Source organism: Arachis hypogaea, chromosome 12 (genome assembly GCF_003086295.3).
Source record: "Arachis hypogaea cultivar Tifrunner chromosome 12, arahy.Tifrunner.gnm2.J5K5, whole genome shotgun sequence".
In the NCBI taxonomy this organism is placed as follows: domain Eukaryota; kingdom Viridiplantae; phylum Streptophyta; class Magnoliopsida; order Fabales; family Fabaceae; genus Arachis; species Arachis hypogaea.
In genome coordinates, this window is record NC_092047.1 from 109,137,232 (window position 1) to 109,209,320 (window position 72,089).

At 32.8% G+C, this 72,089-nt stretch overlaps 2 protein-coding genes and 2 long non-coding RNA genes across 5 annotated transcripts; 2 read left to right on the forward strand and 2 right to left on the reverse strand.

Moving 5' to 3' along the window:
* Window positions 1-25,518: 25,518 nt before the first annotated feature.
* LOC112728180 (protein ROOT PRIMORDIUM DEFECTIVE 1-like) lies at window positions 25,519-27,800 on the reverse strand. The gene has a single exon (XM_025778217.2). It carries the CDS (start codon window positions 27,410-27,412, stop codon window positions 26,186-26,188), a length of 1,227 nt encoding a protein of 408 aa, XP_025634002.1. The 5' UTR covers window positions 27,413-27,800; the 3' UTR covers window positions 25,519-26,185.
* Window positions 27,801-36,325: 8,525 nt separating this feature from the next.
* On the forward strand, window positions 36,326-37,395 carry LOC112730511 (uncharacterized). The gene is made up of 2 exons (XR_011868892.1): window positions 36,326-36,685; window positions 37,049-37,395. It is a non-coding gene; the product is annotated as an uncharacterized lncRNA (long non-coding RNA).
* Window positions 37,396-44,511: 7,116 nt separating this feature from the next.
* LOC112728181 (zinc finger protein ZAT9-like) lies at window positions 44,512-46,257 on the forward strand. The gene has a single exon (XM_025778218.3). The coding sequence runs from the start codon at window positions 44,734-44,736 to the stop codon at window positions 46,021-46,023; it is 1,290 nt and encodes a 429-aa protein (XP_025634003.1). The 5' UTR covers window positions 44,512-44,733; the 3' UTR covers window positions 46,024-46,257.
* A 17,024-nt stretch (window positions 46,258-63,281) lies between these two features.
* LOC112728183 (uncharacterized) lies at window positions 63,282-64,860 on the reverse strand. Of its 2 annotated transcripts, XR_011868893.1 has the most exons (4): window positions 64,579-64,860; window positions 64,139-64,285; window positions 63,662-63,746; window positions 63,282-63,519 (listed from the first exon to the last, which is right to left on the reverse strand). It is a non-coding gene; the product is annotated as an uncharacterized lncRNA (long non-coding RNA). The 2 variants fall into 2 exon arrangements; XR_003166188.3 differs by lacking the exon at window positions 64,579-64,860 and having other exon boundaries at window positions 64,139-64,346.
* Between the last annotated feature and the right edge of the window lie 7,229 nt (window positions 64,861-72,089).

Here is a 72,089-nt window from a genome sequence, read left to right on the forward strand (position 1 = left end):
GCCCCTCTTCCCCGCTCCCCACTCCCCACTCCCCACTCACCACTCATGCACACCACTTCGCTACTGGAGAATCGTCGCTCCTCTTCATCCTTCTGCTCTGGCTGTCACTTCGAGCTCACCATCGGGAAGAACCGCGTTCATCCTCTCTTCGCTCATCATCGTCGAGAAGGTATGTATTCACCTTCATTTGGTTCTAAAATTTGAGAGGGTTCCGATTTGATTCACTTTTTGCTTATCAGCTTGCATTGTTTGATTTGATAGGGGTGTTCTCAAGAACAGGGCTATTATAATGGCATGTGTGTGCAACAGTGCTACTCTATGAATTTGCTTCAGCTTACATTTTTCTTCAATTTTGGTTCTTACAATTTTGTGCGTGCGTGTGTGTTCAGCTGCTTGAAAATGAAATCATTAGTTGGTGTTTATTCAGTTCTGTTTTCTGAATAAGCTTTTGAATTCCATTATATTGTTTATTTGATGTTGTCGTGAATTGTGATAAGACAACTGGAAAAGCATACACAAAATTGTACTGATATTGGGTGTGTTGTAGTGTTGAGCTGAGAATCTTGATGCGTATTAGAAAATAGTATTATGACACTGACTTCAAGTAGCTAAAGAAAGTGTCTAGTTCCCGTTGTTGGGTGATTTGTTATGATAACTCTGGATTTGTTTGAAGAAAAACTTTGGATGATTTGTTCTTAAATTGGCTTATGACCAGTTAACAGCTTCTGTAACTAATCTTTTTATGCATGCTCATTGACATATTGGAGATGCATATCTATGTAAGACACTTTTATGGCAAACCTTATGCATTTTTATTCATGTTCTTAATAAAATAAACTAAATATTTTGGTATAATAGCTCTAGTTGCTAGGCTGAGTATCCTATAAAGTATAAACTAGACTTGAAGATTATATAGTTGCAATAATGGAATCAGTCTTGCTGAATTTGACATCTTAATAGTCATGTTCATGGAATGAAATTATATCTAAAGTTGAAACATAATAATTATATTGCAACAATGTAATGAATTGTGTTCTTTTTAACTCTCTTTTTATATATTTAATATAATTAGTGTCATTTCAAGTGATGAAGACACAAATTAAAAACATATATTCCATAGTGATATGATATATTTTGCTCGCTATGATTTGTATATGATTTTCAAATTGAGGTTGTGATACAAATTTAATTAGTTTTTATTTGTTTCCATTGAGCAAAACATACTGTGATCACATGCATCTATTTTCCATAACCTCCGCCCCGGATGATAATTACCTAAGCGTTCATATTAAGATACTTGGTGATTGGACTAGAAATCTAAAAGCCAAATTCGTTAAGGTGAATTAATCTTTATTTGTTTATTTATGTTCCTATCAAAATATTGGTTTCTCCTATGGTAAGTAACTAAGTATATTGCTTTGCTGAATTCTATTAGGCGTGCCACCCACCCCTCAATGGCCAGAGTGGACTTCTAAGAGCTGACTGCATCAAAGAAGACAGCCAATCGAGGTGAGCCCAAATCGAAGTGGGGAAATTATAATACCAAGCGATTAATATTTTACAAAACCACGTTATTAAAGCTAGCTATTCTGGACCTATTTAGGTGTTTATGCATTTTATCTATCTATTAATTAGTAAGAAAAGTGACAAAAAATGGTGATTTATCAATTCTGAGTACTTTGGACTGATTTAATCTTTCCAACAAGTTACAATAGGTAAAAGAAAGTTAGAATGTAAGGTTAGAGTGAGTGAAAAGCTATGAATCAATTTTTGACCTCTCAAAACCCGAGGTTACATGTTGCAGAATTATGCAGTTTTGGGCAGCAATTTGTGAACAAAATTGGGAGTAATCTAGCCACTCAAAATGAGTGAAATTATTTTTTTATGAAACCTTAAGATGTCTAGATTATTCTCCTAAAATTTCAAAATTTTTTGATGTGTGGTTTGGGAGATATGATTTTTAGAAAATGGTCATTTTCTGCAGAAACAATGCTGTACAAATTCTGGAACAGCAACTTCGAAATCACATATCTCAATACTCTGAAACTCTTTGGAGGTGAAACTAAAAAGGAATGAAATATTAGGATGTCTAGCATTTTATATCTAAATATCAGGACAATTCGAATTTTATAGAGAAAGTTGTGTCTTCTGGAAGCAGGGCTGTTCACTGTTGCGACAGCACCCTTTCCTTAAAACAAAACCATATTTCGAGAGGCATAACTTTTTCTAGAGAAGTGAAAATGCTTTGGGACTTGAACTGGGTGAAAGATGGGTAAGTCTGGTTCAACCACACCAAACTTTAGGAGAATCCAACCAAAGATGGATTTTATATGATTTTTCTAAATTGGTTACTGCTTGCTGTTTTTCTGAAGTGTACTAAATCAGTAGCCGATTTTTAAAAAATCATATAAAATTAAATTCTTAGAACGCAGTTGCAAAACCAAAACCAAAGTACACTTCAGAATTCCTATTTAAAATAAATAATAATATATTAAGATTTCTTTTGCCCTTTTTTTATATATATATAATATATTAGGTATATGTATAATATGTTATACCTCTTATATTTGCATATGGTTAAGTTAATTGCTATGGCTGAAAATCATATGTTGTTGGTTTTATTGACACTTTAACACTTGAAGTTGTATTGTTATGACTGAAAATTGTTTGTGCAATTCTGGTTGTTGTAATTCTAGTTTTGTGCACTTCTGTTTGCTAGAATTCCTATTTTTTTGCACTTTTGAATTTGTGCCTGGATTTGTGCATCTGTTTATCTTTGTCTATTGCCCGTTTATCTTTGTCTACATTTGTTTTGGATTTTTTCTTGTTCTCTTTTGTTGTTTTCTGCATCATTCGTAGCTTCAGTTTGACTCTTTTATTTGATTTGGGCTTGGAACTGTACTGTATTTCTCCTGCTGCAATTTATTTTCTTTTCTATTTTTGTTGGGAGCCTCTTCTTCTAGTGGTACCTGGATTATTCTATTTTTGTATCTTCAGGTTCGCTAGCTTCTCCAATAGTGCTAACTTTATTTTTTAAGTTGACATAGTTTTGATAATTTATACAACTATTTTCAGTTTGCTTTCTAATTATTTTCAGTTTGATTTTTTTATTTTTATAATTGTAAATGTCATTATAAATATTTTTCTAATTACTTTTCTATGTAATTATGCAGGATAATATTGAGGATGATAATGAAGATTAAGCTGTTTATCATTGTGGTTTATGGGTTAAGATGGAGTAATGTTGAGAATGGATACATGTATGGGTAGACTAATTACTTTTATTAGAAGATACTTATATAGAATATAATATTTTAGTTTTTCGTAGAGTATTAGTAGTAAATTCTAAGTGGTCTCATGCCTATTTTGATATGGCTATGTTTAATTTAGTGTGAGATGTATGAATATTAGTACTTTTGGATCATTATAAATATATTTTATTTACAGATAATTTTTATTATTTAAAGAAATTATTTAGTATAATTATGTATTTATTTTTATTTTATAATATTTAACTCTTTTAATTAAAAATACAGAATTATATATGTAATTATATTACTAAATATTATGTATAAAAAATTATTAGAATATATATATAGAAAATAAAAAAAAAACAATGAGGAATCTAAGGCTACACTTATATAGAGTAGCTATGGTTATATAAAAAATTAAAAAAAAATAATGAGAAACCTAAGGCTACACTTATATAGAATAGTTATGGTATACAATGTGGCTACGCTTTACAGGTGATGCAGTAGTGCTAAAAAGCGTAGCCTATTCTGGTAAAAATGGAAGCTGTAAAGCGTAGCCTTTGGTCTTGGACAGCATCACTTGAAAAGCGCACCATATTCCCAAACGCCAAAAACGTAGCCCTTGATGCAGAAAAGCATAGCCTTTAAGAATAGGCAACGGCCGAATAGGAATCACCCTAAAAAGCGTAGCCGTAGCCCAGAAAGCGTAGCCGTAGTCTAAGACATCATTTTTTTTCACTTTTGGCTACACTTTTTAAGTGTACCTGAATGTGTGTTTTTCTTGTAGTGTTTACAAAATATGAAAACATATTTAATTTGATTTTTTATATTGTCCGATCATATAGTCTTTGCAAAAGAATATATAGTTATTCTGGATTTTTATTTTTATAGTTATTCTGGATTTTTATTTTTTAGAATAGATATAAATTTTTAACATCAAAATTGAGATATTTTAAGATATACCCAGGAAAAAAAAGACACGAAGATGAAAGATGCAACTTGACAGACACTCATGTATACTTGTCACGTAGTAACTCATTAAAATGCCGTGCTTAGTTAGTTAGTTACTTCCGTATATGACCAAATAATATATATATATGTATCACTCTTATATATACCGAGATACTTTTCCAGTTTCCTTATTGTTTCTATTCTTCATGTTTGGTTTGGTTTTGGTTGGATTTTGATACAGAAATGAAAATGCAATTTCTGTGCAAGGTTCAGGTATAATAAATCATGCTTTCAATTTAAGTAACTATATGTATAGTAACATCTATCTTGATTCTATAATAGACTATGAGATGTATAATAATTAAGTTCGATTACTTAGTGTATGTCATACTCTTTTTTTTTTTTTTTTACTTCTAAGAATCTTGTTATTGGATTTAGACATAATAGTTTGTGTGTCAATGGAGACTCTAGTGCAAACAAATAAATGTATAGTGCAAAAATAAAATAAAGTAAAATAGTTCATAATATGTGTCACTTTATTAATTTTATTAATTAAGTTTATTTTATTCAATAATAAAACTAATTAAAGAGTAATGCTACCTAAACTAATAAAGAAAATATTTATGAAAATATATAAACATGTTGAAAAAAACTTTTAAAGTGAGAAAATTTGTTAAAATGAGAAAGTGTAAACTTAATTAATATTAATATTGAATAATTTATAGGTCTTATCATATGGCTAAGTCTATTATTTTTATTTAATGGTTATTAAAAATTCATCTTTTTATTTTATCAACTTAGAATCATTTTAAAAAAAATAATTTTATGATAAGATATAAGAATTTATATTTTGAGAGGCGAATTTAACTATTTTTATTTTCTAAAAAAAATTAGCATAAGACAAGACAGAAATAGACCTATACGCGCTATCTATACTTTAAGTCGAGCCTAGCCAATCCAAAAGTATCACTGTATCACACTTAAGTTGCAAACTCTAACAAAAATGTGATGCAAGCTTCAAGTTAGCAAGTTGATTGTAGTGTATTTAGTCTATTAATTAAGTGATTAGTATGAGTTGTAATTAGATAGGATTCATTATTTTAAAAGCAATTAATAAAATTGGTTAGCATCATCTTCTAATGTTAATTATATCTTCTTGGAATGCCTTAATTGAAGGTTGCAATGTTAGGTGGGAAGAAGGGAAGCTCAATACAAAGGGATCTAACTAAGATTCCCCAAGCTGCTAATACCTCTTCTCGAGAAGGTCTCAGCAACCTATTAATAGGTATATGTCATTAATGTTTATTTTCTGTAAATTATTGTAGTATGATTCACTTTCTTTGTAGCTTGTACATCTCAAAACTTTAATTTAACTATGATTGCATTATATGCTCCATCAAATTCGAAAACGAATATCCTAAAAAAAATTGTGTTTAAAAAAAAAAAAAGAAAAAATCTCAACAAAAATTTAATATAAATATTTAATTATAAAATTTTAAATTTTAAGAATCTAATTAAAATTTAATAAAATTATAAAAACTAATAAAATAATTACATATTTTTTATAAAAATAATATTCGTACACTAAAAATAGTTATTAAAAAAGTAATCACTAATGTATTTATTTATAAATACATATGTAGTTTAATTTATCTGTTAGAGATATACCATTTTTTTTTGGTATCTGTTAGAGATATACCATTAATATTACTTTCTCCTGTCAACTTAAATTTTTGAAATGAGTAATTTTATGATATATATTTTTAACATATATTTTAAGAAGCTATTTGAATATATACTCTTTTTTATATAATGGGATGTCAAAATTTTCACACTAAAAGCACCAACTTTATGTATTTTTGTATTTTGACATACTTTTTAGATGTAAAATTTTTTTTCCTGTCAATTAAGTTTATGTAACATTTTTTGGAAATAAATTAGTTAAAAATTTATCTTCTATTCTTGAACATCATGTGAATGTTACCCCTAAATCCCAATCAATACAAGAATAAATGCATGTGACACTCCAAAAATACCTAAGAATTTGTCCAGATACCATGGAGGTTAATTCATTGCTTACATATTTTTTGGTGACTTAATTCATTGCTTACTTTAGGGAAACACTTTATCTCTCTATATCTAGCTAGAGAGGAAAATGGGTTATCTTGGAAATTTGATATAAATCAAACACTCTATGGAGTGGGAGTTCTAATCCGTTTCTTCTTGCATTATTTTTTAATATGATTATATATCAGATAAAAATTTTGGTAGCTGCTAAAGGAACACGTAAACTTAGCTTCCAAGTATCAATGGAGCTGAAGATTTGAAGAGAACATTACACAAGCTTAGATCCCTTCTATCAAAACACTTGCTAGTAAGATCAAACACATACATTCAATTAATTACATAATTATTATTAATTTCTTCAACAATAGGACTATACGTAGGATTAGACAAAAACTTAGTTCGTATATCAAAAAATCAGTTGTGAAATTAATTAGCATGTATTTTTATATAAATATATATATTATTTTATATATTTTATTTTAGAGTAAAATATTATTTTAATTTTTAATATTTAGTCAAATTTTAATTTAGTTTCTAATATTTTAAATGTTATATTTCAGTCTTAACAACTTTCAAGCATTACATTTAATCCCAAAAAAAATTATGCAAGTTTAATATTGTTCCACTGTTAAATTTAATACAAATAATTTATATATTGAAAAGTTAATGGAATTTGATTTCAATATGTAAATAAAATCAATTTATAAAGGATCATTAATATAAAAGTTTTTTTTTTATTTTAAAGCGTTGATAATTGTTTGTTAAGATTCAAAATTTTGTAAAAAAAATTGAGAAGAAAAAATATTACAAAAAAATTTTGATTATATTTTTCTAACTCAAACATGGCCTGATTAGTAACATTATTAATGTCTACATCATTCATTCGTTAACTACTAGTGTCAAAATTAAAGATTGGACAATATTAAGGGTAAGTTTGGAATAGCTTTTGAAAAAAATACTTAATTTTTTTATGTTTTTTAAAAAAAATCTTTATTTAACAAAAAGAATTATTTTATATATAGATAGACTTTTTAAAAAGAGTTTTCAAGCATTAAAAATATTTTTTTTGCTTTTTTTTAAAGTAAGGATATGTTAGTTTTTAGAAAAAGCAAATAATTTATTTTTTAATAAAAATACTTTTTCTTAAAAACCTATTTAAATAAATTTTAAATTGAATAAAAATATTTTATTTTTTAAGAAAAGTACATCTTTCACTAAAAAAAGCCAATCTAAACTAGTACTAAACCTATTTAAAATTTTTTAAAATAAAAGTAAAACATTTACAACTTAGAAACTAAGGTAAAATTTAATCCAAATATCAAAGACTAAAATAATATTTTATTCTTTATTTTAATATCGAATCCCCAAATAAAGAAGAATTGATTATACTAACTAGGTTTCATCAATACTGATGTGATTGTTATTAACAAACGCAAATTCAGAATTTTATGATAAAAATAGTAGATACAAAATTTGAAAAAATAAATATAACAATTGGAGAAAAACAGAAATCAAAATGAATAAGATTTTACATGCAAATTCACAAATCAGAGTAGCACGACAGAGAGAGAAACTTACATGAAGAGGATGGCGTGGCGACGGACTCGACAGAGGAGGAGGAGAAGCTCTCCGGCCGCTCTTTGCCTCTCTCCGTGATTATGACTCCATCTCTGGTCTCTACTCTCGTGCATTGGAGAAGAAGAAACCTGAGTTTTCGGGTTAATCAGTGTATGTTTTGATTCTCTAAAGGTTTGGGGTTAATTTTTGGGGAATTGAGTGAAATAATGGACGCGAAAAACAAACAAAGGTGTGAATTTTTTTTTTATAAAAAGCGACAGTAATTTTGTCGATTTTAGTTAAAATAAAATTGTAACACCCTTATTTTAACACTTCATGATCGTACTAAAAGTTCAGACATTACTTACCTCTAATCCGTTAATTTAATATTATAATTATTTAATATTGAGTTTTCGCGAATATAAACCGAATTTTAATTAATAAATCAAAAAGCCTTTTTAGTTTAGATCACTTAATCACATAATTATATTCACATAATAATAAATACATAAACTTATTCAAAACTCCTTGTAATACAAGTCATACTCTTCTAAAATCTCAAAATGACAATTGACGAGGGGTAAAGTCTCAACTAAACCAACAAAACAGAAAACACAACATATGTATATAAAGCTTGTAAATTAATCAAGGCTTCGCGCCAAAGCTTTCTGAATCTGTCACTGAAAAAGAAAGTCTGTAGGGGATGAGAACATCGTCCTCGCAGGTTCTCAGTAGAGAAAAAAATACTATCAAAGCAACGAAAACTTGCAAATAGAAAGAAGTTCATTATTCAAAACTGTTTATCCTCCAAATAAACTTTTGGAAAAGTTTGGTGAAAAACTTACTTTGAAAGGTCGTAAAAAAAATTCTTTTAATTTACAAATCAGTAAGATGATTAATTAAAAAAAAATAAAAAGGACCAAAGACGTGCCTAAGGACTTCCTGCCTACTTACATCGCTCACTTCTATTCAACCAATACATAAATTAGAATAATAAAGTAACACATAGTCCATCCTGTCTCAACCTTTATTACCACATACCAAAAATCACCCTCATCACGCCTCCACCAAAGTGGTTCTTTAAGATAAACATACACATACAAGATAAACAAAGAAATCATAGGTAGGATTCAGGTACAGCAAGTAAAACAAGTAGCAGATAAACATTGCTAAACAATTAGGCAAACCAAAATAAATGCACACTCAATCAAAACATACAGATGCATATGATGCATGCCTGTTCTATGGATGATGAGTCTCATCTGTTGGTTATATAGCCAACCCGACATGTCCTGTGTAAGGTCCCACATCGGTTGGGGAGGGGAACGAAGCATGCCTTATAAGGGTGTTGATACCTCTCCCTAGCATGACGTGTTTTGATGAGTAAGTGTGGGGGACTTTGGCTATCATCCCTATCGTCAAAGGCAAAACCGTGAGGCTTTGTGTGCCAAAGCGGACAATATCGTGCTAGCAGGTGGTCTAGGCTGTTACAGATGGTATCAGAGTCAGAGCCCGGATCGATGTGCCAGCGAGGGCGCTGTGCTCCCTTAGGGGGGTGGATTGTAAGGTCCCACCTCGGTTGGGGAGGGGAGCGAAGCATGCCTTATAAGGGTGTGGATACCTCTCCCTAGCATGACGCGTTTTGACGAGTGAGTGTGGGGGGTTTTGGCTATCATCCCTATCGTCAAAGGCAAAACCGTGTGTGCCAAAGCGGACAATATCGTGCTAGCGGGTGGTCTAGGCTGTTACATCCTGATAGCTAACCATTGGACAATCCCTCTGTACACGCATCCCTAAGCTCAAAAATAATATCTATGGAGTCAAACTTGAAAATCAAATATAATATTCCATGGAGTTAAATTCCAAGCTCAAATATAATATTCTATGGAGTCAAACTCCAGGCTCAATAATATTTCATGGAGTCAAACTCCAAACTCAATAATATTCCATGGAGTCAAGCTCCAAACTCAATAATAGAATATTCATAAGTCATATGAATAATTCAAATTCTCATTCTCATTCTCATCTCATTCATCACCATACTTCAATCATACTCAATCATTATCCTCTTTCTCAATATTGAAATCACCATCAAACCTCCATCAAACTAATTATCACTAATTACATCTTAATTAAAGCATAACCTTCAAATTTACTCACTTGTCCCCAAACTCTTGAAATTATACTTAAATTACTATTTTAAAGTCTTTACCTAGTTAATCAAATCTCTTTTCGTTATTATTAAAGATCAAATGAATTAAAGTCACAATTTGACCAAATCAAGGGAATTCGACTCTCCTTAAAATTCGTAAAAGTATTCAAAACTTATCTCTTCTGATAATTATTTCAAATCAAATTTATTTTTAAAATCATAACCAAAGCTTCTTCAAATTCTTAGAAAAATTTAGGTAGCACCTCCTCTAAAAATTAGAGTTTGCCACCCATTACAGATCTCCTCTTTTCAACTTCAACTCAATCGAAACAACATTTCAAATCAACGTTTTCAAATTCATCATTTAAAACCAATCATTATAAATTTAAATAAAAAAAAACTAAAATCTACAGATTCAATCCATTTCACCAGAAATCCAAAAATGAACCAATTTCAATAACAAACACAACATATCAATCTCAACAGAAAATTATTTACATCACAGGCATTTATCCATTTGCATTAATCTACTAAATTTATCAGGTATTCAAAACCCAAAATATTTTCTTATTAAAATAAATCTATATCCCGATTGTCGAAACTCGAAAACTCTAAAATGCGTCACAAATTCATTTTTTCTTGGCCCGCAATGGCGGCAGCTGCAACCACAGCTTCAAACTACTTTCACAGCAACCATAGCAATTCTAAATATATAATAACCAAAACTCAATCTTATAGTAATTAACGCCGTAAAACCTCGGTGACATATATCGAAATAGCGATAAAGAGCTTCCAGAGCAAAATTACTCACCGCATAAAGAAAGGAACAAAAAACGAGGCAGTGGCAGATCTGGTGATGATTCCGACGACATCCGCGTCATACTCGGTGACCCAAAACAGCGGCCAGAAGCTCCATGGACCTTTATTGACGGTAGAGTAACTCTTGATAACTATTTTTCCTGACAACCTCAGTAACAACTCTCATGGTAACGACGAATTTAACGGATAAAGAAAATCTGCTAAGGCTTACCAAGGCGACAGGGGTTGGGTGGCAGTAACGGCCTTCCCTCTCTCACGAATTCCTTCTCCTCGCGCGTCAATGACGGCAACGATGAAGATCCTTCTAGCGGCGGGGTGCAATTCTGACAGCGATAGAGGCACGGATGGCGGCGACATGCTTCATCACCGACAGCAGCGGCAATTGGCGTGAGGATGGCAATGCTGCAACGGTCGCGGCGATTCTAGGCTCGCGACTCTCCCGCTCCACGTCGCTCTCTCTCTTGCTCGTGAACTCTCCCTCTCTCTCTCTCTCTCTCTCTCTCTCTCTCTCTCTCTCTCTCTCTCTCTCTCTCTCTCTCTCTTCGCGACTTAGCTCCACAACGGTGACTTGACGGCCGCAGTGACGGGATGGCGGTGGCGGCGCAGCTCGACGAAACGACGGTAAGCTGGGTGTGACGACGAGTTGGGTGGTGACGCGTCTCTCTCCTCCCTTCTCTTCTCGCAGACTCCCCTCTTCTCTCTTTCCCCCGATTCCGTTTTCCCTTTCTTTTCTCTCTTAATTCATCTCTGCTATGTATGGGTGTGTTTGTGTGTATTGGGCGAGGGGGTGTGGCGATGGGTGAGGGGCGGTGAGGCGGTGAAAGTTAGGGTTTATGAGGTTTAATTTGGGAATTAGGATTTAATTTAGGGGCAAAAGTGAAATTAGGAATTTTGAGTAAATTGGGATTTGATAAATTTTAATAAAATCAGAGTATATTGTATAAATTTAAAATCTAATTTAATCTCTTAAAATTATTTTAAAAATATTATTTATTTATCAATTTGATTATTGACTTTTAATTAAGTATTCTAATTTAAAATATAAGATAATATAATTAATTTTTTTTATTTATAAAAATTAAAGTATTAAAGTTCGAAATTTCAAATATTTAAACCAAATCATATAAAATTCTTATTATTTTACATTTGTTAAATTTGATAATTTAAATATAAAAAATAATTTGATAATTATAAAATCAGATAAAACTTTAAATTATTTTAAACTCAATTAATCAAAATTTGTTTTAATTATCTTTACTAAAATCATTTTTGAGGTTAAAGTACTTAACGAATAAATAAATCGAAATTAGCTCTAAACAAGATTTTTCGAAATTTCTATGTCTTACAAAAATCAACACTTTAACCGTCTATTTTATATAATAAATCTACATCGTTTATTTAGTTTTAGAAAGAGATCTCTATTGTCTAAATTTATAGACAACAAAAGACATCAATATTTTACTTATTAAAATAGACAATTAGTTCATCGATTTAAAAAAAATTCACCCAATATTTCGTCAGTAATGTAATAATATTAAAATGTTAGAAGATTACTAAAATAATAGATGACTGTCGATTTTAATATTTTATTTTTAATAATCTCTTTTATTTTATCGACGAAAAATAAGCCAAACGATTAGAAAAAAAAAAGTGCTACATACAAGTTTCACAAATCACAATATGCTTAGTTTCTTACCGTTAAGTATACACTTTCTAAACCACCAAATTTCTTGAATAATGCTACAGAAACCGACAAAGGCAAATAGTTATATTCATTGCAAACACATTTGAAATGCTTTTGAGCAACTTATGACCATTGATAACTAATTCTTAAACAACTTCAGCAGTGTTTCAATCTCTTTTCTTTAAATTAGCAACACCTACTCATGTTTGTCGCTCAACACAGGGACAGATATACATATACTTCCATGCCTTACCCACATAAATAAATTTCAGGAGCCGAAATTTTGAAAACAAAGCAATGCAAGGTGTCACAATGGCCAAAAGCATAAGTTTGGATTTTCACACTAAAATAGAATACGTCTGTTGTAAGTATAGTTTAAACCTAACCATTGATCATCAATCAAATTTAATCCTAAAGATGTTATAATAATCAAAACATAATAATCAGGAGTTTGAATTTTCGAGTTGTTTTTTTTAAGAGTTGCAATGAAATGTACATTTATTGGCTATAAGAGAAAATGGAGATTGGATGACAAGATATGCAAGAAATGTAAATAGCAAAAAATTAAATGAACATGCAAGAAGACTCTTAGTGAGTATTGAGAAATTAAGGATTCCTATCCTAGTTGTGGACCACAAACATGGTGATTGTGTGTGAATTAATCCCAATTAGTCTATCCTAACATCGAGGATAAGTCAAAAGCGCATAATTAATTCCAATCCCTAAGTCCTAGTCAATACTATTGGGTCACTTAGAGTCAAGGAAAACCAAACCAATTAACAATCCTCACAAAATGCGGAATGGACATCCACAACTCAATTCCACCCAAACACCCAATTTCAAAACCAAGAGTGTGAAAAGCTAAACATGCAAGAAACTAAAAGTCAAAGCAAGGAAAATTAAACTGTAAGAAACCTCTTGCCAAGTAATTGAGAGCTAAGGTTGCCTATCCTAGCCATTGACCACAAACACATGATGATTATGAACAGTTAATCCTACTTAGTCAACCCTACATCGAGGATAAGTCAAATAGGCATAGTTGATTTCAATCCATAAGTCCTAAGTCAACACTAATGGTCACTTAGAGCCAATGGAAACTAAATCAACTAACTACTCTAATATATCAAACAAGAATGGATATCAATGGCTCAAGGGTCACCAAGTCATCAAATTCAAGTCAAGAGTGGAGAAAAAACTAAGTAAAAATCCAATCAAGTATTTTATCAAATACTTGGTGGACATGAAAAGAAAGCATGATAAAATAAATTAATAAATGCTACAACTACCTATTGCAAGAAAATAAAAACAACAAGTAAAGGAAGTAACAATTGACATGAAAACATAAAATTGCATTAAATGTAAATTAAAATAACAAAGAGTGCAAATATATGAAAGTAGCAAAATTGAGAAAATGACAAGATAAACTAAAGAAATTAAGACAATAAAATAAGGAAAGGTAGAAGAAACTAGATGAAGACAAGAATTAAAAGTAGAAATTATAAGAAAATTAGACTAAAAACTCTAAGTTCTAGAGAGAATGGGGAGCTTCTCTCTCTAGAAAATAAACTACACGATGCTAAACTAACCCTAATTTCTCCCCCCTTTCACATGGAAGAACGCCTTCTTTGATTTAGCACTTAATCAGCTTCAGGAGGTCCAAAATTGGGCCCTGGAGGCCCAAAATCGCCCCCAGCGATTTGCAATAAATGAGTCACGCATTGAGACCTGTGCGTACGCACAGGTGTGTGTACGCACAGTTGCTGATTTTTTTCTTGTGCATACGCACAGGGTGTTATGTGTACGCACACATGGCTGTGTGGTTCCTGTGCGTATGCATGGTAGGTTGTGCATACGCACACGCCAGTGTGTGCTTCTCCTTTGATTTCTTTATGTTTTTTTCCAATCCTATGCTTCTCCTCCACTCTCATCAAGCCATTCCTACCTATTATATCTGTCATCAAAACCATCAAGGCATCGAATGAGATGAAAGTGGGATAAAATTGACTAAATTAGGCACAAAAGAGCATGTTTTCACAATTAGGCTCAATTTAGGGCGAGAACACAAAAGTATGCTATTTGGATGAATGTGGGTTTATATGATGAAATCCACTCAAATCAATCCCAAATTTATCGTCAAATATGGATTCATCAATTCTCCCACACTTAAACAATAGCATGTCCTCGTGCTAATCACTATCAAAGGAGAATGATCAAAGGGTTAGCAATTTATTTAATGCAACTAACTACATGCAATAAACTATGCTAAATGCTATCTATTTATATCTATACTATGACTCCTATTGAGTTTCGCAAAAACAAACAATAGAATCTCAATCAATCCAAAGTAGAATTTAAGGCCAAGACAAGAAATCAATCCAATATGCTCAATGTCCAAAGATTTGGTTTGAGATTTTCAAAAAAACTAACAAGCAACTTGCACGAAGATACAATATAGGGGATAGAAACATAGAATTGAGCGAGTGAACTCCTCACCAGATGTTTTACACTCTAGTCACTCAGTGTTTAGGGCTTAATCACTCAATTCCCCTTTAATCATACTTTCAAAGATTTGTAAGTTATCTAACAATCAACTAATGCTTGATGAATGAATGCAAATATCATGAGGTCTTTTGTGGGTTGTAATGAGACTAGGGTAAGGATAGGATTAATATGGTTAAGTGGGCTACTAAATTGGATCTTCGATTAGCTCAAGTATCCCACCTAATCCTATATCATTCTATATACATAACAAAACAACCTAACTACCCATTTATCCCCTTTCTCACATTCACTCATGCATCCTTTTTCCAATTCATACACATATGCATCCTTTATTTACATTCTTATTGTCTTTTCTTTTCTTTTTCTTTTTTTTTTCTTTTTTTCTTATATAAACAAAGTATGTACACCAAAATTATTTCTTTATCAATAAAAAGAGATGCATATGTTTCAAGTGATGAATGCATGAGTGTTTACCCACTTTCCAAAATTTCACACTGAGAACCCAATACACTTTCTAGCAATGTTTCCCCACAAATTTCCCCCACACTTAAGTAACACACACTCTTCAACTCAAGTTAATCAAAGATACAATTAATGGACATAATGATTTTTTGCTTAGGACAAATGATGTGCTTAAAATTAGAACAAAGGAGAATTAAAAGTTCAAAAAGTGGTTTACAATGGTAGATGTAAGGGTTGGCCATATGGGTTAGTGAGTTCAACATAAAAAAATGGCCTCAATCATACTAAATGTATTTAAAACATCAAATATAGGACATATAGACTAAAGCAAATCTAAGATCACAATCATAAAAGGAGTTTAACACACAAGAACAAAATTTGTGGTTGAAACTGTGCAACCACACAATTAAAGCTCAAATCTCACTAGGTATTTGTTCAAGCTCTTTTCTATGTTCCATAAAAGATACTTCAAGCAAGTTCAAAAACAAGTTTTCAAATCCAATCAATGGAACACCCTAAAAGGGATTTCTTGAAAATTCTTTGTTGTTTTAACCAAACTTATTTATTCTACCATGTAAATGCAAATATAACTACAAAAAAAACTATAAGCAAACTAAGATATATACAAGAAAACCAAACAAAGCATAATGTCATGAAATACCAAATAATATTCACAAAAACATAGCTATCAAAACAAAAAAATGGTGCAAAGTGTTGGAAAAAAAGAAATTTATGCCCCGAAATTTGTGGATCCTCCCCACACTTAAACGTTGCACGGTCCTCCGTGCATGCACTCTATCTGGGGGTGAAGAGGTGTGAGGCTCCACCTTCAGTTGGTGGGCACTGAAGCTCCGAGTTGCTGTAGAAAATAATTAAACAAGAATTGAGAAAAAAGTCATAGTAGTGTGGTAGGATAAGAGACAATGTGCATATTCTAAATGTGCACGGTTTAGAACACATATATTGGTCGGTTAAAAACGGCAACCACAAAAGCAAAAGAAATAGCATGTTCCTCAATTAAAAAGCCTAGGGTGTAAGTAAAGAATAAGCAAAACTTAAGGCACAAGCAACCCTAGGTAACAACAACTAAAGTGAATTGAATGTATAAGATATTGGATATTGAAATTGGGCAAGTAAAAGCGCAAGATTAATAGAAAATGGCACAATTAACAATAACCAATTCAATGAAGAAAGGGATTACTTATTCATCCTTAGAAATAATGAAATAATCACATGTATAAGGTGCTTGTTACAAAAAGTGACAACTCTTGATACAAATCAAGTCAAGTCAACTCAAAAAAATGCAAAGCATTAACAAGGAACAAATACCTTGTTATGTGATTACATTAATTTAAAACCATAATGAACAACAATTCCATTCAATTCACTAAATTCAATATGTACTTGTTCAAAATTTCACCAAATAAGAAATCAAATGTCACTTTTCATCTCAATTTGGTGATAGCATCTCAAAGCAATAACAAGTACATTATTAAAATTCTAATCCAAAATATCATTATAATCATTTAAAAGTGCACAATTCTTGATTAGAATGCCAAACAAGGATATAGTCTAACACATATGGTCGCAACAACATATGAATCAAACTCACAATTCATCTAGGCAATCAAACAAAGACTTGATGCTTAGTGCACATATTCATTAAAAAATGAAACCAAAATTCAACCAAGAAGCAACCCAACAATCATCAAGCAAACACTTGCAACTTATTTAATTAACAAACAACTAAATAAAAACTTAATAAAATTACTAAAATGAAAATGAAATGTAAACAGAACAAAGTAAAGCACGTAGAGAAGAGGGCAAAAGTAAGAGAAGAGAGGGGTGGAAGAAAGAAGAAGAGAAGAAGTAGAGAGAAGAGAATAAAAGAAGTATAGAGGTGAGAAAATAGGGGCGCGTACGCATAGGTATGTGTGTGCACGCACACTAGGTGAAACAGGGGAGGTGTGCATCCGCACCAGGTGTGCGAACGCTCTGAACAGAGAGGGAATCAAGATGTGTGTGTACGCACAGGACACTTTCTTTTTTTTTTTGAGGAAGGGTCATGTGTGCGTGCGCACACAGGTCCGTGCGTACGCACAGAAGCGAATAGAGGTAGGGTTCATGCGCACAGGCTGTGCCAGTGCTCCCACCAGAGTGGGTGTAAGTTGGTGTGCGGATGCACAAGTCTGTGCGCTCGCACAGAGAGTGCGAAAAGAGGGGTGTGTACGTACGCACAAGCACATGTCAAGGAAAAACAGGAGAGCGCCCACGCACAAGCTGAACAGAGGGCATAACCATTAGTGTGCGTGCGCACAAGTCTGTGCGCACGCACAGGACGCAGAAAATAGAAGTTGTGTCCGCACGCACAGATGTCCTGTTTTTCAAAAAAATTTCTCAATATTCCTAAGGTACTTAACCTTAGCTCAATCATAATCTCAATCCCAAACCTTCAAACATTCAAAATTTCATGACCCACATGCAAATTAACCTATTAAACTCAAAATTAAACTAATCCTAGACTAACCAATGCAAACAAATATGCAATAAACCAAAATCATAAACAAGGAAGGTTGGAACAATGTTACCATGGTGGGGTGTCTCCCACCTAGCACTTTGGTTTATTGTCCTTAAGTTGGACTTATGGAGAGCTCTCATCAAAGGGCTTGTGTTCCCATTCTTCCTAGAATATCCACCCATTCTTGCATTTTTTATGGCTTTTGAGATTCCAAAACTTGTGCACCCAATTTTCAAGTCGATTATTTTCATTCTATCTAGGTGACAAATACTTGAAATTTCCCATCCCTATAAAACAATAGCAACCAAACTTATAGAGTAATGGTTGAGAATTCATAGGAGAAAAAGAAATTAAAAACAAAAGATAATAAGAACAAGTAAAATAAACTCCTAAAACTAACAAGAACAAGCAACCAATCAAAAACAAACTATTCACATATTCACATATTAACATATTCACAAAAAAAAATAAATAAATAAACAAGCAACATATGTACAATCAAACCAAAAATTAAGCTATTGACAATATTCACATATGCACAATAGCCAACAATAAGCACACATTGCAACTCTCCGGCAACGGCGCCAAATTTGACAATGACCAAAAGCATAAGTTTGGATTTTCACACTAAAATAGAATTTGTCCGTTGCAAGTATAGTCCAAACCCAACCATTGATCATCAATCAAATTTAATCCTAAAGATGTCACAATCAAAACACAATAACTGGGAGTTTAAATTCCCAGGTTGTCTTCTTTAAGAGTTGCAATAAAATGTACATTTATTGGCTATGGGAGAAAATGGGGATTGGGTGACAAGATATGCAAGAAATGTAAATAGCAAGAAATTAAATGAACATGCAAGAAGACTCTTGGTGAGCATTGGGAAATTAAGGATTCATATCCTAGTTGGACCACAAACATGGTGATTGTGTGTGAATTAATCCCAATTAGTCTATCCTAACATCGAGGATAAGTCAAAAGGGCATAATTGATTCCAATCACTAAGTCCTAGTCAACGCTATTGGGTCACTTAGAGTCAAGAGAAACCAAACCAATTAAAAATCCTCACACAATGCGAAATGGACATCCACAACTCAATTCCACCCAAACACCCAATTTCTCAACCAAGAGTATGAAAAGCTAAACATGTAAGAAACTAAAAGTCAAAACAATAAAAGTCAAAACAAGAAAAATTAAAATGCAAGAAACCTCTTGACAAGTAATTGAGAGCTAAGGTTGCCTATCCTAGCCATTGACCACAAACACATGATGATTATGAACAGTTAATCCTACTTAGTCAACCCTACATCGAGGATAAGTCAAATAGGCATAGTTAATTTCAATCCATAAGTCCTAAGTTAATACTAATGGTCACTTAGAGTCAATGAAAACCAAATCAACTAACTACTCTAATATATCAAACAAGAATGGACATCAATGACTCAAGGGTCACCAAGTCATCAAATTCAAGCCAAGATTGGAGAAAAAACTAAGTAAAAACCCAACCAAATATTTTATCAAACACTTGGAGGGCATGAAAAGAAAGCATGGTAAAATAACAAGAATTAATAAATGCTACAACTACCCATTGCAAGAAAATAATAACAACAAGTAAAGGAAGCAACAATTGACATGAAAACATAAAACTGCATTAAATGTAAATTAAAATAACAAAGAATAAAAATACATGAAAGTAGCAAAATTGAGAAAATGACAAGATAAACTAAGGAAATTAAGACAATAAAATAAGGAAAGGTAGAAGAAACTAGATGAAGACAAGAATTAAAAGTAGAAATTACAAGGAAATTAGACTAAAAACCCTAAGTTCTAGAGAGAAGGGGGAGCTTTTCACTCTAGAAAATGAACTACATGATGCTAAACTAGCCCTAATTGCTCCCTCATTTCACATGGAAGAAGGCCCTCTTTGATATAGCACTCAATCAGCTTCAGGAGGTCCAAAATTGGGCCCTGGAGGACCAAAAATTGCCCCCAGCGATTTGCAATAAATGAGTCACACGCTGGGACCTGTGCGTACACACACATGGCTGTGTGGTTCCTGTGCGTATACATGGTAGGTTGTGCATGCGTACGCACACGCCAGTGTGTGCTTCTCCTTTGATTTCTTCATATTTTCTCTCAATCCCATTCTTCTCCTCCACTCTCATCAAGCCATTCCTACCTATTATACCTGAAATCACTCATCAAAACTATCAAGGCATCAAATGGGATGAAAGTGACTAAATTAGGCATAAAATAGCATGTTTTCACAATTAGGCTCAATTTAGGGCGAGAACACAAAAGTATGCTATTTGGATGAATAAATGTAGATTTATATGATGATCCTCTCAAATCAATCTAAAATTTATCGTCAAATATGGATTCATCAAGGTGTCATGGTAAATTTTAAAAAGCTAGATCTAATATTATTTGTAAAATTTTTTAAAATGTTTGAGAATGGTGTAGATGATTCCGAAACGTTTTAGAATGTCCTAGAAGATTTTAGAATACTCTAAAAAGTCATAAAGTATTTTAAAAAAGTATAAATGTATATAGAAGTATGATGAGTAGTATGGAATAATCTAAAAGTATCTAGAGAAATGTGGTAGGATAAATATTTGTAGTGAAGGTTTTGGATGATCAATCTAAGTCGTTAGTTAGATTTAATTCTAACCATCTATTGAGGAGGTGGATGGCTATAAATAGGGGCTGAGAGTTAGAGTTTGGGTGTTTGATTCAATTGTAACAAACATTTAGATAATAAAGTGTTCTTTTTTACCAAAACTTCCTTTCTCTTGTGTTCTCTTGTATTCTTAGCTTTCTTGCTAAGTATTGAAAGTTAGGATGACTTTGTCTAAGCTTAAGAGGTTGAGTAAGTTCGAGTGCTAGCATGGTAGCGTTGGAGTGTGTCCAAGGTCGTGACAATTTGGTATCAGAGTAAGGTTCGAGAGAGAGCACAAGTGGTTTGTGAGTATGTCCTCTAGTGTAACCTAGAGCATGTTGAGTCTCAAAGGGGGAAAGGATACTATTCCTTCTCAATGGAGAGGCAAGAAGGTACATTTTTCAAGTGAGCCTAGAGGTAAGGACTCTAATTTCTTAGAAGAGATTTTCGATATTGGAGAATGTTCTAGCCTCTATGAATGAGCGTTTCCAAAGGATAGAACATGACAAGAAAACCTCGAGGCTCACGTGTGGGGAGAACTAGATGCTTTCAAAGAAAACATGCTCCAAATTGAAGAGAAACTTAAGAATTCCTTGAAGCTATTTGAGAAAGTTCGAGTTTGGTTCGAGAAGGCAAAATCTCAACCAACCATTATAAGGGAGACGACAAAAATTGATCTCCCAAAGTCAAAGGAGTTCAAGGACGTGAGGGACGCTTGAGAGGTAGAGAACTTCTTATGGCAAATGGAGAGGTATTTTGAAGGCCAAGGGGTAGTTGAAGATGCAATAAAGGTACGCACTATAACTTTCTACCTTTCTAATAATGCAACTTTATGGTGGAGGAGAAAATGCGTAGATATGAAAAATAGTACTTGCAACATAGCCACATGAAAAGATTTTAAAAGGGAGTTGAAAATACAATTCTTCCCTGAGAATGTGGTTTATGAAGCAAGGAAGAAGTTGAAGCATAAGAGTACAATTAGTGACTACATAAAGGGGTTCATTACTCTCACACTTTAAATCCCTAACTTAACATCAGATGATGCATTGTTCTTCTTCATTGATGGGCTCCAACCTTGAGCAAAGCAAGAATGAAGCCATTGTGGTGGCTGAATCACTCATCGAATTTCATCATAGAGACTCTAAATCCAAGTCTTCTTCCAAACTTAGTTTTACTAAAGGTGGGAGAGATAAGGAAAAGAGTTCCTCAATGAGAAGGAAAGTACTCTTCAAAAAAAGAATACGAGAAAAAAAAAGTATTCACGCCCAAAGAAAGATGCTTCATATGCAAGGAACCACACCAAATGAAGGACTGTCCCAAGCTAAGGACTCTAGCATCTATCGCTAAAGAATGAGAGGTTCAATCGCAAGTGAATGAATGTGTTGGATCTGTCCAACTCATGAATGTTGTAAATGGCAAAGAGGCAAGCCCTATAAAAAAAAGGCTTGATGTATGTCAAAACCTTTATCAATGAAAAATCCGTCATGGTTATGATCGACACTAGCGCTACACACAACTTCATCACGCCTGATAAGGTAAAGAGGTTTGGATTGAAAATCACCAAAAAGAATGGCTGGTTCAAAACCCGTGAATATTAAGGTTGAACCTCTTAAGGGAGTAGCAAAAGGGGTTGAGATGACCCTTAGTTCTTGGAAGGGACTTGTAGATTTCTGAATAGCACCCATGGATGATTTCTAGATAGTCATCATGCTTAACTTGTAAAGAAAGGCAAATATAATACCTATGCCATACTATGATGTAGTATGCGCCATGGAGAAAGGGTCTTCATCCATGGTCCCTACAGTCTCTAAAGTTAGAAGACCACCGATGTTCTTTGCTATGCAACTCAAGAAAAGGTTCAATAAGAAAGAGATTACATATTTAGCTTTATTACAAGAGGAGTCAACATTTGAAAGAGAAGATGTCCCTCCTGAAATTAAGGAAGTCCTTGAAAAAAATAAAGATATGATGCTTTCCGAGTTACCAAAGCAACTACCACCTAAAAGGAAGGTGGACCACAAGATTAAATTGGAGTTAGGAGCGAAGCTGCCTATCTCAACACCATACAGGATGGCAGCCATTTTCATGATCGAAGGAGACATTATACGCATCATCAAGGAAGAGTTACATCATGATCCATTTGCCAAGAAGTTAGTGGAGTTGGCTAGAGAAGATAACACTAAAAAATTTTGGCTAGAAAATGATCTTCTCTACACCAAAGGAAGAAAACTACACATTCCTAAGTAAAAAAATTTAAGGAGAAAGTTGGTGAAGGAATGCCACGATACCAAATGGGTTGGTCATCAGGGCCAACAAAGGACCTTGACACTTATTAAATCTTCTTATTATTGGTCTCAAATAAGGGATGAAATGGAGAGCTATGCGAAGATTTGTCTTGCCAACAAAATAAAATTAAAAATAAAGAACCAAGTGGGTTGTTGAAACTTCTGCCTCCGCCAGAGCGATCATGAAAAGGTGTCTCTCTAGATTTCATATCTACTTTACCAAAATCTGAAGGATTTGTATCTATTCTCGTATTAGTGGATCGATTCTCAAAGTATACTACTTTTATACTTGTCCCTACTAATTGCACTGCAGATGAAGCAGCACGACTATTCTTCAATAATGTGTTGAAGTAATGGGGTTTACCTAAGAGCATCATTAGTGATCGAAATCCACACTTCACAGGGAGATTATGGACATAGCTATTCAAACTCCTTGGATCAAAGCTTCACTTCTCAACAAGTTTCCTTCCTCAAACTGATAGGCAGATAGAGAGAGTGAATGCATTATTCAAGTGTTACTTAAGGCATTTCGTAAGCGCTAATTAAAAGGACTGAACAAAATTTCTGGACATTGCTCAGTTCTCATATAATCTACAAAGGAGCGAGTCCATAGGGAAGAGTCCGTTCGAGATTGTGACTAGACGACAACCGTTTATACCACATTCTCTTTCTTCCTCTTACTCAGGGAAGAGCCTAGAGCTTATTATATGATAAAATCTTGGGAAGAACAAGCAGATGTCATTCGTTCTTACCTCGACAAAGCTGCAAAGAGGATGAAGAAATAGGCAGATAAGAAAAGAAGACATGCAAGCTATCAAGTGGGGGATAAGGTAATGATTAAACTTCTTCCACAATAATTTAAAACCTTTCACAAGGTTCATAAGGGTTTGATCTACAAATATGAAGGGCCATTTGAGATCATTGGGCGTGTTAGGGAGGTTTTATAAAGTACAACTCCCTCCCTCTATGAAGATCCATCCAGTCTTCTAAATGAATATGCTTAAACCATATCATGAAGACCAAAATGAACCGAGCAGAGATGACTCGAATCGATCTCTACCTGTGGTAATTAAATCATTCGATAAAGAGATCGAGGATATCCTAACTAATCGGGTTTGCGACGAAGAGGAGTGTCACTAAGTATCCAATACTTGATCAAGTGGAAAAGACTCTCAATAATAGAAGCTAGTTAGGAAGCTCGTGAAGATCTGTGGTAATTCCAATAACACTTAGAGCACTATCATGAACAGAACGCGACGAGGACGTCTACGCAATAGGTGGAGGAGAATGTCATGATAAATTTTAGAATGCTAGATTTAATGGTGTTTGTATAGTTTTCTAGAGTGTTTGAAAATGTTCTAGATGGTTCCGGAATGTTTTAGAATGTCCTAGAAGGTCCTGTAATATCCTAGAAGGTCTAGTAATATCCTAGAAAGTTCTAGAAGACTCTAAAAGGTTATGGAATATTTTAGAAAAGTGTGAATGTATATAAAAGTATGATGCGTAGTATAGAATAATTTAAAAATATTTAAAAAAATATGGTAAAATAGATATTTGTAGTGAAGATTTTAAATGATCAATCTGGATCGTTAATTAGATTTAATCCTAATTATCTATTTTCGGTATGACAACATAGTAACTAGAGTTTTTTTTCTGCAATTGTTTCCACAGAAACTTTAGAATGTCAGTACAATTTGGTTTAGAAAAATGTTACTGTGTATATTATATATATGGAATTGAATATGGACTATTATGTTAATTACTTATTCGATAAACCCTTTGAATTAAATATACTATTTATTGCTCTATCAGATTTTTAAAATAATAAATTATTTATAAAGAGAGAGTGTAAATACTAAATAGAAGGATAGTCATTGTTACAGAAGACATTGGTTTTTTTTTTTTTTTTTTTGGTCAAGTACACAAGACATTGGTTAGATAGATTATTTTCTAACTGTATTTGCATTTTGGGAGGAAACAAAGATGTCAAATTTTTTCAATCCGTGCTCCGAGTAGTAAAGGTGACGACATCTTTGGATGGGGGAGCAAAAGGGTCCATGTTTATGTTAAAGTGCTATTTGATGTATCACCAAAAAAAAAAAAAAGTGCTATTTGATGTAAAAGATCTACTTCTTTTTTTCTTCTATTTTTTGGCCAAACAATTTTGACCATGATAATCAAAGGGCAAACTTAGCTACCAATATACTAATACAAATATTGAATGTGCACCTCTATAACAATCTATAATGAAAATCGCCTAGAGTAAGATTCTTACTAAATTAATAAATATGTACGTTGCACATGGTCTTTTTTTGTTGATCTTTATTCTTATAAAACGAATTATCTTCATTCTTCATTCAAAATCACTATTCACTATAGTATAACCCATTCATAATTGGCACTTAGCTAGGTTTCTTGAGTATTTAATTAAAAAAATTATCAATAATAATATTTTTGCTTTTATAGTTTGCAGGAATTAAATGATGTGGGGAACATGTATGTGGGAAAATGACAAAATGTTCTAGCCCCTTTTGCAGAATTAAAATAGTGCACTTGTGACTTAAGTTCTTATTTATGACCTTACCTGTGTTGTCTCCAATCCAGAGCCCCTTTTGTGTCTACAAAAAACTGCTACATATCAAAGATTCACAAATCACAATATGCTTAGTTTGTTACTGTTAAATATACACTTTCTAAGCCATCAAATTTCTTGAACAATACTACAGAAGCCGACAAAGGCAAATAGTTATACTCATTGCAAACACATTTGAAATGTTTTTGAGCAACCTATGACCATTGATAATTAATTCTTAACCACCAGCAGTGTTTCGATCTCTCTTTAAATTAGCAACACCTACTCATGTTTGTTGTTCAACACAGAGACAGATATACATATAGTTCCATGCCTTTCCCACATAAATAACTTCAGGTGCCATAATCTTGAAAACAAAGCAAGGAATTCGCAGTACTTGTCACCAAAGAGTGAAGACTGCAGCAAAGCTTCTTTGGAAAGCATGGATCAAAATCAACAAAATGCCTTTGCATTCTTCATTGTCAAAATATTGTAACTCCAGATTTTTAAAATGTTGCCGTGGTAACATGTTGGAGTTAACTTATGCCCATTATCTTCCATCCATTTATTCTACTAAAGTAGAGCATAGCTTCTCATAAACTGGTTTACTCAAGTTAACAATCGAAGTTTTGCCTTTTGTATTTCTAGGACTTATGTTGGAAATGGATGATCAAGTAAACAAGGAATCTTAACAAACCTTTATCGCTCAAGAAGATAATGAGCCATGCCTTTGCTGTTTTTCCTCTTCTCCAATGTCGTCATCGTCGTTGCTGCTGCTTTCATCCTGCAAATTCGAATTAATAGAAGAACGACCACGACGTCCCATAGCAACAAGATCAAGAAGCCTTCTCCTTGCAACATATACAGGATTTGGTTCAATTAAACAACCTCGTTCATAAGCTTCCCTCAAGAAAACGGTATGCCGTTTCCCCTTTGTTGATAGATAGAAGATCCCGGGATGATCCAAGAACAGGTCCCTTATGTTGAAGTCAATCCCAAACCATTTTCTGAATTGGCTGATCTTTTCAACTTCTACCATCTTCTCCACAGTTAAACTTAGGAACTCGTGAACAATTGACACTGCTCGTTTCTCCATGGCCATCAATGCTGCCTTAGACTTCTTTTTCTCCCCCACGACCACCTCATAAGGCCCAACATATGGCAAAGTCTGCCATTCTTTCACCTTGGCCTTGAAATTCTTGCCTAGTTTCATCCCTGGAGGATACCCGTGCTTGAAACTGTACCGCAATTCTGTCCTTACATTGCAATCCTCCTTGCAGCACTCAACAACCCTCCAATCCTCAATGGCTGCTCTAAAACCATTTCGAGGAACACCTTCAACCAGCTTCAACAAATGAGTGTTAGGTTCATGAGCATCACACAGCTTGAAAACACTAGGATTTGCAGATATAACTGAGTCCTCGAAATTATCAGGCAGCCCAAGCTCCCTCCAGACCTTGAAAATCGCGCGAAGAGGAACCGTTTTGGACGCAGACATGGACAATATCCGAACCAATCGATCAACCACCATTGGCAAAGAAGCATTAATGGCCTTCTCTTCCTGCTTGGAAACATCAAGAGCAGCATCTGTGAGCCTGCAAAAAGGCTGCAACTTGGAGGGGTCATAATAAATTTGGAAGATGTGAGGAAACTTGCGGAGGAAGGAAGTGGCACCGCGGTTGAGATGGAGTTTCTGGGAGAGCCTGGAGAGGAAGTCAATGGACACGGACGGATTCCTAGGGTTTGCGAGGATGAGATCTTGAATGGCAATGACTTTGAAGAGGCTCTTGTACTTGTCCATGAGCTTCTCAAATGTAGGGTCTCGAACTCTCGAGGCAACATACTGAGCCGACGTAGTTTTTGATCGAATGGAGATTGAGAAACCAAATGAGTGCTTCTGTTTGATCAAAATTTTCATAATGTGGATTCCCATTGTTCGTCTCTATGCCTTGCAAATTCTTTTTGGCATTTCATCAAACACTTGGGGGTGAATTAGCAGAAGAAGAAAACAATGTGCCACTTGAATGAGCATAGAGAGATTGATTGGAAATAAAGTTGATGGCAACAGCGACTTGAAGTCCTGTAAATCCATTGGATTTCTTATATATATATATTTCACAGCAGAAACTCACCGAGTTTGAACTATTATATGTAGTCTAGCACAGTAGCAGAAGCTCTAGCCACGAGACAACCTCTAATCATTGCAAATAATTTATACTTTGCAATTTGAGAAGGCTAATGATGTGTCTCCTTTCTATGCCAATTTGGTTTATTAGGAAATAAGGTCTGGTGATAAAATTTTACATGTTATTCTAAGTGTGTTATTCTAAGTATATAAGATATCTTTGTATAAAGATGATATTGTAAATTGTTAAATGATTTAATATGTTTGATATATATTTAAATAAATCATCTAACGATTTAGATTTACAATATCGTCTTCACATGAAAATATATTCACAAAAATAATCACCAAAATCTTAAATAAATAAGAAAATATGTTCAACTTACTCATTTACAAATCAATTTGCATTTTCAATTTCTTTATCTTTTTATAGTTATACTACATACATAGCATTTATCTTCTAGTAAAACTTCTAAGTAATTTTTTTAAGGGAGATGCTACACATCCATGTAACCATGTAACCAAGTTGGCCAACACAAAAAAAACTCAATACCATTAAATGAAACGTGAAATATACGCGTCCAACACACACGAAATCGCTCTTGCCCAACGCTTCTTCTCCCTCACGCTTCATCTTCTTTTCACGCTCGTTTACGCAGGGATAGGGCTGGGAAAAAAAAATCTAAATATTGGATTTTAAACCAAATCCAAACCAAATCATTTAAAAAAATCCAGTTTTAAATAAAAAAAAATCCAAACCAAATTGGATCTCTTTTATAGTTTGGATTTTTAATCCAAACCATTTAAACGGTTTAAATCCATATCCAAATGCGGCACGGAGCGTCTTCTTCTTCTTCGCCTTCTTCTTCGCATTCCTCATTCTCCTCTTTCTCCTCCTTTTTCGCATTCCTTCTTCTTCACGTGTTTTCTCCTTATCATCATTCTTTTGTTGTTGTTGCTGCTGTATTTTTTTGTCTTTTCCTCATTCTCTCTCTGGTGAAGAAGCAATAGAAGGTGAGGAAGAAGAATTTTAAATAGTGCAGAATGAACCGAACACAATACTCATGGTGAACCGAACACAGTACTCATGGTGAACCGAACATAGTACAATTGTATAGTACTGAGTGAACGAAACATAATCCATTATATAAAATCAAATTCAAATAGCTGTCTATAGAATGAACTGAACACAGTACTCATGGTGAACCGAACACAGTACTCATGGTGAAACAATTGTATAGTACTGAGTGAACGAAACATAATCTATTATATAAAATCAAATTCAAATAACTCTGCCTACAATTTACATATTATCAATTCAATTCAATTCAGTACATCTCCATCCATTTAATTCAATTCAAATTAGCAATTGCATTCCATTCAATTCGATTCAAAACTGAATAATCCAAACTTTGTCAGTTTGATTCGTTTCAGAAGAGTAATCTAAATCGCTCTACTGATTACCAAAAAATTATGAACCCCTAAACAATGAACCCTAAACACTAAAACTAGAACCCTGAATACTAAACCCTGAACCTATAAACCCTGAATCCCTAAAACCCTAAAACCTAAACCCTAAACCCTACACCCTAAAACCTAAACCATAAACCCTAAACCTTAAACTCTGAACCCGAACCTTGAACTCTGAGCTCTGAACCCTGAATGCTAAACCTTAAACCCTAAACCCTAGACCCTGAACCCAAACCCTGAATACTAAACTCTGAACCCTGAATGCTAAACCCTAAACCCTGAACCCTACCGTATCCCCTAAACCCCTAAAACCCTGAACCCTAAACCCTAAACCCTAGACACCTAAACCCTAAATCCTCAACCATGAACATGGTGAACCGAAATTAATACACGGAGCAAACCAAAAGTTTGAAATACACTGAACCCCTGAACACTTAACCATGAACCCATAAACCTTAAACCCTAAAACCCTAAACCCTGAAACTATATCGTCATTCTTTTGTTGTTGTTGCTGCTGTATTTTTTTTTCCTTTCCTCCTTCTATCTCTGGTGAAGAAGCAGTAGAAGGTGAGGAAGAAGAGTTTTGAATAGTGCTTAATGAATCGAACACAGTACTCATGGTGAACCGAACATAGTACTCATGGTGAACCGAACACAATACAATTGTATAGTACTGAGTGAACGAAACATAATCCATTATATAAAATCAAATTCAAATAACTTTCTGCAGAATGAAGCGAACACAGTACTCATGGTGAACCGAACACAGTACTCATGGTGAAACAATTTTATAGTACTGAGTGAACGAAACATAATCCATTATATAAAATCAAATTCAAACAGCTTTCGGCAGAATGAACCGAACACAGTACTCATGGTGAACCGAACACAGTACTCATGGTGAAACAATTGTATAGTACTGAGTGAACGAAACATAATCCATTATATAAAATCAAATTCAAATAACTCTGCCTACAATTTACATATTATCAATTCAATTCAGTACACCTCCGTCCATTTAATTCAATTCAAATTAGCAATTGCATTCCATTCAATTCGATTCAAAATTGAATAATCCAAACTTTGTCAGTTTGATTCGTTTCAGAAGAGTAATCCAAATCGCTCTCCTATTTACCAAAAAATTATGAACCCCTAAACACTGAACTGTAAACCCTAAACCCTAAACCCTAAACACTAAAACTAGAACCCTGAACACTCAACCCTAAACCCATACACCCTAAATCCCTAAAATCCTAAAACCTAAACCCTAAACCCTAAACCTTAAACCCTGAACCCGAACTTGAATTCTGAACTCTGAACCCTGAACGCTAAACCCTAAACACTAAACCCTGAACCAAAACCCTGAATACTGAACTCTGAACCCTGAATGCTAAACCCTAAACCCAAACCCTAAACCCTGAACCCTACCGTAAACCATAAACCCCTAAAACCCTGAACCGTGAACCTTAAACCCAAGACCCCTAAACCTTAAACCCTCAACCATGAACACGGTGAACTGAAACTTTGAAACACACTGAACCCCTGTACACTGAACCCTGAACCCATAAACCCTAAACCCTATCGTCATTCTTTTGTTGTTGCTGCTGTTGTATTTTTTTGTCTTTTCCTCCTTCTCTCTCTGGTGAAGAAGCAGTATAAGGTGAGGAAGAAGAGTTTTGAATAGTGCATAATGAACCGAACACAGTACTCATGGTGAACCGAACACAGTACTCATGGTGAACCGAACACAGTACTCATGGTGAACCGAATACAATACAATTGTATAGTACTGAGTGAACGAAACATAATCCATTATATAAAATCAAATTCAAATAGCTTTTTGCAGAATGAATCGAACACAGTACTCATGGTGAACCGAACACAGTACTCATGGTGAAACAATTGTATAGTACTGAGTGAACGAAACATAATCCATTATATAAAATCAAATTCAAATAACTCTGCCTACAATTTACATATTATCAATTCAATTCAACTCAATTCAGTACAACTCCGTCCATTTAATTCAATTCAAATTAGAAATTGCATTCCATTCAATTCGATTCAAAATTGAATAATCCAAACTTTGTCAGTTTGATTTGTTTTAGAAGAGTAATCCAAATCACTCTTCTGTTTACCAAAAAATTATGAACCCCTAAACACTGAACCCTAAACCCTAAACACTAAAACTAGAACCCTGAACCCATAAACCCTAAATCCCTAAAACCCTGAAACCTAAACCCTAAACCCTACAACCTAAAATCTAAACCCTGAACCCGAACTCTGAACTCTGAACTCTGAACCCTGAACGCTAAATCCTAAACCCTAAATCCTAAACCCTACCGTAAACCCTAAACCTCAAAAATCCTAAACCCTGAACCTTAAACCCTAGACCCCTAAACCCTAAACCCTTAACCATGAACACGGTGAACCGAAATTAATACATAGGGCGAACCGAAAGTTTGAAACACACTGAACCTCTGTACACTGAACCCTGAACTCATAAACCCTAAACCCTAAAACCCTAAACCTTGAAACCCTATCGTCATTCTTTTGTTGTTGTTGCTGCTGTATTTTTTTTGTCTTTTCCTCCTTCTATCTCTGGTGAAGAAGCAGTAGAAAGTGAGGAAGAAGAGTTTTGAATAGTGCATAATGAACCGAACACAGTACTCATGGTGAATCGAACAGAGTACTCATGGTGAACCAAACATAGTACTCATGGTGAACCGAACACAATATAATTGTATAGTACTGAGTGAACGAAACATAATCCATTATATAAAATCAAATTCAAACAGCTTTCTGCAGAATGAACCGAACACAGTACTTATGGTGAACCGAACACAGTACTCATGGTGAACCGAATACAGTACTCATGGTAAAACAATTGTATAATACTGAGTGAACGAAATATAATCCATTATATAAAATCAAATTCAAATAACTCTGCCTACAATTTACATATTATCAATTCAATTCAATTCAATTTAGTACACCTCCGTCCATTTAATTCAATTCAAATTAGCAATTGCATTCCATTCAATTCGATTCAAAATTGAATAATTCAAACTTTGTCAGTGATTCATTTCAGAAGAGTAATCCAAATCGCTCTCCTGTTTACCAAAAATTTATGAACCCCTAAACACTGAACCCTAAACCCTAAACCCTGAACACTAAAACTAGAACCCTGAACACTGAACCCTGAACCCATAAACCCTAAATCCCTAAAACCCTAAAACCTAGACCCTAAACCCTACGCCCTAAAACCTAAACCCTAAACCTTAAACCCTGAACCCAAACCCTGAACTCTAAACTATGAACCCTAAACGCTAAACCGTAAACCCTAAACCCTGAACACTGAACTATGAACCCTGAATGCTAAACTCTAAACCCTAAATCCTAAATTCTAAACCCTACCGTAAACCCTAAACCCCTAAAGCCCTAACCTGAACCCTAAATTCTAGACCCCTAAATCCTAAACCCTCAACCATGAACACAGTGAACCGAAATTAATACACGAAACGAACCGAAAGTTTGAAACACACTGAACCCCTGTACATTGAACCCTAAACCTATAAACCCTAAACCCTAAAACCCTAAACCCTGAAACCCTATCATCATTCTTTTGTTGTTGTTGTTGCTGTATTTTTTTGTCTTTTCCTTCTTCTCTCTCTGGTGAAGAAGCAGTAGAAGGTAAGGAAGAAGAGTTTTGAATAGTGCATATTGAACCAAACACAGTACTCATGGTGAACCGAACATAGTACTCATGGTGAAACGAACACAATACAATTGTATAGTACTGAGTGAACTAAATATAATCCATTATATAAAATCAAATTCAAACAGCTTTCTGCAGAATGAACCGAACACAGTACTTATGGTGAACCGAACACAGTACTCATGGGGAAACAATTGTATAGAACTAAGTGAATGAAACATAATCCATTATATAAAATCAAATTCAAATAACTCTGCCTACAATTTACATATTATCAATTCAATTCAATTCAATTCAGTACACCTCCGTCCATTTAATTCAAAATTGAATAATCCAAACTTTGTCAGTTTGATTCGTTTTAAAAGAGTAATCTAAATCGCTCTCTTGATTTGAAGTTGAGTCATTTATTGTTTCAATTCAGAAGTGCAGATCGAAAAAGAAAACGAAGAAGAATAGGAAGAAGATAAATGCAACCAGATCGAAATAAGAAAACGAAAAGATGAACGCGACCAGAGGAGAACGACGAAGGCAATGTAGATCAATAAGGAAGAACGCGAGCAGAAAAGCAGGAGGTTTAAGTTGCAGCAGAAGGTTTACGTTGAGCAAAGTTTTAGGTTGCAACACGTTATATGTAGCGCGTGTATGACAAATGAATGAGGGGTGGGGACGCGCGTGTGGAGGAAATTACTTGGTTAACAACCATGTAAAAAATACATGGATGCAGAGCTTTTTCGTTTTTTTAAAAGATGTAGAAAAAAATTCATAGAATAATGGTGAAATCATTTTATAATTGTATAGCTTTTAGGGCTGGCAATTCATACCCTACCCGCGGGTATCCAACCCGGTCCAACCCGTTCGGGTAGGGTAGGCTACCCGCACCTCATATATAACACATTTTTTAAAAATTAGGTATATAGTGAAGGAAGTGAGAGTTGAACCCACAACCTCCCTTATGTAATGACTTACAATAAGTAAACAACTACTAAACTAGTTAGTTAATTTAGTAATTTAGAGCATTAATTTTTTATTTTTTATGTTATTAATATGTATAAAATTCGAAATGATTGAATTTTATATTTACTTTGAAAAATTTGATATTTCTGCGGGTAGGGTAGGGTAGGGTAGGGTTTAGAATTTTAGGGTGCGGATAGGGTTAGGGTTGAGAGATTCTCAACCCACAGGTAGAGTAGAGTAGAGCTTTAATAAAATTTTCAACCCGCGGGTAGGGTTAGGACCCTATCCTACCCTACCCATTGCCAGTCCTAATAGCTATTCCCCTTATTTTAGATACTGATAATTAATTATTAAAAATGAAAGTGTCTAGGCTACCATCAATTCAATTATTTTATTCATTATTTATTAAATAAAAATTAACAATTTTAGATTTATTTTTTTATCTATATATCAAAATGTTATTACAGTTAACAAGTCTTAGCATAATAAAACTTAATTTTTTTTCATACTTTTTTTTTGAAAAGTTAATACCTTTGTACTTATCTTCTAATATTTGGAGAAAAGAAAGTACATATAATGTATTGTTAAAAAATATATTATTAAAATTTTTTTATATTATTTTATACTAAAATATTAATCCGGACAATTTTCTGTTTTACTAAAATATCAATCTTGAACATTTTTCAATTTCTTCTGGCACCTATAATTTGAACTAAGGCAGGACGGTTCTACCAAGAGGCTCTTGATATATTGTAGCCTCGTTCTTTTTTGTGACACACTCTTAACTTAAAAGGATGGAAATATCGAAAGGGTAATATTATTTTAATCTTAGCTTTGTGCAATGTCATGTATATTAGTATAAAACTTTTCTTGTATGCTTATCTTTCAAGGTGTAACTCAATTCCTTAATATATATAATATTTAAACTAATTCAAGAATCCAAATATTACTAGTTGAAATAGAAGTATAGAACGTAATCCTAATCCACATATTTCTAAATTGAAATTGAGAAACAAATAAGCATAAGTGATTTTTTTTTTTTTTTGGTCATAAAGCATAAGTGATTGAATGCGTTGTTTGTCTTCCATATTGGACTGATAGAACTTTTTTTTTTTTGCCTTTCATATTGGGTTGGCAGAACCTGTTTTTTCTTACATTTAAAAAATATAAGAGAAGTATAAATTTCGAGTGAGATCTTTTAAATTATCTTTCACCAACACTCCCACAGTAAAAATAAGGAGGAAACTCACCAATTTGTTTGCATCTGCATATAATGCTTAGTCTAACAAAGAGGTCTGTGGTCTGTGTTAGGAAATTATTTAATTTTTTAATTTGTTTGTGAATAATAAATATATTAATTATAAATATAAATTATGCTATTTTAAATTAAATGATTTATAAAACGATGATCTCATTTATTATTATAAATGCTAAATTGAATAAGTCATAATTATTTTTTATTTGAAATCAAATGAGAATAAAAACAGATATGATCTTTTGGATTTTAGATATTATTTTTATTTGGACTTTAAGGTTTAATAGGTGTCATGCTCAAATTAAATATAAATAGTGACTTCAGAGTCGATCCTCAACATACCAAAGTTAGTTCAGCAACTTTTTTTTCATTAGAAAAGTTGCAATTCAACCGTCCTAATAGAAATATAGAAATTTTTTAGTTGAAAAAAATTGAGACAACTCATGTATGCTTTGACACTATATATATATATATATATATATATATATATATATATATAATTTTTGGTGATTTAATATAAATAATCTGGATTATAAAACAATTTATTCCAACAATATGAACAATTATTTTACACATACATATAATTTTAGTTTAACAGGAGTTTAAAAAGATGACAATGATGAGCAATTCCCTTCAAAACCTTACTGAAGAGAAGTCCATTATGTAGCACCTACTGACCTTATATATAAGCTCTTCAATAATATTTAAGAATTGTAACAGTTCCTTTGAACATCTTACATTATATATATTGAGTACAACAATCGGTTTAACTGATGCAAAACATAAGAATAATAGTTAGGTTTCATCTAAAGGAATAAAATATACAAATAATAGTTGTGGAAGTTTGTTATAGGAACCTTATTAATTAGGTTCCTATCTTTTTCCTTTCATATTAAAGTACCAAAAATAAAATAAGAAACATGAACTCAACTATTTAGCTAATAAAAACAAATTTCAGAATCTCCATCCTCGCGAAGCCTTGGCTTAGCTTTATCATGAAATAAAAGTACTAAGGTCAAGTAGTAATAATAATCCAAACTTCTAATATATAGATGCATGCACATAATGTATATTTTCCAAGGTTATGAAAACCGGACCGGACCGGCCGGTTCAACTAGGTTAACCAGAAATCGGTCAATTAGCCGGTCCGATCCACCTACAAAATCGTCTTGCAAAAAATCGGTAAAAAAACCGGCCAAATCTGTGGTTAACCGGCGAACCAGTCAAATTGGCCGGGTTTTAGCAAGTACCGGTTTTCCCTCCCAAGCCACGAAACGGTGCCGTTTTGGCGCTGCTTTAAAAAAAAAGGAAAAAAAATAAAAAAAGACTGAAGCATCAGTTCTCTACTTCTCTTTGAAGACTTCTACTCACTCCCAAGTCCCAACCCTAACTTTCTCAGTCTCTCTTCAACCTTCTTCCTCCAAAGTACAAACACCACCGTCACCTCCAACAAACGCCGGAGCAAAGCATCACCGTCGTGGGTCGAAGGTCACCGTCGCGTCCGGGTCGAAGGTTGCCGTCGCGAATCGAGGTCGAAGGCCACCGTCGCGGGTCGAAGCATCACCGTGTTGGCGTCGTCGTGGTCGTCAGCTTGTTGTCGGCACCGAACTGTCACCGTCACCGAAGCGTGGGTCGACGTCTGGCTTTGACAGTCTGACCTTCTATGCTCTCGGCCTCTCCCGTGGTGAGTACTCAATAGTCAGTACTTCAATCTTTTCCTTCTTTCAATTAATTTCATTTATTTGGTGATAAAACTGTATGAATTGGACAGATTTGAGTTCATGGTTGTTCATGGGTTCTTGTTCTGTTTTTCAATTAATTTTTTTTATTTTGTTAATTATTCTTGTTTTGTTTTTCAATTTTGTTTATTTTAAATTTCGGTATACAAATTCAATTCTGCTATGTTGGATTTGGCTATATTGAGTTTTGTTGATTTCTGCTCTGTTGAATTTTGGGGTTTAAAATTTAAATTCAATTATGCTCTGTTAATTATGTTGAATGAATGTCGTATGAGTTATATGGATTGATATATTTTTCTGGATTCTAGATTGCTGTCATTTTGAATTTAGATGGAACAGCCACAAAATGATCCGCAACTACAACATAATTCTGTGGGCATCTTCAAGGCTAGAAATTATGGAATTAGCCCTCTCTAGTTGCTTGTTGAGAACCATTGTATTTTGATTGACTTCATTTAGTGATTTTGTTCAGGTTCACTTTTCTTTTCAATTTGAATTAACTCTTTTAAAATAATTTTGTTAATTTTTTGTGGTACTTATTAATTTTGTTGATTGTTAATTGTTGATTTAATTGTCTAATTGTTTGGATTCTGACTTCTGAATTTGTTTTTTGAACTTTTGATGTCGAATGTAATTGATAATTTTCTGTTTTGAACTTTTGGTGCTGCATGTATTCTTTGCTTCTTGATGTGATTAGAAATTCTGTAAATCTGTTCAACAATCAATATTTAGTCATTGACTGTAACTGTATTTAATTTGTGTAAATTTGTGTTTGTAAATTGTAGTTGTTACTAATTAAAAATTTTTATTTTTGAAGATAGAACAACTAGATAATGATCAAGCATTACATATATTAATTTTTAATAATTTTATTTAATATTTAATTAAACCGGTTGAATTTCGGTTGAACCCCAATCAGACTATTAAACCAATTGTTTTACTGATTTATTAACTGGTCTGATTCTCGTAACCTTGATATTTTCTTAACCTATCATTAATTCCATTAAATTTTAATATATTAGCAAGGGGCATATGAGCATGTATTTCAAAACCGAATTTTTGCAACTTGCTGCAATATACATGTGCATGGATATTAATGGAATAATTAATGGACCATTTTGCTTCTTCCTCCTCCTTAATCCTCCCTTTTCAACTCAGGGAAAATAGGTAAGACAACCTATTAAAGATTTACAATTTAATCTGCATTTAGTATGATTGATCTGTTATAAAATACTTATAAATTCAGACTAATTTAAAAATTTAATTTTATTAATAGACCAAATCCAACTTCATAAAATAATTTAATAAGTTTGTTAAATCTGTCTGAACCTATTAAAATATAAAAATAATTTTTTATAATTAAAATAATTATTAAAAATTTTAAATTTATTATACTTTATTATAAATATTTCTTTATATTTTAAATACTATAAAAATTTAGATATTATTATACGAATTAAATTTAATATATTGTATATAAATATTTTTTTAATTTTTTAAAATATTTTTTATTTTTTTATTTTAATAAAAAATGATATATATCAGACTTTTTATCACACTTCAACTAGGCCAAATTCAATAACAAGTCAAGCTTAGCTTATTAAAAGTGAAGTTTGGCCTAATCTAACTTATTTCCATCCCTACACCTCCTCCATTCAAAGGTTTTTTTTTTTTTTTATTAGGAGAATGGTTTGAACAATATCCAATTTTAGACATTACATACACATTATATTACTCACTTACATCACATATTCACACATCTAATATCTAAATTTTTCATTATTATAGTTTTAAGTTCGAGTTCACATAATGAAATTAAAGTGTTTAAATTTAAACTGATCTAAATTAAATTACTCATGTTCAAACCGAAGATCAATTAAAATTTCATTAATTTATATTTTATTAGATGTTAATTATGCCAAACTACATGTATGGATAAGATCGGATTTTAAATATAATTCTCAAAACCAATTCAATCTAATCTAAAATCGGACAATGTGATATAATATTATTATTTTACTATTACATTTAAAATTTTACTTATAATATGTTCAATTTATTATACATTTTTATTTTATTCATATATTATTATTATTTAGTGATTATTTTATGAACTCAAAATAAGATTTGTTTATTTATTTATTTTAATCAATTTATAATTTATTTTCTATTTTATATTATTATATTGATTTTTTAAGATACAATTTAGATTTTTTATATTATTATTTTTTATTTAAGATTTGATATTAAAACTTGTTATGTATATTTAAATTTTTTTTTAATTTATAAAATTATAAATTCAATCTAATTCAACCGTTTAAATTTGCATCAGATTGGTTTGTCAAAAAAAAATTGCAAATTCAATCTAATTTAACCATTTAAAATTGAACCAGATTGGATTATCTAAAAAAATTATCCAATTCAAATATGATATTGCAAGGCAAAGATAATTGAACCCTAGCCAAGTCTGTGAACCGAATCCTTTTTAAGAAATTCAAAAACAAAAATTGAGATACTAACCAATAACCTCTTCTATAACCTTACTCACTTTATACACTCGGCTAAGTTTGTTGTTACTATATATGATGCCAACAACCATACATAATATAAATGAATTCATTAAAATTATCATATAATTTTATTATCATTCAATAACAATGTTCTATTATAATTTTATATGATATATATAGATATTGTATTAAATTATAAATGCATTGATTTATTTTTACTATTTAATTTTTATTTTATAGATTTAACAAATTTGTGTCGTAAGAATACATTTTAAAAATATAATAATAAAAATTTTTAAATATTTTTATAGCAACCGAATTAATTATGAGTTCAATTTTGATAGCTACTATACTGCTATCTTAAGAGCATGTTGTTTCTTGACCAAAAAAAAAAAAAAGAGCATGCTGTTTACAAATTGGACTATAGCCCAACTAGCAATGGACCACTTCAAGAAGGCCCAACGTGAAAAAAAATTATGCTAAAATACTAAGCATAGCGAAATAAAAATTTCCAAATAAGAGAATCTGCTTCTTAATGCCAGATTTCTAGTATGCACAAACATGAAGATGAAGATTGCAAAAGAATAATGTTATATATACAATAGTGAAAAAAAAGAGCTTAATTGATATACATGTATGGTATAAGAAAATTTTAGGCCATCACTCAATTATATATTTATTTTATAAGATGTTCAAGATATTAGATCGTTGAGTAAAAAAAAATTGTCTATGTAATATATGAAAGTTAAGCCCAAAAAAAAAAAGCTTTCAATTTTTGTATTAAAATAAGAATAATTATTAAACAACATATAAAGTAAAATAATTTACTTATGCATTTTTAAAAAAGAAATAGTGTAGAATTTCATAAATTAATATAAAAATTATGAGTCTTATATATTTATGTTTTTTTCGTGACTTATATATTTATGTTTGAAAGGAAGGGGATGGGCTTAAACCTTTTTAAAAGGGAGAATTTCGTTTTTTAATGTGAAATTTAAGAATGTTTTAAATTTAAACATGTTAAGTTTAGATGAATCTATATAGAATTATAGATCTATACTTAGGAGTTAAAATACCAACATAATTTTTAATATAGATTAGTAGTAAAGCGTACTTGTAAAAGAAACTCATGTTTACCATGTGATTTTCATGTATTCACATTTCATACTTTACATATAAGTTTTATTTCAAGATTTTAATAACTTTCTTTATGATCGAGACATTTCTTTAATTCTTTCTTGTTTGGTTATTAAATCGGTAATAATAACCATAAAAATCATCGGTTACATTGTTAAAAAATGAATATAATAATTATAGAATGAAGTCTACGTATAAAAATGAAATATACATTTTCTTTTAAAAAGTGCATTTTGTTTTCATTTATATACAAATTGTTAAAATCAAGATAATTATTTCCAACCCACTTCTGAGTCGTCAGTCTTCTCAAAGTCCTAACTCCCAACTTTCTTCTTGACTTTAAAGTATTGAATGCATTTTCATACCAAAGAAGTCTGAGGCAATAAATTAAATACACTATCACAGTACTAGTGTAAACTAAATGACTACATTTACTTAAATGGTATTTGCACAAAGACAACGAGGTCCTATTTAGATGCAGATTTTTATTGACCTATTCATATTCAAAACAGTTTAACAATCATCTTGGCATGGTGCACACTTTTTTGGGTATATCACGTAATTTTTTTACTTATAAAATTTATTTTTGTGACTTTTACTATGCAGAATTTAAATTTATTTTTAAAGTCTTAAAATTTATATCTATTGTAAGTTTGTAACACTTTAATTTTGAATTCGAAGAGATTTTATCAATAATCCAAGATCAATTATTTTTTGAGAAGTTATCAATTTTTTAAAAATATTTTATTCAGTCATAAATTTTGAAGAAGATAAATTTATATTCAAATATTGAAATCAGTTTTATTTTTAAAAACATTTTTAAAAACACGCATTTTAAAACAAACCCTAATTTTAGCGTTTATGTTTAATGTAGCCAAAGTTCAAATGATTCATGCGTTTATTTAATCATTTTTTTTCTTTTGAAAAAAAAAAAAACAGGAAAATAGAGCAAAGAGGTTTGACACAATGCATACGGCATTCTTCACCATCATGACTTCATGACCAAGTTGATTTGTTTTTTCCTCTTTAGTTTTTATTAATTAACAAGGTGTAATTAATGAAATCAACAAATTACAATTAATTGAGTGCCAAAAATGAAGAAGGAAAGGACCGCGTCTATAGGTTGAAAAACAAAAAAGAAAAATGAAAAAAAAAAAAAGGCAATTTTGCTGTGTTGTTGTTTGTGTGAAGGGAGTGTGGGGAAAGCATTACGAAGCAAACTTTAATACATATAAAATTGAAAAAATTTCAAATGTACCAGTGTTCCAGTTGTTTTAACCGTTGATTTTAATTAATATATATTACATATAATTTTATAATTCAGATCAACGGTTAAAATAATTAGAATACCGGTATTTTCGGTACACTTAAAACTCTTCCTATAAAATTATAAATAAATAACTATGAGAGTAGCTATTAGCATATGAAGGAAGGGACTGAGTCTATTGAACCCTAACAAAACGGCATTTACTTCCACCAATCCCATACAATACTCCATTCTCAAAGATAGGGTAGTTAATTAGTTTCCCTACCCTTTTCCCTCACCCTTCATTACCATCACACATTTCAAACTAAGATCCAAAATTAAGGGGCTAAAACACCATTATCATCCACCCCAAACTTTTTATTTAAGAAAAAGAAAGGGGTCCCCTAAAAAATTCCCTAACTATATCTTAACTTTTCATTATTTGATTGAGATTAGTAACTACTTAGGTAGGATAACAAATGAGACATAAGCATGACCAAAATTTGAATCCCAATTTATTTATGATATTAAATAAGAGTAAGATTTTATTTTATAGCACTGAACTAACGCACATTTTTTTTGTGTTCTATATAAAGTATGAGTTTAAGCATTTCACATTTATGATCCAATGCTAAGTATGAGTTAAGCATGGTTGATTGTAAAAAAAAATGCTAAATATTCAATTACTCGTTTTCATATTAAAAAATTGTTTAACTCAGCTATTTACTATTTTGAAAATCTTATAGAAAAAAAAAATCAAATGACATTGTAAATCTTAAAACTACTTTTTATTAATGTCAAAACAAAACATGTTTAAACTAAAAATTCAAAAAAATTAATCACAAATAAAATATCATTTTCATTCTTTTTCCAATTTCATAAAACAATCATAACAAGTAGGGGCTAATAAATTTAGATCCAATCTGATCCGTAAATTCGCATATTCAATTAAATAATATAAAATATTATAAATAATTAAAACAACAACAACCAAGTAATAATACAAGTTTTAATATATGAAATTCCAAGAGTGCAATGCAAATTGAAAACCAAACTAAATTAAAAAAACACTTAAACACTATAACATAATTGAATAATTAGATTTGGTTGTTTTATTTTTATTATTATTCATATATGTTTGGTTGTTTTATTTTTATTATTTAAAAAAATAGAGTTTAATAGTATTTTGGAAATAAATATATTTAAAAGAATAAAAAAATATTTTTTTTAGAAAGACTAAAAATTATTTTTATCCAATTAGAAAGATTAGAAATTTATGGATTAAATCATATCAAAGTCTAAAATATTCAAATATTTGATTCTATTCAATATTTTAAATTTAATTGGCATTGAGATTTTATCCATATCCAATCCTATCATTGTGGTTGGAATCATCTACATCTTTCTATACAACTAATTAACTGCGTCTTGTCACTAATTTTTAAATTTTTAAATTTTAAAAATTATTTTAAAATATAAATTTAATTTAGAAGAGATATTGAATCAATTTTAAAAATAAAATCTGGGTTAAAGAACAATCCAACAAGCAAAATCTACTACGCTGACAATTGGCACTCTATAATTATCATCGCCACAAAAATAACAGATTACAGAATCAAACTAAAACAGAGAAATAAAAATGCTACTCTGGTAACAATTACTGATTTAAAAACACACACGAACACGTTGATTCGGTTTTCGCTTCATTAATTAAGGTCAATTTTATAATTAAGAGTTAAAACCATGACATTAACCAGTGGGTTACCTACTGAAAAGCACAAAAGGCATATATGATGATAGTTACGTGTAACGCATCACAGCCAGGTAATGTTAATAATCAGTTGTAATCCTTCTCTTTCTGCTAAGTATTTTATTAAGGCTTTGTCGTTACAACAAACTATAAACAAAAGTGCAGTTTTTTTTTTCTTGACTTGGACAAGCAAGCTGCACGCCACTGGTTTAAGCTGAAAAAAGTTGTGAATTTCTTAAAATACCCTTTCCATTTTTTTTTTGAAAAAAAAAATCCCACTAAATTAAATTTTTAGTGTTTGAAATAACTATAAGAGGAAAAGTTCTTACGAATTTTCAAGATTTTATCCTGAAGAAGATCGAGATTTTGATATTTTTCTTTTTCTAAAAAGTCAGAATCTTAAAAAATAATAAAAGAAAAGAAAAACTTACCTTGAATTAGTACAAAAGGGCATTTGGAAATTGACCTTGAAAAAACATAAACAAAGAATGAAAGTTGCTGCCTTGAAGGTGCAAAAGAGAGATTGAGTGAGAAGAATATAATTCTAAAAGGATAAATAAAATTAATTAAAACTAATAGAAAACGGGTAAGTCTCGCATGTTACATGTACTTAACAAAATTAAAAGAAAAAGCATCAATTTCATGGTGGCGTTGTTGTTTTTATTTATTTATTTATTTATTTATTTTTTTTGTTGAAACCACCTCCTAAAAGGACTAAGAGGAATAAAAAATCACAAAATTACAAATTCAGAAGAGAGAAATAGAAGAATAATGCTATATATTAAAATTAGTCATTAAAATTATATTTTATAAAAATTTAATTTTAATGTACTGCATAAAGTAATATATATAATTGATGACAATATAAAACGTTTTATATTTTAATTTTTATTTTATATTAATAATTAATTTTAATATATATGAGGTATAGTTAATAAAAATAAAGTATTGAGTACAAGTGTAAGGTTAATATTGCTAAAAAAATTCTCGTCTCCTAACATTTCTAGAAAAGAAATCCATATTTTAATTTTGTTTTCTTTCTTATTAAACAAAAAGAAAAAAAATAATAATTTATGAACCCTTTTTTCGTATATATATCTCCCTTAAGTGGAAGAATGCTTTGCACCTACTCTTTTTACGCACACAAAAAAAACACTCCCCACACAACATATAAAAAGAACAAACACAGATCCAAAAAAGTGCTTATAAACAAAATAAAACAGAAAAGAAAAAAAAAAGAGAAACAGAACACAGAACAAAACGAACGCCTCTCTCTGTTTTGCTCTGTTTCTTATTCTTCTTCTTCGTTTGATTCGTTCATTCTGTCTTTCTTTCTTTTCTTCTTCAAATATGGAGAAGCACAAATGCAAGTTATGCTTCAGAAACTTCTCTAATGGAAGAGCTTTGGGGGGACACATGAGGTCTCACATGATGAACCTCCACGTCCCTCCAAAGCCGAACGAATCGCCGTCGCCGTCGCCGCCTGCAATTCAACTCAGCTTCGAGGCTGAGTCGTCAACTCCGCTCTCACCATCGGCGTCGTCGTCATCTTATTTCGGAAAAGAAGACGATACGAGCTTGTACTATGGCCTCAGGGAGAATCCAAAGAGAAGCTTCAGGATCGCGGATCCTGAGTTCTCGTTCGTGGCTGCCGGAGACACCGGATCGGTTATACTCCAAGAAGATCGAGAGAGCGAAACGGAGTCTTCAAAGAACGTAACGAAGAAAAGATCCAAAAGAGCGTGGAAACTCGGCGGCGGCGGTGATGGTTTCAATAGCAAGAAGGTGAAACTGAGCCAACTCGGTAACGGCAACAACAAGAACGAGTCAGCGAGTTCGGCTTCCGATGCAACCACCGAAGAAGACATCGCATTATGGCTCATGATGCTGTCACGTGACACTGGTAACAATTGGAAGATTAATCACAAGATCAACATAAACATAGAAGAACAAGAACTGGAAGAAGAAGATTATGACGAAGAGGACGAAGACGAAGAGGAGGAAGAAGAGGACGAAGGCGAAGAGAGTGATGAGTATGAGGTTGTGAAGAACAAAGCGAAGTCGAATAAGGTGAGAGGAGGAAGGTACAAATGCGAGACGTGCAACAAAGTTTTTAGGTCTTATCAAGCATTGGGTGGCCATAGAGCGAGTCATAAGAAGATGAAAATGGATTACAACAATCATAATGATTCTGAATTCATGGTGGTAGAGGATCACGCTGATGAGAATGTTAACAACAATAATAATGAAGTTTTTGCTTCTTCTGCTTTGGCTTCCGTAGAAAACGGTAACAACAACAATGGTGGCAATAACAATAACAAGAAGATCCATGAATGTCCCGTTTGTTTTCGAGTTTTCGCCTCCGGTCAAGCTCTCGGTGGACACAAGAGAACTCATGTTACTACTGTCTCTACTCCCACTATCACTACCAGAGCAATAGCAGAAGTAAAAGCAGAAGCAGAAGCAATCGCTGCCTCCAAGGCCGCGGTTGCCACCGCTAGTTCCTCAAAGCTTGGAAGAGAGAGTTTCATAGATCTTAACCTCCCTGCCCCGGCCGAAGAAGATGATGCGAGCCAATTCGAGGATTCCGCGGTTTCGGATGCAGAGTTTGTGAATCCGGTGAAGGTTTTTCCTAGATGAAAGTTTTTTCTCATGATAATTATGATAATTATGATGATTATCTTGGTTGTTATTGATCCAAAAAGGTACTAAAAAGTTTTGGTTCAGTATTTTTCTTTCTTTTTTCTATGTTCTCTTCTCAAGAACAATTTTTAGATTTGTTCAGTTACAGCTAATTGGGGTAATATGGTTTACTCTATAGTTGTTATTTACTTAATAATTTCAATATCAATTATCATTCTCTTCTGATTCTAACTCTAATTCAGTTCTTCTAAAATTGCTATGGCTTAGTTCATGTAAGATAGACCTTGGAGTTAGAATATCCATCAACTAAGAACTGAACTCAAACTCTTTTCATACTTGTTGTGTTAGTCATATTTAACTAAATTTTTTTTCTTGTCTTTGAATATAATTTAATAGTAGAATGGAATTCTGGGATATTCATGCTGAACAAAGACTTATTTTAGAGATTTTGATTAAATTAATGATTAAATAAATATATGAAATGAGTACAGATGACATATATTAAAGTTTTTTTTGTTTTATTTTACTTTTATTTTATTGTATTATTCTTAGCTTTGGTATGGAGTTATGGAAAAGAATTGGCAAAAGCATGCGTGTTTTAGTGGACAGTGTTTTAGCCACCAAGCAAATACCAAGTAACTGTTCTACCCAGTACCCATTCATTGCTTGTAAATATTAAAATTAAATCAGATTTATATAACAATGTCATTATCACAGGAAGTTTATAAAACCTGATTATCTTATTAATATAGAAAAGTAGTTTCCACTTCTGAGTTCTGACCACCGTCATTGTACAGTTCATGAACATGATTCTTATTTCTTTTTTTCTTTTTTTCTCTTTTTGCAAAATAAAATTTAAGTGTCTCTCATCATTTTTTCCCACTTCTAGCTGCTTTCAAACCTTTTCTCAGAGATTTTCATGAGTAGTAGATATTATTACTAAGTGAATCAGAAAGATTTAATGGGAGCAAGAGCATGGTGGTGATTGAGTCTGATTTTCATTAAATTTTCCATTTTTTCCATTTATGGGAAGATGGTGTTGTGAAAACAATAAAGCAAAGAGATCCCTTATTTTATTATTTGCTGTTTGATTTATTTTGGCTTAGTTGGGCGTGACTCAAGGTATCTAGCTGAGGCAGGCCTTTTGATTCTTTATGGCAAGCTTTCAGTCTCCCTCATTAAATTTGTAATAAATGACATATGATTCATTTCCTATACTCTTTTTTATTTTAATTACATATGAAATGTGTGTTATTCATACTCCCTTTGATCTTAGCATCCTTTTCTAGTTAGACGTGGGGTGTGACAAAAAAGTGAAAATTATTAGTTAGGAATTGAAATGATTGAAATAGATACTTTCAATTGCATTTTGATGAATGCAATTAACTAGTAAGAGATTTTTTATAAGCATTAGATTTCATTTCACTAACTACATTTACTTATGGTCCTATATGGTGAAATTTGACACACAATTTTTTTCAATTAGAAGTTACAATTTAGTTGATTTGTTATCATACTCATCTAATAGTAAATAAGTGTATGTGATGATAAGTTAGTGTGTATATATAATATTGTACAAAACATTTACTATAAATTATTATTTTATTGGGATTTGGTCAATTAGTAGATAATGGGTTGCACTATTTTGATTTGGACTTTGGCAACTATAATATGCTGAGATTTCAATTAAAACAAAATCTGACTGGTTAACAACTAAACCAAATTAGAAAACAAAGTAGAAAGCAAAAAGTTGGGTGCTTAAATGGTACTAATATTAAGTAATTGCCCTTACAAAGTAGGATATTTTACCTACTTGTTAAATGTTCATTGCTATCTGAAGTTCTCAACTATGTCACCAATTGTTTTCTCCAATATATGATATACTATTATATACATTTATCATACTTTGTCTTCTATAACACATTGGCTAAAATTAAATTTCTGTTTCTTTTGAATGATTTTGGTTACTCACACTCCTTGTCCTCCTAACATTAGGTGCACCTTGTTAAAAGATAATCAACAATTTCTTGATTTCCTTTTTTTGAATTGTGTTATGTGAATATTTAGAGTGTGAAATATTGTAGACTCATATTTTATTTATTAATAGATAAAACTAATACGAATTCAATTTAAGTAGAATTTAGATATTAACATAGAGTTACTATGGTGCTTCTGTACTTAATACTTGACATATATATATATATATATAACATTTCTCATGTTGAATTTTGACACTTTAATAAGGTGACGATTTCACTTTAGTACGATCGGATCAATATCAATAAATTAATGAATTCTGTTAGGAAGACAATGAGATATCTATAGAATATGTATAATGAATTGTTTGTTTGGTCCAAATTAAATTAAAAATGACAATGAACCCTTATTTATCCTAATTTCAACCGCTAATTCAAATTACCCCATTCACCTTTATTGACCATCAGTTACCCTAACTCCAAAACACGTCACTGTTGCAGCTCAAGAACCCCCGCCGCGCCGCCGCCTGCCCGCAACGTGTATCAGCTTCTGTCCCGCAACGTGTATCAGCTTCGACGAGAACTGTTTCACCCACCCGTCTTCGCGAACGTCCACCGTCGCTGGCAGTTTGTACCGTCGGCGCTGAACATCCGACCGGTGCATTGTCGCGTGACCTGGCACAGCCGTCACCTCCAACCCGAGCTGCAGCGTCCAGTCTTCGCGCGTACCCAGTTGCTGGAAGCAACCCGACCGGTGCGTTGTCGCGTGACCTGGCACAGCCGTCACATCCAACCCGAGTTGCAGCGCCCAGTCTCCGTGCATACCCAGTTGCTGGAAGCAATCTCGGCGCACCGTTCGCAGCTGAACATCCGATTAATTGTAGACACGAACATCCATCATTTGTGATTAGAGATAATCGTGTAATCAATAAGTGGGATCATATACTCAGAATGACCATCCATTTTGTTTTATAAATTAACCATCCAGATACATATTGAATCGAACATCCAGTTATTATGTCAGCGTGATGTCTGACAGCGGCTGATAACCGTGGCGGCGCTATACCGGCGAGATTCAAGGAGAAAAGGAGAGAAGAAGGTCATACCGTATTGAGATAGAGAGGTCGTTTCTTTGTTTCCATAACTGACAGTAATCCTAATTTGATTCAAATTTTAAATTGAAAACTATTTAAAATTAATTAGTTGTCTATAATTTAATTTTAATTTCAATTTAACTCCATTATACACATTGTATAAAACATCCATTGGCTCCTCATACTTTCTCTAAATTAAAAATTAAAATTATTTGTTTATTGGTCCAAAAGTGAAATAATTTATTGGTTTAAACAAGTCTTTTTAGTTTTTATAAAATACTTGTTTTTTTATTTTGTTCTCTATAATTTTTTTTTATTTTGGTCTAGTAAAATTTAAAATATTGTTATTTCGATCTCTACCGTTAATTTATATCATTACGTTTTAATATGGTTAGCTAAATATTGATGTGATAAACTAACATTAAAAACTTATTTAAACTTAATTTATTTTATCCCTAAGGACAGCTGTTTTTTTTTTTTTTGGGGGGGGGTTGTTTAAAGGTGTGGGGAATAAAACTCTATTTAAATGAGTTTTAACTTTTAACATTTAAGCACGGATTTACTATATGCAATGCCTTTTATTTTGGATCTTTTTATATAAAAAAATAAATTAAATATTTTATTTATTAATATATGTAGTTTAGAGAGTATCTATATTTGTAAATCGTAGTACATATCTCATTTACAAACAAAATATTTAAAAGAAATATATTTAGTTTATAATATATATATTAAACAAGAAATGTATGCTGTGTAAATGAGAAAAAAAATAATATTTATAATATGATTTTGAATCAATTTAAAAAATAAAATTGATATAATTTATTATAATTTAAATTATTTTGGTCTAATTTTATTAAATAAATGACCATTTATACCCATGAGAGATGAAAACGCTGACATTTGTACCATGAAAACTCGAAACTAATCTTGTACCCATGATAGATGTTGTCCGTGTGACAAAAATGCTCTGGCTTGGATCTGAGCTTGGTTCGTGGGTTTCCGAACCTACGTGGCACTCCCAACCTCCCTCCCTCCCCCCCCCCAAATCTGAGCCAACCATTCACCATCATCATCTTCATCTTCTTCACCATCACCATCACCATAACCTCCATAACCTCCATCACCATCACCTCAGCACCGCCACAGCCACCTCCTTTCACCACAACCTCCGGCGACAACCCACACCGTCGCGCCCCTTTCTCTTCTTCTTCCCCTCTTCTCACCTCTGTTGAGCCCAGAAACCACATCGCCAGCTCCTCCTCTCCACCAAATAGCCGCGACACCCAACCTTCTCCGCAGCGTCCTTACGGCGTTCCAACCCATCACCACTCCCCTGTCTGAACCCTACCTCCCCCAAAGCTCCCAGCAGCATCAGACAAGCCAAAATTTTCAAACCATGAATCAAAACAGCAAAATTTTCAAATACCAGCATGAATCAAAACAAACCTAAATCCACTAACATGCATTTCTAACTAACCAAATTAAGCAAAATGAACTAAAAGCAATACAATGAAAGAAACAGAACTCAACAAATGAAAATGGAAACCTGGGAAGCAGAGAATGAACAGGTGAAGGGAAGTTGATGGCTGAATTAGCCGGGGCAGAAGCGGCGGCCTGGTAGTGGCACTGCTTCAATTGCAGCAGCGGAGAGTGAACGCAGCCATGAAACAGGGGAAAACGGAGGGGATGGAAGACACAGGGGCTGCACCCTGTTCTGGTCGTTCCATGGGAGAACGGGAAATGGGGTTGGAATCGTGATGGTGCTAGGCTGGTTCGCGATGGTGAGACGGGATGACAGAGAAGGAAGAAGAAAGGGGGAAAGGGGCTCATCGTGGGTGTCGCTGTGGCTCGTCGACGGTGCGGCGGTTCGGCCAGTGAGAGAGAGGGAGGAGAAGGTGGCCGGTTCGTTGGTGTGGCTGAGGAAGACAGAGAACACGCAAAGGGGAAAAAAGGGAAGAGGGTTGCGGTGGCTCGTAGAGGCCGACGGTGATGGTTGGCGGAGCTAGGGTTCAGACAGGGGAGTGGTGACGGGTTGGAACGCCGTAAGGACGCTGCGGAGAACGTTGGGTGTCGCGACTGTTTGGTGGCAGACGAGAGGAGACCCAGGAATGGAGAAGATGGCCGCTGCCGCTCTAGGCTTTGGTGGAGAGGAGGAGCTGGCGCTGTGGTTTCTGGGCTCAGCGGAGGTGAGAAGAGGGGAAGAAGAAGAGAAAGAGGCGCGGCGGTGTGGGTTGTCGCCGGAGGTTGTGGTGAAGGGAGGTGGCTGTGGCGGTGTTGAGGTGATGGTGATGGAGGTTATGGAGGTTATGGTGATGGTGATGGTGAAGAAGATGAAGATGATGATGGTGAATGGTTGGCTCAGATTTTGGGGGAGGAGGGGGGGAGGGGGAGGTTGGGAGTGCCACGTAGGTTCGGAAACCCACGAACTAAGCTCAGATCCAAGCCAGGGCACTTTTGTCACACGGACAGCATCTATCATGGGTACAAGATTAGTTTCGAGTTTTCATGGGTACAAATGTCAGCGTTTTCATCTCTCATGGGTACAAATGGTCATTTATTCAATTTTATTTTTCAATTTAGTCAAATTTATTTTAAACGATTATTATATATTGATTTAAACCTAGAATGAAAAGAAAAAATCGATTGTTATTTATTGATTTTAAACTATTGTTATATATCAAATTTAAATTGATTTAGTGTTAATCTAATTTTAAAACAATTTTGTTAAGGAACTAATAAAGGATGCATCAAACTCTCTTCTTTTTAATGGATTTGTTTTATTGTTTCTTTTAATAGGCTTGCTTTTTTAATTATTTTTTCTTTGAAGAGAACGTGGATTCAAACTATTATAAAAACTATTCAAAATCAAAATAAAAACAAACATCCAAATTAATTGTAAAAAGAATATATAAAATTTAATAAAAAAAATATCTGAAATGTAACAAAAAGACACATTTAAAATCTAATAAAATGAGATATCTAAAATTATTTTAAAAATTTAAAATCTAACGAAATGAGACATCTGAAATTATTGAAAAAAAACACTCAAAAACTAAGAAAAAAATATCTAAAATTATTTTAAAAAATATCCAAAACTTAAAAAAAGAAGGCACATTAAAATATAAGATAAAAAACATCCAAAAGCATATACAAAAATATATTTGAAACCTAGGAGAACGGAACATTCAAAATTAGTTAAACGAATCATCTAAAATCAAAGAGTAGGAGGAGGAGGAGAGAGAGAGGCTGCAAATCACGCAATGATGCACGACTGCAAATTGTGCAGTGACAGAAGAGAGGACGTGAGAGGGAGCCAAATCGTGTAGTGACGCTCGTGTGGACTACTTCACGGGCGATGTCTGAGAGAACTTCGAATGTTGCATTGGTGGCGCAATGGCGGGTTTGATCCTTCACAAGCGCTTATGTGTAAACGGCAGTGGAGGCGGTGCGATGGAGAGGATGATTCAATAACGCGCTCACAACGTCGCAATGAAAAGGACGACCACGCGATTGATGCCGGCGATGCAGAACGATTGCGAGGGAGGACGCGCGGGGAGAGGCGGCTGCACGCGACAGAGTGTCGGAGAGGAAGTCGGTTCGCGCTAAAAGGGTGATGCATCAGAGACACGACTGGCGGGAGGAGGCATACGTCAAAGGTGCGATGGATGGGAGGAGGAGTGGGAGAGAGAGAAAGAGAGGGGATGAGAGCGCATAGAGTGAGTGGTTTATGGCTTAGGGATATGACGCAAATATAGAAAGAGCACAAAACTGAATTTTTTGAATTTCAAAATCAAGATTAGAGGAGAGTTAGGTGAGTTGGCTAAAACTATAGTTGGTCCCTATACTTTCAAATTTGATAATTCACTTCTCGCAAGGTATACACTTTCAAATCCAACATTGCAAAATCTCCTATCCCTCTAGCCGATTCACTTTTTTTAATTAAAAAATGTATAATTTAAATTTAATTAACATAATTTAAAAAATAAGTACAATTCAAAATAATAATTCAATGCAATTCAACAAATCAAAATAAACACTACAAGAAAGTTATTAGATACTGGCGGGCTGGTAACTTGTTTACTATCAAATTTAGTGGCAGAATAAATTTGACAGTATAAACTTTGCTGGTAACTGTTTATTAGTGGATTTTCATCCGCCGTTAATTACCGACGGATTTAGCGACGGATATAAACTTAATTGGAGAAATTTTGAAGTTTGTTACTGTTGGATTTTTTCCAATAAATCCGACGGTAATATATTATTTATTATTATTAATTAAATTGATAGCTACTGGCGGATTTAACCGACAGTAAATCTGATAGTAAATTTAAACTTTAATTTTTTTAAAAAGATTGTTTAAAAATTTATTATATAATTTTAAATTTTAAATTTAATAATTTTTAAACGAACAAAATTCAAAGTTTTACAATTTCTTATAATTTGTCTATAATTTTTAGTTAAAAATTCACAAATAAGTTCAAATATCAAAATTTAAAATTAAAAGTAAAAAGAAAAAAAAGAAAGGGGACAACTGCTAGAGTTGTGGAAAGCAGTCGATGGCGAAACAGTAGCAAATGGTGGCAATGGAGGATAGTAGCGAGACAGAAAGAGAAAGGGGAGAGAAGTAATATTGCAGAAATGGAGGGGAAGGGTTCGCAAATTTGAATTTAGGGTCAATTTTACTGGCGAATTTACTATCGAAAAGATTTGCCGGTAATGCATAGTCTGTGATTAAAATGGTGCGTTTCATTTAATTACCTTACTGTAAAAAAATTTGTCGGTAACTCATAACCTATGACTAAAACGGTGCATTTCATTTAATTACTTTACCGTTCAATTTTTTTCCCCAAACCTGATGGTAATGATCGCGCCAATTTTTTTTTCTTTCAATTATTACGAGTGAATTTATTGTTGGAAAACCGAATCCAACGATAATTTTTTTACCTAACGAATTTATTGTCAAATCTGCCAATAAATTTGTCGCTAACTTCTGACGGTATTTAACATTTTTTTTGTAGTAAAATAAATAATAAAAAATAAAAATATCAAAGTAGTTAAAATAATAAATAAATAGGTTAGTTACTTCCAATATGTTTAAAAGAGAGTTTGAACACATTTGAGAAAGATATATGATGCAACAAAAATGTTAATAGCAGAAGTTACTAATTTAAAATTTTAAAGTTTTTATGGGTTATAAATCATTAAATTCAATTTAAATAGTAATAAAATATATCGACTTTATTTTTTGATCGATCCAAATCATATTATAAATATCTTTTTATTATTTTGAGAAAGTACGTGTATACTTACGAATATACATATCTCGCTTATATTGTAAATAAACTAAATATACATGTATCTCGTTTAAAAGTTAAATATGTATCTCGTTTGCATTTAAGATACATAAAAATAAATTTTGACTTATCTCGTTTACATGACAAATAAAATATGTGTATATATATTTTATTTGTACTATAAACGAGATATATAAAATGATATAAAAATATAAATATTTTTTAAATTACACATGTTGATAAATAAAATATTGAGTAAACTACCATTTCTACCCACGAAAGTTTTTAACGCTGACAAATTTACCTACAAAAAAAAGAAATTACCATTTGTACCCATAAAACATGAGTTCCATATAACAAAATTATCCAAACACTAAAAATTCATTTAAAACCCAAAATTATCCTTTTCCTAACCCTAATCTCATCCCTTCCTTTATTCTTTTCAGAAATTTCACCATCTCCTTCACCACCACCACCACCACCACCACCACCACCACCATCTCTACCGCCATCAACCGTCAACCTCACCTTTCTCTTTCTCCACAGCTATAAACAACAACGATAGTGATGATCTTTTACTTCTTGCAATCTTTGCTTCCTGCAACTGCTTCTCTGCAAGGCGTTCTTCTCCTCTTCTATCACAAACACGCCGCCACTCATTCCTCTTCTCAACCATCACCACTTCGATGACCACCACTCTTTCACTATCTCCTACCTCACCACTAAGTGCGGTTTCTTCCATGAAAATGCTCTTAGAGCACATAAGCGCGTTTTCTTTGACATCCCATCAAGCCAGATTTCGTTATCTCTTCTTCAAAGTCCACGGTTTCTCACTCTCCCAAATCACCACCATCATGTGCAAGATTCCAGTGTTACTCACGTACGACCCCACCAAACCGGTCTTGCCAAAGTTTCAATTTTTAGCATCCAAAGGTGCTTCTCCTTCTAACATTGTATTGAAAGTGATGGAGGAAGGGTGGTGATGGTAATGGCGGTAATAGAGTGTTGATAGGATTTGGGATTGGAGAAGTGATGATGAGAAGTAAAATTAAAAGTTAGAGTGAAGTTGTTGTTTATGGCTGTGACAGTGGAGAATGAGGAAGATGAAGCTGACGGTTGGTGACAGTGGCGGTGATGATGGTGTTGGTGAAGGAGGTGGTAAAATTGATGAAAAGAATAAAGAGAAGGTTGAAATTTGCGAGAGGGGTATTGAGATTAGGGTTAGGAAAAGGGTAATTTGGAGTTTTTAGGTTATTTTTTGACGTTTGGATAATTTTGTCATATAGAATCCATCTTTCATGGGTACAATTGTAATTTTATTTTATTTTTTTGTGGGTAGATTTGTCAGCGTATAAAATTTTTGTGAGTAGAAATAGTAGTTTACTCTAAAATATTTAATTTATTTATTTGTTTGGGTATTGGTATGCAATGCAATTTATCACCTTAATTTTTTGCAATCAAATTGTTTGGAAAACACGTGCTTCTATAATTAAAATATGGCATATTAATGCACGTTTTATTATGGTATGTTAAAATATAGCATAATGATAATAATGTATTTTAAGTTTTACATAGGGTGTATTATGGGATGTGAGAACAAGGAAAGGGAATAATAGTGTATTATTACACTTGATGAAGGAATGGAAATATAATTATTTGATGACAGATAAGTCTCATTGACTTGTATCGTAGATAATTTTTCCTGCACAATGTATTTTATCAAATCCATTCATTCAATCCTGTAATATTATCATGACAATAAAGCGTACTAAACTTTATAAAATTCGGATATCAATAAATATATATTCTCATAGTTATATTTTCTTGTAATTAAACTTATATACGTAAAAATAAAATGTTATGATGACATATTAAATTGTTCCAAATTTTATAAATATTATTATATTGATTTCTATAGTAATATAAAAACTGTTTAATGAAGATGAGAGAAACCAAAAAGAGCAAAAAGAATGAGAAAAGAGATTTTGTATTAATCTTTCATTGTGTCAATTATAGAGAGAATGAGTGTTTATATATATATTAATTATAACTTATAACCACTCTTAAAATATTTTTAAGGTTTAATTGTTCTGCCTATATATTAGTTATAACTTATAATTACTCTAAAAATTCTTCATATGTAAACTACAAATCTAGATTTAGGAATGATTTTGGTGCGTTCTTTGATCTCTTATTTTCTATTATAATAGGACAGTGATTTGACAGATTTTGTGGGCCACCTCTTAAGCGAGTATCCAAAAATTTCTCAAGTCATTTTAAATTGATGACCAGAACTCTATCAATACAGTTACAGGAACGTCCTCTAAACTATGTAAATTTTTGGTCAGTAATCGACAAGTCTATTAAACCCGTGTCATTTATCCAATTTTTAAAATCTTCCGCTGACAAAGGTAACTATCAATGCCTCACCTTTTCTTCACCTGTATAATCTCATTAAAGCCCCCAAAGAAACAACAGGACCCTGACACAAATCAACTACATAACTAAACTCCTCCCACACAACAATTTTTTCATCTCGAGTATGCGCATCATAAACCAAGAAAAAAGCACAGTTAACATTATTCTCCGACAATTCCCCTTCATCAACACACAACCATCTCTCACCTGTATAGCAATTTCTCATTTTAAACCATACATCACCCCATATTAACAACAACCCACCAAATTCACCATCAGACCCCTACACACTCCCACCTCACATCATTTCCCTAAATTTTCAACACATCAAACCTTATCACTATCTATCTTTTAGTCTCAACTAGACCTAACATATTCAACCTGTGTTTCCTCCTAAGGTCCTTCACCATCCTACACTTCCCATCACCCTGTAACCCCCTAACATTCTACGAACTAAAAATTATTTTAAAATATTATTACATAATTTTTTGTGAGTTTTGGGCCTATTCCGTCTTGCTTTAGCCTTTTGTTTTGCCAATCTTTTTTTCTAAGCGATTTCTTCATTCTATTCTTGGAGGATAACTATAATGTCATCTTCTTCATTATATAGCATTGCTCCTGATTCCTTAGCTAACTCTCAAGTCCTTTTGTTTTCCATCAGTTGCTCATCCAATCTTAAACACTCATTATTACTAACCTCATCATCATTGGCATGCCTTTCTTCTCGCAAATGGTCCTCCCTGTCACCATATCTCTCTCCGTCATTTTGAACCAGTAGATTTCTGTCACCAATCAAACTGATTTCTAGGCCTCTATAAACTAATTCTTCATTAGCTCCACCACTGGTTTTATAATTAGCTACATCATCGTATTCATCATTAGCCTATACGTTCGCATCCTCATCCCCTTGTATTCCCTAAACCAACATCTTAGCCCCATTGACCCGTTCATTCTATTTTTCAGATCCACAATCCCCCGCCAACACGGCATAGCTCCCTCTTATGACCTCCCTATCACCGTCAGCAACGTCCAACCCCGACGCACCACAATGCATTGTGGCATAGCTTCTACCTGGACCAACGTCCAATGTGAGTTGGCTCCACCACCGTACGCATCTTGCCCTTCTCCAATGCGGGTGGCACATTCACCCAGCATCGAGTCAGTGCCCACCACACCACCCAACTGATGCCGCAAATCTTCTCCATCGGAGAGCACTATCCGGCAACCTCCAATGTAGGTTTCTCTCTCACCATGCTTGTTGCCAATGCCCCCCCAAGTCACGAGGATTCCCTGGCAGTGTTGAAGCATAGCGAGATCTGGTACCAGTCCTATGAACCCTACAACCTGACCCAGCTTCCACAGACCCAACCCAAGAGATCCATCAGCAGCGCCTTTCCAAAATGTTAATGAGCTTGTGCCATCTTGGCCCAAATACCACTTGTTATATTTGGTTACATTAGAGGCCCGAACAATAACTCTATTACTAATATTGTTTTTACCTCCCTTACCAGCCCATTATGATTACAATTATAACTCCACAGAATAGTAAACTCAGAATCTTCTTCATTACTCTCCTCATATCCCACAAAATATGCTAAGTCTTCAATATCACCATAAATTGATTGATACGTTACCAGTTTTTTTATGGAGCCTTGAATGGTCATAACTCCACTCATTCAAAATTGATTCTGAATTTACCAATTTATCCTCATCTTCAACCTCCTCCCAAAGCACCTCCGTAATTACTATCGCTACCTGATATCCATAATCTATCAAATTTCTTGGCCCTTTCGACCTTATAGCTACATAATTACACTCCCTTATTATTTTGTCTTTACGATGATCGCATCTTACAACATCATTCATCACATTTTCCAAGTCACATTGTAAATCATATGGTTTTCGTCCCACCTTTTTTACTAATATGTCAAAACCACTGGTACCTATTGTGATATAGACCCATTCATCGATCACATCCATGACACAGCCACACAGGTATCAATAAGTACAGGTCTGATACTAAATGAGATACACGGCTTCGTCATTTTATCACACCCAACCACCTCCCCGCATTTTATCACACCATATCTCTTTCCGTCATTTTGAATAGGTAGATTTCTGTCACCAATCAAACTGATTTCTAGGCCTCTATAAACTAATTCTTCATTAGCTCCACCATTGGTTTTATAATTAGCTACATCACCGTATTCGTCATTAACCCATACATTCGCATCCTCATCCCCTTGTATCCCCTCAACCAACATCTTAGCCCCATCGACCCGTTTATTCTATTTTTCAGATCCACAATCCCCCGCCAACACGGCATAGCTCCCTCTTCTGACATCCCTATCACCGTCAGCAACGTCCAACCCCGACGCACCACAATGCATTGTGGCACAGCTTCTACCTAGACCAACGTCCACTGTGAATTGGCTCCACCATCGTACGCATCTCGACCTTCTCCAGTTTGGGTGGCACATTCACCCAGCGTCGAGTCAGTGCCCAGCACACCGCCCAACTGGCGCTGCAAATCTTCTCCATCGGAGAGCACTATCCGGAAACCTCCAATGCAAGTTTCTCTCTCATCATGTTTGTCGCCAATGCCCGCTAAGTCACGAGGATTCCCTGATAGTGTTGAAGCATAGCGAGACCTGGTACCACTCCTATGAACCCTACAACCTAACCCAGCTTCCCCGAACCCAGCCCAAGAGATCCATCACCAGCGCCTCTCCCAAATTAATGAGCTTGGGCCATCTTGGCCCAAATAACACTTGTTATATTTGGTTACATTAGAGGTCTGAACAATAATTCTATTACTAATATTATTTTTTACCTCCCTTACCAGCCAATTATGATTACAATTATAACTCCACGGAATACTAAGCTCAGAATCTTCTTCATTACTTTCCTCATATCCCACAAAATATGCTAAGTCTTCAATATCACCATAAATTGATTGATGTGTTACCAATTTTCTTTGATGGAGCCTTGAATAGTTATAACTCCACTCATTCAAAATTGATTCTGACTTTACCAATTTATCCTCATATTCAACCTCCACCCATAGCACCTCTGTAATTACTATCGCTGCCCGATATCCATAATCTATCAAATTTCTTAGCCCTTTCAACCATATAGCTAAATCATCACACTCCCTTATTATTTTGTCTTTACGATGATCGCATCTTACAGCATCATTCGCCACACTTTCCAAGTCACATTGCAAACCATATGGTTCTCGTCCCACCTTTTTTACCAATACGTCAAAATCACTGGTACCTATTGTGATATGGACCCATTCATCGATCATATCCATGACACAGCCACACAGGTATCAATAAGTACAAGTCAGATACTAAATGAGATACACGATTTCGTCATTTTATCACACCCAACCACCTCCCCCCATTTTATCACACCAAATCCCTCTCCGTCATTTTGAATCAGTAGATTTCTGTCACCAATCAAACTGATTTCTAAGCCTCTATAAACTAATTCTTCATTAGCTCCACCACTGGTTTTATATATAATTAGCTACATCACCGTATTCGTCATTAGCCTATACGTTTGCATCCTCATTCCCTTGTATCCCTCAACCAAAATCTTAGCCCCATCGACCCATTCATTCTATTTTTCAGATCCATAATCTCCTGCAAATACGGCATAGCTCCCTCTTCTGACCTCCCTATCACCGTCAGCAACGTCCAACCCCGACGCACCATAATGCATTGTGGCACAGCTTCTACCTGGACCAACGTCCACTGTGAATTGGCTCCACTACCATACGCATCTCGACCTTCTCCAGTGCGGGTGGCACATTCACCCAGCGTCGAGTCAGTGCCCAGCACACCGCCCAACTGGCGCTGCAAATTTTTTCCATCGGAGAGCACTATCCGGCAACCTCCAACACAGGTTTCTCTCTCACCATGCTTGTTACGAATGTCCCCTAAGTCACGAGGATTCCATGGCAGTGTTGAAGCATAGCGAGACCTGGTACCACTGCTATGAACCCTACAACCTGACCCAGCTTCCACAGACCCAGCCCAAGAGATGCATCACCAGCGCCTTTTTCAAATGTTAATGAGCTTGGGCCATCTTGCCCCAACTAACACTTGTTATATTTGGTTACATTAGAGGCCCGAACCATAACTCTATTACTAATATTGTTTTTTACCTCCCTTACCAGCCCATTATGATTACAATTATAACTCCACGGAATAGTAAGCTCAGAATCTTCTTCATTAATCTCCTCATATCCCACAAAATATGCTAAGTCTTCAATATCACCATAAATTGATTGATGCATTACCAATTTTCTTTGATGGAGCCTTGAATGGTCATAACTCCACTCATTCAAAATTGATTCTGAATTTACCAATTTATATTCATCTTCAACCTCCTCCCATAGCACCTCCGTAATTACTATCGCTACCTGATATCCATAATCTATCAAATTTCTTAGCCCTTTCGACATTATAGCTACATCATCACACTCCCTTATTATTTTATCTTTACAATGATTGTATCTTACAGCATCATTCGCCACATTTTCCAGGTCACATTGCAAATCATATGGTTCTCGTCCCACCTTTTTTACCAATACGTCGAAACCACTGGTACCTATTGTGATATGGACCCATTCATCGATCACATCCATGGCACAGCCACACAGGTATCAATAAGTATAGGTCTGATACTAGATGAGATACATGATTTTGTCATTTTATTACACCCAACCACCTCCCCTCATTGACCTCCCATCATCTTGAAAGTATCCATTGTCCAAGCATGTAACGGAATCCGAAAACACTTTAGACACATTCTTCGAGATTCACTTTTTTCCACTCGTCCCACCTCTAAACACTATGAAATATCTGTAGTAGGCTATTCATTTTGAACGTGTATGTCTTTTCAACGTTCAACAGTCTGTTGAAAGTCAAGAGAGCTTTATATGCTCCCATTTCGCGTACTTGAGGCAAGTTCTTCGCAACTATATCCTTTAAGGACTTAAAGTTATTAGCTGTTGTCGTTCCACCTATTAGATATTTTTGCAGCCAGTCTAAGTTTTCTTTCACCACTACCACTTCCAACTTCTTTGTCCACCCATTCCCATGTGGATCTTGGTCTTTTTTATCCTTTTTCCCATATTGAGAGCAGCTAGCTGAAGATTTCTGGGCGTTCGCTTGTTCTTGTTGCGGTTAATGTACCATTTCATTTCGGTTGCCACCTCCTAACTGTCTTCTTCGTGTCCTTTGCATCTATCCGACATTCTCTTGTATTTTGCTTCTCCGACAAACACAACTTTACCTCTCAGTCTCATACGATTCATTTCTGTTATAGCCTTCAACGCCCTCCATTCGTAGTGTATCGTATGAACACAAAAATGTACAAACTACCACCTTCGTAGTTGCCATTACCATTGCCGCTAAAATCATAAGACTTTTTTTAGTTATAATATACTAAAATGAATTACTACAAAATAAAATATTTTATTAAACTCAAATATTAATAGATAAATTTCTCTTAAAAAGTAATAAATCATGATACAAATTTAAACAACAAAAAATGCTACAAGTCTATAATTATACTAAAGGTAATATTATGAAAAAGGAATATTTCTTAAGACTCTTATTTTCTGCTGGTGATTATTCAATAGAAATGGAAATAAACTATAATTCCAATACATCTTGTTTAATGAATATCTCTTTACTAATTTATCAAACAAGAACAAAAGCAATTCGACCAAAGACGATCAATCCTCATAAAATTCACATACAGCAATAATACAAATGTAACAATACAGCAAAATCTTTTGAACCATACAGCATAATCTTTTGAACTTTTATGATCTCCGAATCATTCTGATTGTCCTCAATAAATATTGATCAAGCAATCATTTTATGAGACATTAATTAATCAAAAAATATGTCAAAAATGGATCAAATTTAAGAATTTGTTAATTCGATTTGATCAAGAGATATATAAAAGATTCCTAACACCAAAATCTCATGTTTTCATATTAACAAGTATATATCATCAAATCAATTTATGACTAAATTAGTGACTGTGGTCAGTCAGTCAAACACCTTCATTTTATTTTTCAACAAGCAGCGAGTCAAGGTCCATGAAAACAATTAAACAATAAAACATATCATTAAAAAGATAACGGCGACAATGGTTGAGTCACTAACTTGAAACGGTGTCTCAATGAGTTTAATTAGATTGGCCAGCTGCCGTAGGACGTGAATTGTAACCACTTTGTGTTTAAACAATGAACTGCTAAGAAGTGTGGAAGCCACCTCCTACCATGTTTACAAAATAGAGCCACAAAGAAAAGTGCCTTTCCTTTTAAAATTTCACTACCCTGCTCAACAAGAGACAAAAGACTTGGGATCAAATTTTTGTCCTCTGCAAGAGGTATGAGGTATCTTCAAATATTTGTCAACACGTAACTTCCAAGCATTGCCATGTTAAGGAGATTTAGGCTGACTTGCTGCTCTCTTGGACTACCCTTGACAAGGGATGAAGCAAGGTCCTTGAATGACAATTTTTCCGCAACCAACTGAATACTAGGAGGGTTAAACCGAACTAAGCGCACTAAGCATGATCCTGCTGTAAGCCTCATGCTCTCTTGTTTCCCTGCTATCCTATAGATATAGCAGAGATTGCTAATGACATCTTGACTGCTCAAACATCCTACCCACAACCCTATAGATATAGCATGATTTAAAGGACTAATTGAGTATGAATAGTTTGTAAGGTCAACAGAGGAATTGTACACAGTTCATAGTATTTTACAGAAAAGTATTGAATATAGAGAAAGTGAGAAACACCACTTGTGCTTGCTTACCTTGCCAATTAAAATAAATTTGGCTTTCTTAAAGCTAGAACCGAGCTTTTCATATTTAGAGGCAAGCTTTTTACAGTGCCCACACCTATGGTAACAAAAAAGTGGTATGAGAAACACAGATCGAGAATAAGAAAAAAATGTGCATCTTATCTTTGCTGGATCACCATGATAAATCATTCGACAGAGTGAAAACTTGGCAAATTAATATATATATATATATATATATAACGAATTCAGAACCTTCAATTGGCATAAAAAAAAGTCTCGGTACCCTCACTCTCTCTCATCTAATAACTTATATTAAAGGAATCAAATCAAAGAATATAAAGTTTAATATCTATTAATCTACAAAATCAAAGAGATAAAGGACAATAACATATTCTATTCGAACTGTATACTGAACTAAATCCTAGATAAGGTAAAAATTGAATCAACAAAGAAACCAAAAATGGATTGGAGATTATTTTATTTTATTACCAAGGAGCGTAGAACTCAACAAGTGCTCCTCTGTCCTGACCAACCTCCTTCTCAAAGTTATCTTCGGTGAGCACAACAACATCGTCTGCAGAGACAAATATGAAGAGCAAACACCACCACTCCCAACACTAAACCCCTGCTCCAGATCTGTGCATGCATCAAAGTGTCAGAGGTGTTCAGGGTTAATTAATGGTCTAATTGTTCTGCCTATTTATAAAGATCGAAGCATAAAAGTGGAACCAGATATTGCCAAGCTCAATTTAGTATTCTAATAATCCTAATTCATCCTATCAAATAAATATTTCAGAATAACAGTGACAATTGAATTTCAGCAATGTATATTGAACCAAAAAGAATTGGGAAAAAGCATCAGGTTGCGATAGAACACAAATTGGGAGCACAAGAATCAGAATTGAGAGGGAGATTAAGGAACTCGTAGCTGATGACTAGAGCGGGATTCAGATTTCAATCAAAATTAGCACTAGCTTGTCCGAGAAAAGGATTCAGATTGCGATTAATATTGAGATGAAAACTTGGAAGAGATTTGAGCGATAAAAAAGATGAAATAAAGAAGAAGAAGAAGAAGAAGAAGAAGAAGAAGAAGAAGAAGAAGAAGAAGGAATGATGGAGATGTGAGAAGAAGAAGAAGAAGAACGGTGTGCGGTTCTCAGAGGAAATGAAGCACTGAGAGTAGTTTGTGGGAGATAGAATGGCGAGGCACCGAGAGTAGAGATATTTTTGGTTTAGTAGTTTAAATTTGTTATTATTTTTAAAATTTCAGCTTCTTGTTACTGGCTATCGTTTAAATTGCCGTTAAAAATTATAGTATCAATGATAAATATACAATTGTCACTAAAAAATGGTTTTAAAAATAGAAATTATAGCAATAATATTATGATCGCTAAAAATTTATCACTAAAAATCTTTTTTTTTTTTTTTTTGTAGTGGCACTAATAGAAAGCAATAGTAGTAATGGTAACGGTGATAATTGATGAAATATTGATTATAGTTTAGAGGGTAACATTAATATTTAGTTTATATTAGTATATATTGTGTATCAATACCAAACACACTCTAAAATTTGTGTATGTTTATATCTATAACTCTCTATGTATTTATGTCTTGTGTTTAAAAGACACTAACCAAACACAACCTTAAAGAATATAATAAAAGCTAATTCGCACACATCAGACGCAACAAATTCAAAAGGAGCATGGTAAATAGATTTAGATAATGAGTATAATTAATGTGACTTAGCTAAACAACAAAATTTGCACAAAGAATCACTTAATTTTGATTTATTCACTGAAAGAGAGTATTTTAAAATGATATTTTTTATAATTGATATGGTTGGATGTCCAAATCTTTGGTGATACATATCTAAAATAATACATTGTAAAACGAAAACTGACATGGAATTAGAAACAGTTCTAAGAATCCCTACTTTTTTAAAATAATATTCTATTTTTAGCACTGACCCAGTGAAAATTTTTTTTGATAGCCTCCAATTTCACCAAACAAAAATCAATACAAAACAAAAAATAAACATTATTGTCTCAATTATAAATATTGAAATTCAACTGTTAGATTAATAAAATTCATCGCTCAAAAGAAATTATTCTACTGTATAAACCAACAAAAACTTATACTAAACGAATCTCTCTCCTCTAATTATTTAGAAGATAAGATGAGTGCAAGGTAAGAAAGTTATGTATATTTCTCAATATGATGGAAAGTAAAAAAATATTACATATGTGCACCTTAAATAAATTATATACTGATTTTAAGCTTTCATATTTGGTGTATATCCATGCTTTCATCATTTCTGTATTTTATTCTTTCTTAAGATGATTATTATGAGCTTCCAATCCAACCACCCATCTTGGTCCAATGTTTCAATATTTTCAATGAGAAATGACCTCTTGGCTCTTGCAGGAATGAGCCTTTCAACCCTTTAAAGATCACAAATTTGTACGAAAAAGACACACAAAAAATCATACCCATAACAATCTTGTTACACTATTTATGGTGCTTTCCATTCATGCTGACCTAATCAGGTAACAGCCCAACTTATTAGATAATTGAAAGTGGATAGAGGTCACTCACTTATTATTTGACCTTTTGCTAATGTGAATTGTATATATTATGATTAAGATTGATTATTATTATTTTTTTATTATTGGTGAATGATATACAATTGCAAGTATTATTATTTGGCAAGTTTAAAATTAACATGTTTCATTAGATCATCAAATATATTTATATTAAATAAAAATTTAATTTGATAAATATATATATAAAAATACAACTTTATTATTCATTATTGAAAAAATACAATTTATTTATTTTTAATCTCATTTAATAATTAGTTTTAAGATATAAATACAGAGATATTCTGCCATTATTAAGATAGAAAAATTATTCCTACTATATTATCTCCAAATGTGGTAAACATATATAACTGTATATATATTTTCGTATATAAATACTTTTGTCATTATATTCATCTCCTTTTTAAAATAAAAGTTCCCCTTAATGTTTTATATTCCTATTTCATAATTTATCAATTATAAAAACCTTCTTTTCTGAAGGGAAAGAATAAAAATAAAGAGACAACTTCTATTATAAGGCTTATAAATTAAGATGTTAAACCCATTAACAAAACACATATTATCAATAACAATCATGCTACATTGCTACATATACATTTAAATTCAATTATAAAATCAGATATTCATATAAAATATATATTAAAATATAAAATATATATTAAAAATAACATATATATTTATACATAAATATACAATAACTAATTTAGTTAAAATAGTTTTTATCAATAAAAAATTAGATAAGTAAAGAATAATGAAGTATTATAGAAAGATTAAAGAGTAAAGACAGGTTGGGTTGGGTGGCCTTAATGGTTGAGAACTAAGAGGGCCATACAAGTCGGTGGGTCGGTTCTTAAACCATCCATTAAAAAATAAAGAGAAAAGATAAAGGGTGCAACATACATCAAAAGGAGGAGCAAAATAAGAGTAAGATTATTGTGCTTGTGTATTCTTGACTTGTGAGAGTGGGTGCCACTTTCATGCATGTTCTCTCACTAGACATGGTGGTGGAGATGTTTGAAAAAAGCTTGTATCGGACCATTTTTTTAAGAAAGAGAAAAAATTTCTTGTGCAATCAGAAATTTATTTACACTTTTTTATATAGTTACTAAAAAATTAAAATAAATTGTCATATATATCCCCAAAAAATCCCTATCTTACTTCCTATCATCAAAATTTTTACCCTAACAATATATAGAAAGTAAACTCAACAAAAATTTCATAAGAGAGTCCTAATATTATCCACCAAAATTCATAGTAATTTTTTTAATATACTTATGAATTTTAAATGGATTAAAATGTATATTTATTATTTTATTTTGTCCAATAATTCACTTTATTCCATGCAAAAAAATGTTTATTTATTTTATATCTTAAAAATATATGTTAAAATTATAAATAAAATTTTTTTATTAAAAATATAAAACATTTAAATTTTTAATATATATTTTATATTTATTAAAAAAATTAAAATCTTTTACTAACGATAAATTTAATTTATTAGGTGTTTTTTCTGTTTTTTTAAAGATATATATTAGCTAAAAAAAATTTCTTTTGATAATGTAGAGAAAGAGACAAAATTTTGGTTATACAGGGGGGTACGGCTTCAAAATAAAAGGTTCCCAGAAAAGGAGAGAGTCAACAAAGTGATCCTTTTTCAGTAGCTTTCATTTTCCATGTCAAAGGTCTAGCCAATGCTATACATCATCATCATTATCATAATTGAAAGAGAAAAAGGATCACTTTCCCGAGGGAACGTTTCAAATCATCAAATTTGGCACCTATTATTACGTAATATGTAAATGGAATAGTGTTGATGCTTCGAGTTTGCTACATTATTCGGCATTCTTCTAAACACCGATAAGATATAGTATATTTTTCTTTTTGAAAATAAAAACTTATAAACGGATACATTTTGATATAAAAAAACATGTACTACGTATACTTTATGTACAAAGAGTGATACATGTATTATGTTTCTATGTATTTCAATGGCACCATGCATGCACCTGATTTTGCTTCAGCAAAAAAGATTATATCTAATAAATATATATTTGGTAATAAATTATTTGACCATTGGATTCATATGATGTGTATGAATGTATGATATATATAGTGTGGTTGGTGTATTTGATTTCTTTGTGCCAATGCATGTATGCGCTTGTGCATGTCCTTGGACAAATCAAGTGGAAATTCTCTTCTCGGAAATTAGTGTATATACTTGAGAGTTGAGATTTATTCGAGATTAATACATGTTTTTAAAGGTTAACTTGAGTAAGTTGAATAATCGGTTCACTCATTTATTTAAATAAGTATTAAAAATTCGAATACTATTTTGTATATGCAACAATTTTTTGTTAATGATAAATTCTTAAATAAAATTTAGATTAGCGATAAATTAATCCTTAACATGTCGGGTTGTAAAATATTGTAGATAATAAAAAAAATATTTTTGAAAATTATATTGTGGGTAATTTTAGGTTAAATTTGACTAATTTTAATTTTTAAATATATAATTTTTTAATTTAATTTTGATGTATTATCATATTAAGTAATTTTATATATATTTAGTTATATAATATTACATAAATAAAAATAACTAATTTTTATATTGATTATATAAATAATTATCGCAAAAAAATAGATGTAATTGAATAATAATGTAAAATATTTTACACTATTAATGGATTAAAATTAAACTCATATTTTTTTAATCATTCAATAGATTCATTTTTTGTTAGTTAATTATTAGTGATTTTTAGGGATTAGATTCTCTCAATTTTTTTTTATTTGAGAGAATAAAGTGTGATTTTTTACTATTAATTTTATAAATAAGATAAAAAAACGAGAGAAAAAATATTTAAATATTAAAGATCACACTTTACTCTCTCAATTAAAAAAAAAATGAGAAGATCTATTCCCATAGTTTTTGTTATACTCTCTAACAAGACTAATTAAAAAAAAAGATGAGTTCAATTTATCAAAAATAAAACAACCAAATAACCATATCTTGCTCATGAATTATACTGAGAATACTTTTCATCAGTTATCATCACCAAAGTTGTCAGACTCGACTCGTACGAGTTTACCCTATTATAAATTTTTTGTAAAAAATATATATATATCGTGTATAATATATATATATATATATATATATATATATATATATATATATATATATATACTCAAATATAGACATCAAACTTAACAATTTCAACATCAAAATACATAATAAATTAATATAATACTACAATTATAATAAATTCTAGAACATACATTTAAATTATTCACAAATCACAAGTATATATCTAGTTCAACATAATAAAACACACAGTCACACAAGTAAGCATCATATAATACAATTACACAACTGAAAAAAAACAACAAAACAACAATTAAATGTTCTAATAAACTAAAAGTCTAAAACTGAAATCTTCCAATATCTTCATCTTCCATGGCATCAACATCATCATCTTCACTATCTTCATTAGAAACAACATTTCTTTCAAGTTCAGTCCGACATGACCAACATAATCATCATCATTCACATGTTCATGTTCTTCCTCCATTAAATTTTGTTGTGGATCCCCAATGAACTCATTCTCACCTCCTTCCCAATGTTGAATTCATTACTATTCATACTTGGAATAGCAAATTCATTATTATTTGGATCATCATAGTATTGTCATTTGTTGGCAGGTGAGAATGCTCAACACTTTCAGCAACATTCTCATTAGCATCTTCAGTTATCCACTCATCATCAGAATGCACTGCCTCAAATTCAAGTTCCGGAATTTTTCTAATTTGCTTGCCCTTTAACTTCAAGTTATACATCACATACACTAAATCATTCATTTTTTTATACAACCCATTTCTTCTCTTTGTATAAACCTAAACATATATAATACCAATAGTTAACAAATATACAAAAATCAAAATTAAAATAAATGAAGAATAGTTCTAGGAATTACCATTTCAAATGCACTCCAATTACGCTCACAACCAAATGAATTACAAGTTAAGCTTAGAATTCGAATAGCAAACTTCTTTAGTTCTGGACAGCTATCTCCATAAAAGTCCCACCACTCAGCAGGTAGCATAGTCTTCTTATTACTCTTGGAAGTTTCATTGCCAAAGAGGCCTCTAGCATAATGAAAGTCAGGAAGTTGTAGACCAATATTTTTCCTTTCTTCTTGGTTAGGAACCAATTTTTTCAAACAAGCATATAGACCAATCTTAATGTCAGCATCATCAACCATAAAATTAGGATCATATTGATAATGAGGATTAAGATAATACGCAACAGCATGCAGTGGCCTATGCAATTGGCTTTCTTACCTCCCATCAATAATTTTTCATATAGGTTCATAACTAAAAATAACAATGTAAATGAATAAGAATAAAAAAATTAAATAAATAACTGAATATAATAAGAAAATATGGTAACAACTAACATGATACATTGACAATCAAATATTAAGAAAATCAATTAGTCAAAATTATCTTTTTTTAACACAACCAAAATTAGTCTTGATTGTTTCTTTGACTTTTCTCATGTCTTCAAATATGAAACCCATGCCTGGTTTTTCATCTGAATCTACCAAGCGAAGGACTGTAATGAGAGGAGCAACAACCTTGAGGCATATGACAATATTCTTCCATAGCCTACTATCCAAGGCCATGTTTTGGACTCTTATTCCTTCTGGTGTTGATGCAACCTTAGTTGCCTTCCAAGCATCAAAAGTAAACATAGTCACCAATGGACCTTTATTATCATGAAGACAAGTGAGAGTCAAATAGGCAGTAGCAAATCTTGTGGCACCTAGCCGAATCAAGTCCTTTCATTTTGTAAAGTTTCTCAACATGCTAATGAGCATACTCTTGGAGTAGATAAAAGTGGTGATTTTTCTTCTTTTTTTATGGTTGTTTCATGCATCTTTAACTTCTTTTCAAAATCCTCTAATATCAAATCAATACAGTGCGCAGCACATGGTGTCCAATACAAACTTTTTCTAGTCTCCATTAATTTTTCTCCAGCAGCCTTATAATTAGCAGCATTGTTTGTAACAACTTGGACCACATTCTCTTCGCCAACAAATTTCACAACATCTTCTAGCATCTTGAGAACTTTATCTGTTATTTTTGATATGTCAGAAGTGTCCAATGAATAAAAAAAAACTGTTCCTTTGAGGCTGTTCACCAAGAAGTTACAAATACTATGCCTTTTTTATCTGTCCATCCATCCGACATGATTGAACAACCAGTTCTCTTTCACTCTGCCTTAAACTCTGTAAGCATTTCATCAACATTGGTCACTGCTTTTTTTAATTGAGTTTCTCTCAACTCATGATAAGAAGGGGGTTTGTAGCCAATTCCATATCTCCCAACCAACTCACAAAACTTTAAAAACTCAGGATTCTTAATAATATTGAAAGGAATAGCACTTGTATAGAAAAATATAGTACATTGCTGATCACATTGTTCCTTTAGATCCTTCTTCATCGTTTGATTTATTGTTGATTAAACTTGAGCTCCTTTTCCTTTTGTGACAAAGTTGCGCATATCTTTTCCCTTTTATTGAGAATTGTCCTTCTCCTTTTCCTTTTCTGTTGCTTAGGATAATCCTCATCCTCACCAAATCTTCTCTTTTTTAATGATGCTTCTTTAGCCTCCACACAGACCTTCAACATCACAGCCTTAACTTTTTCAGGTACTGAAGCACAAGGCTCTGAATCCTCTTTAGTACCGGCAAGTTGATGCTTGAACCTATAAATTTCTCCGCTTAGTCTTTGAAGAATAATTACACTTCACTTTTTTATCATTGCCTTGAACATCAATCCCAT

Coding starts and splice junctions, on each gene's coding strand:
- LOC112728180 (XM_025778217.2), bottom strand. CDS start 27,412: ATGGGAATCCACATTATGAAAATTTTGATCAAACAGAAGCACTCATTT.
- LOC112728181 (XM_025778218.3), top strand. CDS start 44,734: ATGGAGAAGCACAAATGCAAGTTATGCTTCAGAAACTTCTCTAATGGA.